Source organism: Coloeus monedula (assembly GCF_965178545.1).
Source record: "Coloeus monedula genome assembly, chromosome: 2".
Lineage (NCBI taxonomy): Eukaryota > Metazoa > Chordata > Aves > Passeriformes > Corvidae > Coloeus > Coloeus monedula.
In genome coordinates, this window is record NC_138782.1 from 44,588,286 (window position 1) to 44,660,374 (window position 72,089).

The 72,089-nt window shown below is 38.7% G+C and overlaps 1 protein-coding gene across 1 annotated transcript; it reads right to left on the minus strand.

Moving 5' to 3' along the window:
* Positions 1–13,699: 13,699 nt before the first annotated feature.
* On the minus strand, positions 13,700–41,695 carry THBS2 (thrombospondin 2; the record flags this gene model as incomplete). Its single annotated transcript, XM_082276836.1, has 20 exons — positions 13,700–13,844; positions 15,992–16,089; positions 17,082–17,353; positions 17,819–18,046; positions 20,874–21,108; positions 21,537–21,655; positions 23,112–23,271; positions 25,053–25,160; positions 28,235–28,453; positions 29,504–29,656; positions 29,762–29,889; positions 30,332–30,505; positions 31,246–31,422; positions 32,252–32,422; positions 33,143–33,239; positions 33,487–33,627; positions 34,417–34,610; positions 38,574–38,658; positions 40,156–40,712; positions 41,626–41,695. The coding sequence occupies 20 exons, from the start codon at positions 41,693–41,695 to the stop codon at positions 13,700–13,702; spliced, it is 3,531 nt and encodes a 1,176-aa protein (XP_082132962.1).
* Positions 41,696–72,089: the final 30,394 nt, after the last annotated feature.

The window sequence follows — 72,089 nt, forward strand, 5'->3', positions numbered from 1 at the left end:
CTTCCACACAGTCTTGAACATGTATACCTTTAGTCTATCTTGGGCACTTAACAGATTTTCCAGCACAGCAAAATGCACCTAAACTGTGCTTGTGCAGTACCTAGCAAGTTATCCATGAGGCTTGATTAGTATTAATAAAGAACAAAGAAATTAAAACTTGGTTATGTTTGTTTGGTTTAGTTTCACGTGAATAGATGACTCATGAGCATTCTGAGGTATTTCCAGGGACACGAGCACAGGCATTGGAACTAATGACTGGCTTCCAATCCATTTGTGTATTTTAGCTGAATTTTCATTCCTCATGAGCTTTATAAGATATCAAGGAGAAAGAGATTAGAGATCTGCTAATTATGAGGAAAGATTTCAGTCTTTTTGTAACTTACTAATAAAAAGAGAATCCACATGGAAGAGAAAATTTAATCAATCCTATTGGCATGAAAAGCCCTATATACTTTATAATCTTCAAAATGTCTGTCAACTTTAGCTCTGTCAAGTCAATTTAAAAACAGTCCAATGAGCTTAAAACTTCTGTAAGTCATTTGTAGCAGATGATAGACAGATGGAGAGCATAGTTGTGCCAGCTTCATTTCTTTGAGAAACTAAGATTTTTAAAAACCCGACTTCAGGTACTAGTTAATTTTTCACTGTAAAATTGATACAAAACATTTTCTGTATCCTTAATCATTTACTTATTTTGACTGTTTGATTTTTTTTTTTGTTTGGTTGGGTTTTTTTGTTGTTTTAAACTTTTCTTGTTTAGACTACTGTTAAGGTAAATGATTTTCAGTCAGAGTAATAAAGAGGTGGAAGTCCTTGCTAAGATGCATCATCATGATGCTCTCCAAGTGTCTAATTTTCTGATGGAAAGCAGGTATCTTGGACCCACTCAGGTAGTTCTGTTAGTGGTTAAAGCCAGTTCCAGCTCTAGACATCTACTGGTCTAAGTAGGACTACACTCCCTTCCTGCATCTGTCTAATAGAGTAGTCAGGACCCTGTCTTCCTTCAAGATCTGTGTAATTTGATAGTCTCTGTGTGGTACTAAATACAAGTTAAATGTAAGATAACTGTACAGCCTCACACATATCACTGTTCTAAAATCGGATTTAAGTTCACCACTGATTGCAGATTTTCTAGCTCAGTCTAATTTGTTGCTGAAGCTTTACCATTAACAATGAAGCACCTAAATCCAGTGCTTCTAGCCGCCTGTGTAAGAGCTCCTTTATTTTTCCATCATTTTCTATAGGGTCATGGAGTGGCTGAAATGGGAAGGGACTGCTGGAAAATGTCTAGCCCAACCCCCCTGCTCCAAGCAGAGCCAGCTGGAGCAGTTACTCAAAACTGATTTTGGTTTAGTGATGAGATTTCTTACATCCAAGCAATGGCCTATATATCACAGCATCATTACTACATTTTTAGGAGATGACATATCTGCTGCAATATTGTTAATATCTCTAAAATTAGAAATGTCAGGTGAATGCAGCTGCTAGGATCCAGAATCACAAGCATTTGGGTCCTTCTGTCTGTTCAGAGTTTTTTGCTTAAGCTCAGAAATAAGTCATTAATGAGTCATATTCAAATGCCTTAGTGCAGGGATGTTGAGTCAAACACAAGGTCAACTTGGATGAAGTCAGTCCAGTGAACACAGGCAGTGAATCCTCCTGAATCTACATAGTCAAACAAACACTTGTTCCCATTTGCCTGGATAAAATTAAGTGCACCTTGAAAAGCCTTTATGGAATGATTTTATTTATATCCCACTAGGAGTTTGTAAGAGAAATGTTCTCACTTAAAGGCCGTACCAGAAAAATATGGAATAACTATAACGTTATATTCACTTTTGAGTAGATCATAACAGGAGTATGTTTTCCCTCTGCATCCAAAAGAATAGTTTTGTAAGTGCATACTGCTTTTGGCTTGGACTTGAGCTTTTCAGCTTTGCTTGTCCTATTTTATATATCTAAATTAAAAAAAAATGCTCCAAGAAAGAATGTTTCTCTTCACTAACGGAAAAGGGTGTATAAAAAGTTAAGCCAGGTGTAGATATCTACTCAGATGGTTAAATACCATTTCTTGTTGGGTTTGGTGGTTGGTTTTCTTGCCTCCCTCCCTCTTCTCCTCCTCCCACCCCAACATTTATTTACTATAACATCTTCTGTCTCACATATCTTTAGATCATAGATCTTTACTTACAGCTATAAGGGCATACTTACAGCAAAAAGGACATCGTGGTACACAGACCAAATGGAATGGCTAATCCTTTGTTACCAGTATTCCTTTGGGAAATATGATTTAACAGTTGCCCTCAGCTCAACATCAACAGTCTCAAATCATTTCTGTTTTCATCTTTAAGAATACTCAGTATTTCCTAGCTATGAACATGGATCAGTGGCCTTCATACTGTTCTGAAAGTTTTAAGAAAACAGAAAAAGAGAAAAATCTCCCAAGCAAAAGGAATGTAAATGAAAATTGCCACCTCTGTAAACTCACTCTGAGGAAGATAACTTATGTGTTTTATGCATACATCAAACTCTTCATCCTGCATTTGCACAAGTGAAGCAAGAATTTCGCTTTCTGGTTTTATAGCTATTTAATAAAAATGCACAGCAATGAAGAAAGCCTAGCAGCTGGCTTCTGATGCACACAGCACAGCAGTTCCCCAGGGTATCCTGCCAGGCGTCTTAGGTGGTTCACATACTGGCTGATAGTCTCTGCAGACTAGACCATACATTTCTGCAAGTACTGAGTATGACCTGAGCAGTGTATTTTTCTCCCTCTGCCCACCTCTTTTGTGTGGTTTGTCAGTCAATATAAAATTTCGTGAGATTTTATTGCTGCTGCTTTTCCTGTACTCATTCCTCTAAGCCACATCTGGAATGTTACATGTCTCCATCTGACAGATTTCTGCTGGCATTTCAATAGCTTCAGTAAAGTGATATTGGCATAAATACTGTAAAAAAGTGGAGGCCCCTTTGCAACACAAATCATCACAATATGTCTCCATCTGCCACTGAACCTGAAAGTTTACTACTGATATTTTTTGTCTGTGATTATTTTGAGTCAGAAGCTATGCTGTTGTCAACAGGAATTTTGCAATAAGTGCATTTTTCATTGTGAATTGCATGCAAAGCCCAGTGCAAGTGAACATTTACTTTGCATATGTTTAAATACAGGTTTGTCTATTTGTATAGGCATAGTCACAAGTGCTTTGTGACTGACCCACAGGGTGAGTAAAGTGAGTAAATATCCTTGACTCAGTAATCAACAGAAAGCCTATATTAATAGACTTTATCAATTGAATTTCCCAAGGTTTTGTGCCTCAGAGCTGAACCACACAAATCCAGATGCACTCCCCCTGCTCCTCACCATGCACTATCTCAGTCTCATCACAAGGGTCAGATTTTTCCCTTCCTCCATGGCAGCATCTCTGGCACTCATGGAGCTCCATAATACTTTCTAAATAAGCAAAAAAGCTCTCTCTGATGGTAAAACAATTCTCTTTACAGTATATAAAATGTGTTTCATTTAGTATGAAAATAAGGATTGGTTTCTGCAATTTACTCCCTGAAGTGAAGTATCATCAATAGAAGAGAATGAAAACAAACTTTAGATAGATAAGGTAACAGCTATTTTGACATTCACAGTTATTTATTAGACAAGTTTTAAAAAAAAATCTCCTTGACTTAATATACTTCAGGAAATTAAACTGAAGAAAATTTAGAAATCCCTAAAAGCCCCGATAAGGGACTGCTATTTGATGCTGTTGGACCTGGCAAATAGCAATACCGATCCCTTCCATCGGCCTTTTTGTCTTCATTTTTCTTTTGTTTCCTTCTCAGAATGTGATGGTTTGTCATGCTGACTGCCTCCCACCACCATGGCATTGCTATGCACTTCCGAGATTTGTGGCAGGCAAAAAGGGGAGGATTTTCTATCTTTCCTATAGGTTACCCCTGGGAGAAATGGAACAACTTCTCATGAAATAGGGATACCACAGACATAAATATGTGTCACAGTCCCCAATGATGAGATAGAAAATTATGGTTATAGCAGAAAACTAAAATGCTCTGAGATTCTTTCCTTTTGAATTAATAACTCATTCACAGTTTCAGTTATATTTTACATTTTAAATGCAAAACATTTGCAACATAAGTGTCAAGGTTTTTGCTAAAAAATGTATGTATCTCAAAATTTTGAACATGTCAATGGAAAACTGGCAGTCATAATAAGGCAAATTGCCAACATTGGCTTATCCCACAAGGACACATCTATGTAGACTATTGAATGAGTAGAAGAGGTAAAGATGTCTCAGATGCTTCCATTTATTACCCTACTTATTAATCACAGTGAAATGTTTACAGTTTCTTGCAAAAATTAATCTTCCCTCTTGAGAAATTCCAGTCCTGTGTCTTGAATACTTAGACGTCACAGCCCAAAGGTTTTCCAACCCATTCCTCAGTGTTAAAACTTTATTAGAATATTGCAGGAAGGGGCACAGAAATGTACATTGATAATGACTTTTCCATATCCATATGGAAATGCAGCATCACAATTGGACAGAAAAGTGAACTTTCTCTTTATAAGAAGGCCATATGTGCAAATACACACATTAATTTATTTTGAAACTATAGAAATTAATGCAATAGTTTTACAAATAATCTTTTATTTCTGAAAGTATTAGAAAAACTACAGTAGCTCCACTCTGTTTTGGTAATTGTCCATGACCTAAGAAAGTGATAGGAAGTAATAGATGATATGAAATAGGTTGTAATTTACCAACTGCATTATTAAATCGCAGTATTTAATGCTCTGTCAGGAGAAACAACAGAGGGAAGAAAGTTATATAAAGGATAAAATTATGGAGCTAAACCATGCAGACTTTTTGAGAAATAGGACCCATCACATTACAAACTTTTCCTGGACAGGAATGAAAATGCTCAAGCAATGATCCTTCAGTATTATAACACTACAGTGTTTTACACTGGAGTTTCTTTAAGACCTCTTCCAAATCATTTCATGCTCTGGGACATACAGGAGCACTATGAAACTCCAGTTCCTAGAAGAAAAAAAGCAGTGCTGGCACAAATGTTCCAGAAATAAGCAAGTAAGACTGTTTAATTTTAGTCTGTATGCATCATTAAGAAAAGAAATAAATCTTAAGTGCAGTATTCAGGTGTTAAATCTGGAACTAGATTGTACACAGATGCATTGGCATAAGCACAGGGGAAAGTATTTGTAGCAAAGGCAACACAGAAGCCATGGAGCTGATCTGCAAACCTCAGTGCTTGATTAACAATCCGTGGCCTTGGCACGTATTCTCCCCTTCTCTGTAGAAGACTGAACCCAGGATGCAGGATATCTTACCTTGGCTGTTTCTTTGACTGTCATGATAGGTCAAGTGGATTCGTGCCACAGATGCCAGGCTCTGATTTCAGTAACTCAGTTGTGCTATCCCTCTCATCAGAAGGCTGTTAATGCCTTCTGGAAGAGAACTGGAAGAGAACAGTTCTTCCCCTCCACAAAAGAGTCAAATGGTTCTGAATAGAACATTCCTGCCCAGGGCATGTGATTTCAGTAAAAACCAGACTTCATGTCTTCCATGCAGTTAAGAATGGTTGCTCCAAAAACCAAAAAAAGGCTTCTCATTTTTGTGTTACTGCAGATGGAAACAGAAAAAAACTACAGGTTTGTCTAATTGTATAGGCATAGTCACAAGTGCTTTGTGACTGACCCACAGGGTGAGTAAAGTGAGTAAATATCCTTGACTCAGTAATCAACAGAAAGCCTATATTAATAGACTTTATCATTGAATTTCCCAAGGTTTTGTGCCTCAGAGCTGAACCACACAAATCCAGATGCACTCTCCCTGCTCCTCACCATGCACTATTACATGAAATACCTTTCAATCACTGCAGAAAAGTGGATATTATCCACAAGTCTTCAAATATAATATGGTAAATATTTCACCTCCGCTTTGAAAATATTCCATAAATATTATTTTTCGTACTAATAAACTCAGTATATTAAATACCAGAGTCATTTGTTAAATTAGGCATTAGCTCTGAAACATATTTCTGTACTCAAAACTGCAGATATGTTTGAAAGTCTGGGCCTTCCAGTGTACTGGTATCAACCTGCCAAATCTAACAAGTTAGCAGGAAAGAGTTCTTTTGATCTACATCTCCAGCATAGTGCCCCATGGTTGAATGAATAATTAGAATTTTCAGAGGTAAACAAAGGAATATGGAAGCCTTCAGTTAACATTGCCTATCTTAATTTCTCTTAAAGGGAGGTTAATTCATTGTTAGAGGAAATTCTAAATAGGAAATAACAGGAGCTGATTTTTTCATGTCATAATGACTTGTTCCTTCTTGTTTTAAAATGGATGGTCTTCTGATAAAGTCATTGCCCTAGTGCTCAGAATCTCTCTGCTTCATTTCTGTTGAGCTACAGCTTCCCTTTCCCTTATGTTTAGGAGCAGGAGGATATTATCTTCTCACACCACAGGGATGGCTGATGCTAGGCATGAAGAACGATAGGTTTCTTGATTGTCCAGTGATGGACAATACAGATTCTATGCACACTTGGGACATCTTCCTGTCTATAACCATGAATGGCTTAATTTCTTTCTGTTTAATGAATAATACTGATTTAAGGTGTATTTCGAGTGCAGACACCAGTCTTTGGTGGAGACATCAAGTAAGCTGTTCCATAAAAATAATTTATCATTGTTGACTATTTTAATATTGTTAAATAAACAAAGAAAACTGTAAAGTCTTCAACTAAAAACAATGAATTAAATCCTATGGAGGGATTTGGAACCATAGAAAAAATAATCTCAGTGTCCTCTGTGTAAAATTGAGTTTGCTTCCTTCTCAAATAAGTGGGAGCTCTACATTGATATATTAATAAATCTGAAAGCAAAGTGACCCTTTATTTCTGTCTTTAAAAAGAAATACTTAAAAAGCAGAATTTCCAAGAAGAAAAAAAAAAAAAAAAAAAAAAAAAAAAAAAAAAAAAAAAAGTGGTCTCTTGCCATTTTACTGCCTGTGTATGCTCCATTTCTCTGAAAATTGTGCAAATCTTAGCCTGAGCATTTAACAATGTTCTGGTCTTCTTCCCTCTCCTTCACAAACATTGGAACTTTCAAAATGAAGAACAGCTGATATCTAAAACAGTGATTGACAACATCTTTGGAGCTTAGTCTCACTTGAGAAGGCAATTGATCTTCCAGTTGTCTCTAGTTTCAATTGGAGACACTGTCTCTTCAGCATCCAGGGTGAGCTGCTGCATATAGTTAAACCCACTGGATTACATCCACATCTAGATGGGTGGTCCTTTGCTTCTGGCTGCAAGAACCTAGACACTGTAGCTGAACCTTTAAAAACCAGGACAGATTAATTTGCTTGGGCTCCAGCTCTAAAATACTCTAAAGTACTCCAGTCTCACCAGCAAGGAGTGCCTTAACAATGTCGTTCCATTGGAGGTTGTTGCTACTTGTAAGAAGGCAGTAACAGCAACTCCAGGAAGAAAACTGGATTGAATGATCAAAGACTGCCTTGAATGAAATTGAAACCATTTTTCTCCACATATACAAAAAAAAGGATTGATCAAAAATTATCCATTGCAGTTGCTGACAGTACCTGCAGCTCGCTATCCTCTGCTTTGTGTTTCTTTTCCATCAACATTATTTAAAGAGAGAAAATCAGCTTCTAAAAGGGGTGTCAAGACTGTATCTGCAAGAAGTTACTGAATGACTGTGTAATCTCAATGACTAAAATAATTTTCTGAGTTACAAGTTACCTTATTACAGCTGTTGCTAAGATTTGAAGTGTGATTTGCAATGCAGCCCTCCAGCTTCCAGAGTGCATTTAGCAGTTCTGAAAAGAATTCAGAAATGACAGCAGGTGTCTGAAAAGAAATTTGCTTGCTTCTGGAGGAGAATAGCAAACACCTCTAGCTCTAAATACATCAGAAGAACAGATAATGATCAATGATAATTGACAGGAGAAAAGGTTGTAAAAGGTCTGTCCGACTCATTTGCCTGATTCCAACTGTGGCCAGTAGCAGCTGGCTAGGGAAGGCATCAAGGACAAGCCAAGCACAGAATGATACTTAACCTTTGCAAAATACAAAGATTTTTCTCCCCATGTGTGCACGTTAATATATGATATATTTGTACAATGGCTAGAATGATAGATTTGAAGAAGGCCATAAACATGGGGAGCATCCTGTACCTAAAACAAAATTGCAACAACACAACAGCTGATCTTTTCAGCAAGCAGAGGAAATTCTTGTACCTTTGATGTACCACATGAACCCATTACAGACCCGTGCACACAAGCAGTAAAAGCAAAGTAGGATATTATTTTTCTAACACAGAGATTTATGATGAAATATATACTATCCATTCCTTTCCAAAGTCTGTGAGAAATCAAGCCTGTCAATGAAATTAAACAGCAACAGACCTGAAATCAGTAAAAGGAAATTTATACTGCATAGAATGCATAATCAATCTCCAGAGCTCTCAATAGGAGAAGTGGGATTAAAAAGCTGGGATATTTATATGAATAACAATAATATTTGCAGTTATATTAGTGCAAAATAAACCACACAGGCACAAAGGCAGACCCACCCATTAACTGCCTGGGGCTAAAAATTATGTTTCCCTTCTAGGACTGCTAATGTATGGTTTTTAATGATAAATATTTGACACCTTCCTCTGGTGAATTTGATACCAGTAGCTTTCAAGGAGCAGGATAATGGATTAGAAGATCCTTTGTTTTAATCAGCACCAGGTTTCTTTTCCTTCAAAGCCCCCCTTCCTGATCTACAAGGGTGGTCTTCTCCACAATGGAAACAATGCTGTGCCAAGTTATTACATAGTTACATTTTTTTTTCAAGTGGCTTTAGAGAGCAGATGTTCCCATGCAAGCACTAGAGCTCTTCCTCTATGGATGTCTGGAGCACAAACTGAACACTGAATTCATCCAGCTATCACTCAAGTCCGTAGCAAAACTCCCACTGAGCTGATCAAGATGAGGGTTTGGCCCACTGACTGTGACAGTCTGTTCAGCTCCTGCCCCACTGTGTAGCTAGCAAGGAGTACACACATATGCTAGCAGTCATGATGCTGTTATTTGGGCTGCCTGATGTGCAAAATCACAGGTATAATCCTTGGGTGGATTTATTTCCTTTCTTTCTGGAAGAAACCATAGCAAATGTGTTTCTCTTATAATGGACAAATCCTTAAATACTGTGAGTTCAGCTTAGCTTTTCAGAATTCAGTGGCTTATCCAAAGTTTACCCAAAATCCCCATGTTTTAAAAGTGGTCAAGAATTCACATCAGAACTTAATTTTAGGAGGGTTTTGGGATTTCAGGATTTCCTGGTTTTCTGGCTGGCCCAAAACCAGTAAGATACATACAAGATATAACAAGTATTTTAAAGGTGAGGAAATTTATCACTGAATTTTAGTAGGTGGGAGCCTGATGCCCATGGAAGTGAAAAGAATTCTGCCTAATATTACTCATGTGTTAGTGGCAGAATCCTCACCTGCTCTACTCAGCTTCCTCTTGTGAGAAAATACAGGTTCTCCACAGGCATTTCAGACCTTCTTCCCCCATACCCATCTCTTTTTGGGAACAAGAATTGTAGACTCTGTAAAATTTTTAAGTATGTATTTTTACCAGATTATGCAAATACATCTGATTATCTTCAAAAGCCTTAAAAAATGTAGTTGGAACAATGGACACAGGTCAGAGCATGACACTGCTTTGGTGAACGTGCTCATTCACAGCAATTTTGCTTTTTTTGGTTCTTCCCTCCTGTTTTTCTGTGAGACGCTGTACTAGCACTAAAGTGCTGCTGTTATGTTTTCACACATTTCCAGTCATTTTATTTCCCTGTGTTTAGTTTTGTGTGGGTTTGTTTGGTGCCATGGAGAGATTTTTCCCCATAGAATCATAAATAAGTGCTCATGTTCAAAACACTCATGAAGATGCATACCAGTTTTACAAAACTCTTGAGAAAGCAGATAAAAAATTCTTAATCACTCTATTAGCTGAATAATGTCAATCATTGATGTCCTTGCAGCTGTCTACAAGACTGAACATTTGTATTGTTTTAAAGGACTCATCAAAAAATGTACTGAAGGCTACATGGCTTTCTTGTGTAATGTTTCAAGTACTCTCATGGGAATCAAAAGCCAAGGAAACCAAATAGCTGGAATATTTTTAAGGCAAAGAAAAGTTAGAACTTGTGTTAACACCTCAAAACTGGCATTTTGACATGCTGGTCGTTCTTATTTTTCCTAATACAATTCAAATTCCCCTCCCTGTCAGTAGTTTATACTCACAGGAAAGATGTCTCATGCTAAGAATTTTCTTGTATTTTATTCTGTTTGGTTTGTGATGATTCACTGGTTCCCGAAATTCTGCAGCAGGAAGGCAATCCCCACTGACACCAACGAATCCCAATGACTCAGATGGGACTCAGAGAAGCAGCAGTTGCAAAATAAGATATATTTGTTGAAACACATGGCCAAGAGACGATACAGAGAAGCAGGACCAAATTTCTCATTCACAACACTATAAATAAAATTTGTGATTGTTTGCCAGATAAAGACTTCATGGGGAATGATGTCTTGTCAGAGATACTAGGAAACCTGCTGTTTACAACCTTAGAAGACAGTCAGTGATTTTTTAGCAAAGCAACAGATGTCCCGGTTTGCTTGAAATGAAGTGGTTTACAGCAAGACAAGAGGCTTAACTAAGGGCTTAGGGGAATGGAGTGTTTTCTTTAAAGAAAAACTTTAACTACAGAAAAGGTAAAGAGATTTTGGATTATAAAACCTTTTTACAGTTTATTTCCTATTATTAATTTCTTAAAATATATATATAAAAATGAGGATCTGACTAAATGAATCAGGACGTCAATTGATAAAGGTCCGTCCTTGTAAACAAATAAATAATTATTTACAATCTTTGGCAAAACAAAATGAAATTTCATCAATCTCACTCTCTCACACACACTTGCAAGGAAAAAAAAGAAAAAGAAATTAAAAAAAACCCATCATAAATAACTTACATAGAATAGGAAAATTATGATACAGTCCAAATATTAACATCTTCATCCCTAAACTGATGTCTCTCTCTGACAAAACAAAAAACCCTACACAGCCATTACTTATTACATTTAATGAAGTCATCCTCCTTTCTGCTTGGAACTTGGGGATGCCATTTGAAACACCAAAAGAAACTGAAATATTTAGAAACCTCATGAAGAGGATTTGTGAAAAAAAAAAATCCAAAGCAAAACAAAACCAGCAACAAAACAAAACAAACTGAAAATAATTTTTAAAAAAAGATTTGATAATATGAATACTATAAAATGTGCAATAAAGCCATCAACTGTTGATTCCTTTCTAATGAATATAGCAACAAAATCTATTTCAAGGGAGAAAAAGTTGATTCGACATTTAGCTCCCTGTGCCCCAGAAGAAGGCAGAGGTACTGTATTCTTCCATCAGGTATCCCATCTATGAATAAAATTACACCAGCGTGTGTTCTTTTTGTGAACAAAGCTCATACAATTTAAACAAAGCAAAAATGTTAAACATGTCTATACTATTGTTTATCTGAGTAACTGTTGTATCTGTTTAGAATAAACACTGGTACCCCTTCAGCATTATTTAAGAAGTTCTATATACAGCAGACATAGGTAACAATACAAAAATATTCAAATTAGGGTAACTGGATATATATTAAGGTTCCATTTGTAAATTCCTTATTCATTTAACTTCAAAGTATATATGACTATAACCCATGGAACTATACTTAAGTGTAGGCCATGCTTTGACAATATCTACATATTTTGATATGCTTTCAAAAATAGCTTTAAAATATTATTTGTGAATGTATTACTGATGCATTATATGCTTTAAAATCAATTATCAGAGAAGGCAGCTTAGTGTGATAATCACCATAAATACTACCAAAATATTTATAAATGGAACCTTAAACTCATATGTTACCGAATTAACTAATGACGGCGTTGCCACCTTTTCAAAAACCCACATCAGGATTCAGGATGTCAAAGTGCTTTTTGCAGCAGACGTGGAAAAGTGGTTCATGTTCATTTTGCTCCACATGATCATGGTATACTCTTTATTACAAGGCAATGCAGAATATGAAGAAAACAGGGCAACTGGAAATAATTTTTTGTAATCAGACAATAGTGATAGCTTCAAATGTTTAAATGAATCACTCTTCCCTTTCACATGAGAGTTTCTAGTTCAATTCTGTTTGGCCTGAATAAAGGTCCTACTAGAGAATGCTTTAGGTTGCAAATTTGACAGTTCTACCAATTATAAGTTTAAAGAGTGTTACCTTATCAACTAAGCACCTTTTTGAATCAAGAAATGTTTATAATTGATCTTTACTTTAATATCCAAAGTAATTTTCACTGTTGGTGTGGTCCTCCATCACTTTGCTAAAATTAGACCCAGAAGCTTTGTTTACTGAAGTCCAGTCTTGATCAGAGCAAGGAAGTGTCAACCATACACCCAAAAAATTGAAACACATTTTTCCTCACTTAAACATAACGACTGATAATCATCATCCCCCCTCTTTTTCTCCATATATATAAATACATTAAGTAATTACATTTTTATATGTAAACGTCATTCTTTTAAAAAGACAAGTAAACAAACAAACACATTTTGCTAAGTTTTCACTCCACAAAAGTGTTCTAATGTATCAATCTGCTTTTGCTTCAGTGGTGGGTCTGACGTTCACGTTTAGGTTTCATTAGTCCTGGCTGTGAGAAGGCACTTGGGTGGAAGGATGGCTGAAGGACTCCTGGCAGCTGGGAGGATCCTGGAGAGTAGAGCACGAGGACAGAGGGCAGGAGGCACACAAAAATAGAAACTTGGAGTACCAGGGTGTACTGAGGTGTCTGGGTTGCATAGCATCTACAGTACTTTGCTGGTAATGCAGCAACCATTGCTCAAGCATCTGAAAGAAATGGGAGAAAATATCTTAATTGTGGTTGGAGTTTTTTGGTTAGGAAGTCAATCACACAAGAACTCCACCATGATACACTAAAGAGATACAGCACAATGCTTTCTGTTCTTCATTTTTCTACAAATGGGAGTACATTTATATAAAAACGCATATGCCTACATATACAAAGAGACAAGCACGTGTATGTGCAGCTATGTATCTAAATGTAAATACAAAATCATATACAAGAAAACCTGGAAAAGCATTTTCTGTATTTCAAAACATTTCAGACAAGGCATTACAGGCAGACATGCTCATTAATGATATCTGCTTTCTTTTCCATGCCTCTCGAAAGAGGGGTAATCCAGAAGTATCCCTCTGCCTGCAGGACATACTGAAGTAGCCTACAGAGGACAGTGGATATACAGAGAGAATTCTAAGCAAGTCTCTCTCAGAAATTTCTACCTCATTTTTTACATGTGGATAATATTAACCATCTGGAGTTTATTATTCAAATTGAGATTACTGTAGGAGCAAGGGGCGTTCATGGCATTTCAACAGATCAATGTGATGCAAACAAATAAATGCTATGATATTACATATTGCTTTTCATTTAGAGGATACTTTTCATTTAAACACTTTGTGCTTGCTCCACAAGTTATCAAAGGCTTCAGTGTTTTCTAGAAATTTTCTGTAACTAACCTCTGCATTCATATTTGAGGTCAGAGAAATAGACCATCTCTTGAGAGAAGACAAAAAGACCTAATCGTCCACCAGCAAAAGTTGTATCATAGATTGGTCCAGAATCCACCATTACTTGTTTCCCTTCATAAACCAGAACTCTGTAAAGAAGAACACAAATTAAACAAGGAGGATAATACAGTGTACAGTGTAAGAGCTGGTAACAGTCTCTAAAAACTGGAACAGAATTAATTTTAACAAGGCACCAGAAAACCCAACCTCATTGTAGGGATCACTTCTCATCCCTATCTCACACCCACCTGGCTGGCAGCCATAACACATTAATCAGAAGCAGTGGGGCTGCTCCTTAAGTGATTTTATGCACACCATCTGCAAAAGATTTCCCAGTTCTTTATTTAGAACAGTCATGTCTCCTGGAATGAACTATGTCATGTACTAGCATTCACTGATAAGCCCCTGTCCCAGTGAACTCAGGGGTTAGCACACGACCTTGTCACATCACTGAGAAAATCTGTCTTTGCAGCTGTGTGAACAGCTGATTTATTTATCTTTAGGTGCAATGGCCAACATCAGAAATTGGAAGAACCATCCCTTCAGAGTCAAACAAAACATTAATCGGAGACATGCTGAATCTCAATTTCAGACATTTTAAGAGCTTAATGAAAGCTGGACTAATAATAAATTGGAAAGGGAGAACTTGGATTTTTTGGTTTTTGGAGGTTTGTTTAGTATTTCAGACATCCACCCTGGAGACAAGACCTCGAAAGACAGCACTTCATATTCTTTCTTTATCAGAAAGACTGCATTTCTTCAAACTTGGATCCTCCACTTCTCCTGGAAGACCTTGAGATAGTCAACATTTTTAGGCTCTCAGTCTCCTGGGCCAAATGAGAAATTACTCTATAGTTTGTTAATTAGGCTAGCCTCTGGAGGCAGGGATTAGTGTCCTGCTCAACTGACAATACATTGGCTATACAGATGGCTTCACATGAGAATGAAAACACTTGAGCAGCTTCCTAGAAGTGTTTTATTTCCTGAAAAGTGCACAAAGTATGAAACTGCTCCCTGAAATCAGTATTTAATGGATGGCGAAAAGAACAGCAAAAATAAAGACAGATTTTCATGTTCATATAACCCTATTTAATATAATTCTCAAAATATCAAGAACCCAAAACATATGGGAAGAGTTTAATAGTTCATTCATCCCACCAAAAAAAATTACATAGCTCTGATCATGTTCATATGGAATTGATATTTCTGTACAAATAGAATTGTTTCATGATTACATGAGCAAAATAATTCATTTATTTTCTCTCAGAACACCCTAAAGTATGAAGGAATTTAATGCCCCAAACCACAGAATTTGTCATGCTAGATTAATCTAATGTGATACCGGTGGTAACATCTTTTGTCTGGCCCTATGTAGAGTCTGTAAAGGAAGTTAAAGGTAACAGGAACATGAATGAAAAAAATAAAGTTTCCTGTTGGCCTATATCAGTCAATGCTTTGCACTGCAATATACCAATCCATAAAGAAACTCCTCTCTTTCCAAGAAACAGGTAACAGTCTATCCTAATTTGTCTACACTTTGTCTTTCACAGACAAATGAAAATCCCCTGCACATAAGCACAAACAAGACTTTTAGAGGTAACGTCTGACTCTACCCCATGAAAAATATCCTTTACAGTTCCAGTAGTTAGTAGAAGATAAAACCGACGTGGGCAGTTAATGCTCAGTCTTTGGAACATCAGCTAAACATCTGGGCTCTACAGAAAGTCATATGCCACAGCTCCTTGTGTGCATTACAGATGTGCTCATGGCCACTTCTGCAGTGTCTTGTATAAGCCACTATGGGAGACAGGATGCTGAAGTAGACAGGACCTTGGCCTACTTCCCTGAGGCAATGCTCATGTTTCTAATTAATTTCATTCACTGAAATTCCACAGGCTGGGGAGCAATCTCATGTTCTAATCTTGCTTTGAGTTTTGCTCAGGAATTTTTGGTCTTTTTACAGAAAAGCTATTGAGAAAGAATTCTATTTTTTTTTCTTTAATTTAAGGGTATTTAGCTGATGTAAATATTGAATCATCCAGACTAAATTAAATACATCTGAAAAGGAAAATAACTTATTCTGAAGATAACAAAATGTTCCCAAAATATTGGACAAACTGTCACACAAGTAACATAATTATCAGAAACAACAATGAAACTGATAACATAGCTTTTAAATCAACAGAGACAAAAGTATTGCTACTAGAAAATGTAGAGGTACAGAAATATCTCTTACTTTATTAATCCTGTTTTAGGCCTATGAATCAAATGCCACCTGTAAGCAGTATAATCTTTCCAGCCAATGTTCTTGGGATCATGCCACAAAGTACGCACCTACAGTAGGAATACAAATGCCTTATTAGAAACACACCATTCTCCAGTAAGTCTACCATAGTAACTGCACATACAGCCAAAGCTTATTTTCTGCAGAGCATGAAACTGAAAATAGTTTAACATTTGACTGTATGATCAAAAGGCTTCTTTTATGGGGTGAGAGTAATGGAAGTTTCTGTCTTAAACTGTTGATCAGTTATTCATCTGCAGTTTCATAGCTAGAGTCACTGAAAACCATTACAGCATCGAACCTTGACTTCCCTCATGAAGTCACAGAATCAGCCGAATTGGAAGACACCCACAAGGCTCATCAAGTCCAACTCCTGGCCACGCAAAGGACCATCCCCAAGAGTCACATCATGTGCCTGAGAATACTGTCCAAATGCTTCTGGAACTCTTCAGGTTTGCACATACACACACCCATGCTGACAGCATTGATGCTGCACGAGTGCCTCCAGTGAGGGAGAGGGACTGCAGCTTGCACAGATGTTACTGCCTGTGGTTGCTCCTTGAAAATTCTCACTCAGTAACAGTCCTATCAATTCCTATCCACATCTGAAGCCCTACTAGACCTAATTTCCAAAATGCACAAGTTCCTTCCATGGTTGGACCCTATTCGGAACAGCAGCAGTTTTTCTCTCTTTTCTTTCATTTATTCTCTCTTTTTCTGTCACTGGTTACTGTACTCTAAACCATGTATAATTCAAACAAGCTGGAACACCAAAGAAGTAAGTGCCAGTACAAAACAAAGGATTTGTGTATAACTGAGACCTCTCACTCCTTCTCCTTTTGATCACACCTCCTCTTCCCTTTTACACGTGATTTTCTTTGAAACACAATGCGAATGTTATTATTGACACTACTAACAAGGGAATTGAAGAAAAACTGATAAACCTCTGCAAAAATTGAGATGTGAAAGTCTTTTTGAGACATGTCCCTTATTTTTAAAATATTAGTCATACACTGTTGGCCTGAAGCTTTACATCTCTCACCTGTCCAGGGGTGTTTCCTGTGTGCCAGAGAGCATTTCGTAAGTGTTCACCAGTACCAGTTGTTGAATTCACTACTTTGAGTGACACACCAGAATAGCCATAAGCCCTGGTGGGTTTGTCCTCCCAATAGGTCTGTGTGACCTGCTTCCACATGAGAACGTAAAACCGACTGCTGGACTGGTAGCCAAACACAAAGCCGGCATAGTCATCGTCACGGTCTGTGTTAACATAGAATGTCCCGCTGAAGTCAACAGAGCTGAACTCATCATAGCCTGGGAGATGACAAAAGAGACAAAACATTGGCTTACAATGCTGAGTCCAGCTGCATACACCCAAGAGTCCCAGCTACATACTAAATTTTAGCAGGAGTCATAAGTGGTCTTTCTCAGTTTTCTTACCTGTAGAAGAGGAGGTAATTACAGGAGGTAATTACACTTGCCTGCATGGACACTTCTGGAGAGAAATAAGTTGCTTACAAGGTGCATTGAATACAGCAGGCACTAATATAAATTTTTTCAGTTGTGTATTCTATGTATGCTACAGTCAGTGATGAGATGAATGGACAAAAAATGCAGGCAGCATTGAGCTGTTTTTACTTTGGGCATATACACTGTCTCCGTGGTTAGTCCAAAGTTTGCAGCACCAAAAAGGTGCATTTCTCTATCTTTATTTCCCTTTCCTTATCACAGAATCACTGGTTACTTTTCCAAAGATGATGACTTACATCTGATACTCACCTACAGCTATTCCAGGATCCGAGTTGGCAGTCTGAACCAGTTCCTTGCCTTGGTGGCGAATAACCCAGTTGGGATCAATCTGAGCTGTTCCCTTGGGGTCCAGAGGGACCATCTGGAACTTTCTGAAATCAGTTTCACTGATGGCATTGTTTTCAGGGCACACATCATAAATATCTGGAACATTGTCATTGTCAAAGTCATCTTTGCAAATATCACCTCTTCCATCACCTGTAAGCAATGTGAATAAGCAAAGGCAATTGTTAGCAATTTATCCAGCCCCAGTCTATACACCACTTTGGAATCAGGGTGGGAAAAGTTGGAAGTTTGCTATGTCGATGTAATTCACTAATGCTTGCATTACTTTTTCCGTTTGATTTGTTCCAGATGTGGATACAACACCACATTTTAATATGTGCTGTGCAAATCAATTCAAACAATAGCATTAAAATCTTAATCCTCCACACATTACTAAATCTTTATACATTGTTGATCATATTAGACTTTATTACAGACTCTTATTACTTAAGATTCTTTCTGCAACAATCCATCTGAGATGCTTCAGATTGCAGATGTGTCACCTCTATGTCAAAAGAAAAGGAGGAGAGTGTTGCAGTAAAATATGCATACATGCTTAGCCACTCTTTCACTTGTAAGTAGAACAATTTGACTCAATAAAAACGTAGTTCTTCAGAAAAGTGCATGAGAAAAGAAGGCAGTGCTGTATTCAACAGGACTAGCCTCAGAGGAATGAAAAAGTAAAGTTTTGCTGTATGAACAACAGTAAATTTTTTAGATAACAAAAAAATACAGCTTATCTACAGTTGTGCTTCTGCTCAACTACTTTTACACTCAATATTTAAAAAAAACTAAAATTATTTCCTTTCCTAGTTTCCCCTTAATATTAATGGAAAACAGGAGATGTGATGTGCCTCCAAGAGCAAGAAGTGAAAGAAGGTATCTATAAAAAATCTCATTGCCAATGGCTCTATTATTCCATTGCATACAATAGCACAAACACCTGAAAATAATGTAGAAAAGCTAAGCTTGACAAGTATAGAAACGAATTCCCAGATGGCTCCAACTTTTACAACAGAAACCACTGGGTATTACATTGGGTACCAACGCAAAACCAGTGCTGCCTACTAATTTGTTCCTATCCTCACATAGCAGAGCATCTGCTATTTTTTTTTTTTCCCAGTGTTTATGACTGCCCTAAGAACATGGGAATTAACATCTTGGGAAATAGCAACGACCCAGCTCATTCAATACTGATCTACTACTAGATGTTTCTAGTATAGAAAGCTACCTTACCGTGACTGACCAACACAGCATTACCCAAGTATGGAGCTTCCAGAGAGAAGGCAGAATGAGTTTTAGGCCACAGCCAAAAAGAAAAGAGTAATTAGAGAAAACTGAAACATCTAGTATCTCAGGGCTCTCTGTAGCTCAGATACGTGGTAAAATGGTCCCATTTTCCACCCTGGATATCTGCCATAGAGAGCTCCAAATTCTGACCAGCTGTGTGCTCCTCCACCTGTTTGTCTTAGCACTTATTGGAGAAAAGGGAGTGAATTTCCTATTTTGTTTCCTTTGCCAAATCAAAGAGATAATTCACAAAAGAATCTAATTATTCACTGAAAGTCCAGCTGATGTTCATTTGGTAGTGAGTTGCTGCTGACAACATTCATTCCTTGTCAAGGAAAGTTAGAAAGTGTTTGTTTATCCAGTCACATCCAACAGCTCTCTCCAGGGCCTCATCTTTATATGCTAAAACTCACATCTTCAAGAGCATGGGAACAATTTTTGGCTTTATTTACCCCTTTTCCAAGATTTCTGTTGGACCTGCTGCTAATGACAGTGATGAGCTGGCTAAACTGATGAAATATATGTTTTTTGTGAATCATTAATCCATACATAAATGTAGTTTCCCTTACAAGATCCAGGTAATGGATGACTCAGCTTGGGGTCACCCTTATTCTGGATTTATGAAATTAAGGGGCTATTCCAGAGACTGGCAAGTACAAAAATATTCTGGACACATATTATAGGACTGAAAGGTTATACAAATTAAGAGCTACTACTGACTACCAACCAGAAACTTCCTACTGACAGCAGTTGTCTTAACAGGAAACTAGACAAGGTGCAGCATTTCATCTTTCTAAATGCACATAAAAACATACTGCGTAGGTAATAAATTTCAATTTCTACAGCATAGCCATGGAACGACTCCATCAAGTTTCATAACTTGGAACAGAAATTGCTTACCTGTATTTATTGCAAGGGTCATTATTGTAAACATATTTAGTGGTTGTCAAAGGATCATAAACATTTTCAATATTAGAATAATTGTGAAACTATCACTGTTTCATTATTTAAATAATGCCAAGCATGGAGAAGGACTTTTTGAGGTGACCAGCAACATTTTACCAAAAAACTGGAAAAAAGAGCAATTACATATCCGTTTTTTAAACTGTGACATGTATATCACCAAGACATATTTAAAGCAGCCTATAAAGAAAATTTGAGAAAAGCTGCTCAGAAGTCAATTTTTAAAAAATAATTAAAAATTAACAATACTTTTAGACTTCAAAAATCCTGGAAAATAGTCTGTTTTTCAAAATAGAGCAGTAAACCATATTTTCTCCATTTTAATTTTCAGATGGTAACTTGTTTTGAAACAGCTCCCTTTCCATTTTTTAAGACATTTGAAATTCAAGCTATTTGAAATATTTTGCAAGATTTTTAGTATTCAATTAAATGTGAAAATAAGAATATTTTTTTTAAAATGGATTTTTTTTGTTTTTTGTTTTTTTTAATTTGTTAAAGGTTTTCTTCTATAATTAAGTACATGGATGTTTGAGCTCCTGTCAAAGATGCTTCCTAATGCTCTAACCCTGGACGAAACTGGCCAGTTCAGCTCCATCGAATTCCATGGTGTCTCAAATATCAAAAGCAGCTCAGTTTGATGTGAAGTCTCCCTTCACCAGATGTTAATACTCCAAGATCAAAATCAGATACTAAGAACTAAATGAAATTCATATGACCTTGTTCTTACCATCTGAGTCTTCCTGCTCAGGGTTGTATCTGAGGCGACAGTTGTCCCTGTCATCTGGGACACCATCATTGTCATCATCAGAATCACAGGCATCTCCTTTACCATCCTGATCGTGGTCAGCCTGGTTAGCGTTGGGGATGTAAGGGCAATTATCCTGGTTGTTCTGGTGGCCATCTTCATCTATGTCCTCATTATTGTCACACTGGTCACCAACAAGGTCATTATCTGCATCAGTCTACCCCAAAAAAAAGTTTACAGAATAATTTTATTATTTCCCTCAATGCAAAAGAACAGCCTGGAACTTAACTGCTCAATGCTTCTCTTCAAGGGTTTCTGTAGTGACAAATGATACCACAATGACAACTGTGCTTAAAGCACACACATAACTTCAAGCTCATATGGCTACTTGTTCTTCTATCAGTGGGTAAGATCTGGTCCCCAAGATATTGCAGGGCAGGGCTTTATTTGCAGATGCATTAAAGGAGTCACCACTGTACTTCCCTTTCATCTGAGACAAAGAGATCGCACAATGTGAGATGTGAAAGTGAGCAATATAGATCCATCTCTTCAGCTGTCCAGTACAGGGACTGATAGCAATTCCTGTGTTCTTTTCTCTGCCCTTGTTCTGATGTTGCCATTAAGGAAACTGTTTTCATCACTTACCTGGTCTGGATTATGCATCAATGGACAATTATCACACTGATCACCAACTCCATCACCATCTGTATCACTCTGGTCTGTGTTGTAGACGTAAGGACAATTATCTCGTTCATTAAAAATGTCTGGGGGAAAAAACAACAAAATATTGAAAAAATCAAAATGATACAACATCCAACACAGACGGCCATAGACTGTAGGAGTCACCAGTAATGAAGCAAGGCTCTTAAGGGGTTCATAAGCTTTTTGGCTGCTACAACATCATTGCTACAAAATGAAATAGTTAAGACTAATTGAAAGAAAAATTATGGCATCAATTCCATTTTTCTTGCTATGATAAAGTTTTCTGTGTCCATCTTTCTATAGAATTTTGCTACAATAAGGGCTGATCATGTCCAAAGAATTTAGTCATTTTTCACAGAATAACAGATAAAGGGGTAGGGTATTTTTCTTTTTAAATAATTTGGTTTGGATTTTCTTCCCCCACTCTAAGAAATGCCACAGAACACACAGCTATATCAGGTTCAAAATTCTGAAGTTTGGTAGAGAAACAACTGTATTAATATTCAGCTGCCTCAGCATTTAATAACTTAATTTTACCAGAACATGTGCATCATTAACTGTATAGCATGACAAATTTTCAAAAGAAACTGTACCTCCTCAGGAAACTGTACTATAAACCCAACAATTTACTTCAAAATTATAATAAGATGAAAAGAAACAAACACATGTTGGCATATCCGTCTGGGAAAGATACAAGGATACAACCCTTTCCTATATTACACGGTCCCTGGATATTTGCATAATCTTTCAGCCAATAACCTATGATTGGATTTTTCTTCAAATGCAGAACTAACATAAGTACTAATATGAACCTGATGATCAGAAGAAGGATGTGAGGACTTCAAAATGTTCAGAAGCTAAAGTCGGATAAGCATCCAAAAGTTTTAAACATTATTGAGGAAAATGCAAAGCTAGATTTATTCATCTTTTAGTATTTCTGGATTCTCACACATTTGAAATGCTGCAGGGATATGATTTTTGAACTATATTTAAGTGGTTTTCCCCCTTCTTAATTCTGACCAAATTAGGGTTATATAGGAATGTACTGGTAGATGAAATAAACATTTTTAACAATATTTTAAAACATACAAAAAAATGTGTATTTGGATTACTGTGAGATTTGCATACATTTATGGAAAAGCAGATTACTTTACTATGGATATTGTCTTAGCTGCGTGAATGTTCTGATGTTCTTTTCCCTCCCTAAAAGGAAAGGTCAACACAAGTGTCATATTAGACCCTGATTACTTTGGAATACAGATGAAGGAAACATTTTTCTTTTTTAAGTTTACACTGATAAAGACTCGCTGTGATTTATTCTTTAATAATATTAACTGTAGCCATTTAGGGACTGTATGGGCAACTGTACTACACAGGACAGATAACTTCAGCCTTCTCTGTCTTTGAGCTGCTAGACCCAATTTTATTCCACATACAAAAGCAGGTAGCCCATCTTACTGGACATAAAGCAAAGTGCACTTGTGGAACAGCACCTAATTCTCAAAAGTGAAATCATACCATCTCCATCAATGTCCACAGCACATGAGTCACCCTCCCCATTGTTGTCTGTGTCAATCTGAGCAGGGTTGTGCACATAGGGGCAATTATCACAGCGGTCACCAACTTCATCCTTGTCATAATCAAACTGACGAGGGTTGAACAGAAGAGGGCAATTGTCCTAGGAAAGAAAAAAATAGATTTCACAATATAAATCACAACTCATGAGAGCACACTATGAAGTGGTAACTCCTGTTCATCTTGGATAGAGTTCAAAAATCAAATATTAATCCATTATTTTTTCAATGGACAAGCTGTACCTATACTGAAGATCTTGGTGGTAACAGGATGGCATCTGGACAGCCTGGCTCAATGTCTGTTTTGTACAAAACATGTGAATTGTGTTCCATATCTCACAAGGAGAGCAACAGGCATTTTAAACTGGATCTGTACTCAGATATATAAATAAAGGTGCATCACTGGTACATGTACTTTAGAAAAAAAAAACCAGAACATGTTGCAAAATCAGGCCAACTTCAGCTGCATTTTATAATTTTTGAAAAACAAAAAAAAAAACAACTAGAATTGTTACTCTGACTTTTTTGGAACAGAATAATATCAGTATTTTCAAGTTTATATCACATATTTTGATTTTTCAATTTAAACAAGTATTGACTTTTTGTTGGTTGTGTTCTATTGAGCACAATAATAAAATGTAAAAAGTTTTTAAAAATGTTAAAATGAAATACTGTCATTTATCAAAAATATTTTTCCCTGAGACCATTCCTTTTAATGGACTTTTGAAACCTTCCTATCACTTGAATTTCAAAATCTGCCAGAAGAAGAATTCTCATGTTTCACACATTCCCAAATTACACATGGACTTTTGCACAGGCATGAGAAAGTACTTTGTGAAATGCAAAGAAGAAAGAAAGAAAACCAAAACAGTGGGTGCGAGGGCTACATCAGTGTCATGCAATCTAAAGGGAGACATAATGAAAAAATCTTTAAACTACTTTTTCTCTGCTAAAGAGAAAAAAAAAAACAACATTTACCAGGAAATAATTTTTTAGCACAATATTTTAAATTCCCCAGAAATACGTTTTGTATAATCAAGGGCAACATATAGAGGCCAGTCAAAATCTTATGCTGTTCATCAAATAACTTCTAGCTACAATTTTAAAAAATATACATACTAAATCATATTACTTTATCAAATGATTCTTTGAGGTTTTTTTTTAATTTTCCAAACAGAGACCAAATGAACAGAGCTCTTACCCAGCTTTAACCATCTGAAGCTCTAGAGCATCTAGATTCCTTCTGAAGGCAACAAAGAGGAAGAGTAAAATTCTAATACCAACTCATCCTAAACATGCTCAGAAAAGCCAGGGTGAAGCACACTCTGAAAGTGCCTCTGTCTTTCTGTTGAATGTACAAGGTAAGAGTTTTAGACTGTCTATCTTTTAGGTTCTGCAGGTAAATGAATTTGTCTTCTGGGCAGATCTGAAAGAAAGTATGAACCAGGCTAGGTATTTTCCTCCCATCATTTCCCCTTGATATTGGCTGTATTTATAGCTGTTTTATAAACAGGTTACAATTAATGAAAATAACATCATATATGTAACATTTACCAGCTTTTCAAATACCATAGACTTGTCATTCTCCCATTACAATATAAAAAATCCAACACCACTTTCCATTAAACTGTTTTCATGTACATAATTGAACACAAAACTGATACAGAGAACATAGTTCCTGGGGTTCCCCAGGCTGCTTTGCTCTGCACAGTACTACTTTCCTTTGACTGAACACAGCTTTACTCTGCACTACCCATCATTCAGGGAAGGAAGTGCAGAATAACTCAGCTGAAGCTCTGAACAATAAAGTTTACATCTATTGTAATGTTTTTCCTTAAAACCAGATGTTTAGGTCAAGTGTACTGCAGACAGATACACCTCTTACTTTGTCATCTTCAACACCATCATTGTCATCGTCTTCATCACAGGCATCTCCTTTGCCATCTTTATCAAAGTCTTCTTGGCCAGAGTTAGGCAGAAGGGGACAGTTATCCTGGTCAAAAGAAATAATCAATGCATTATGTTTACATTATGTCAGAGTAACTTACCCGGGCAGAGGAGTAGATATGGTACACCAGAGAATATAAAATAAGAGCAATCAGCAAAGTACTTTTTAAAGTGCCTGTTTGATTGCTGCCAAAGATGGTACTCATTTGCTGCTTTCACATTGTAAAGTAAAACACATCTGCAAATAATTCTATTTCCCGGCTGCTATTCAAGTGACTTTTCTAGTAAATTTTAGAGGAAACTATCAGAGAACAAACACACCACACACACAGACATGCATGCTTACATGAACTTTTAATAGACAATTCATGAGATATGTTTGAAGCTTATGTAAAAAATGGCCAGGTTTGGTTGCCAGAAAAATAAAGATACAAGCCAAGAGAAGGTCTTCAGAAACCGTTGTTCACATGGAAAGCCACTACACAGCAATGGAAAGTACTGCACATTAATGAAGGGGAACACTATAAGAAAATTTTGAAAAAAGTGTCTTTATACTGTTCTGCAAAACAGTACCTCTGCACTCCCATGTCTTTAAAAATAAAAGACAAATGGATCTCTTTATTTTGCATAACAGCTTTGTAAAGAATGATTATTTTAAATAGCAATTCTTAAGTTACACTGAAAAATAAGAAGTAAATTCCTTGCCAAACTTTTAACATGAGTTTTTAAAAATACTAAAACCAGCTAAAATGTATTGCAATTCTACCACTTGCTGTGAATAAATACATCTCTGAAAACACACTCTATTATTCTCATTTTTACTCACATTCCAGATCTACCTCACCCAAAACTGAATCTGTCAATAGAGTCCAGAAATATCTTTTTTGTAACACATACTCTAAAAAAGTAATATTATAGTTACATGTTTTCAATCTCAGTGGTTCTAAAAGTACAGACAACTTAAGAAAATTGAAAATTTTTTGGTAAGAATCAAACACCCAAAACTTTTACCAAATACCTGTGAAGAGTCTTGACTGTTGACCTCAACATTGGTTACCAGTGATACAAAAAAAATTTTGAAACAATGAAAGAAATTACTCACAAGAGTAAGTTAATTTTCAATCATTATTAGCTCAAGAAAAGAAGCTTTTAAAAATTAAATTACTCAACTAGGATATTTTGTAAAGAATATAAGGGCCTGAAAATTTGTGGTATTTTTAATGGTTTTTTTTTGGCGGGTGGAGGGATCCCCTTAAATGAAGTACTTGTGCCTATTAGATCAACACATTACACAAAACATGAAACAATCTTTAGAAACAAGTTTTTCCTGAATGAGTTCAGCATGCTGTGTTTAATCAAGACTAGTGCTTTGTGTTACATCATGAGTGAACACATTGCAAATTCTGATGACAGGAAGTGAAAGAAGGCTATAAGAACTGCAACAGCTGAGTTGGCTGAATCCACAATGAGCAGACATCAATTGCCGTGAGGAAGACCTACATTTGAGGTCCAAATTTCCATCCATATCTGAAACTCTTCAGATAATAGAGCCCAGATTCACACAAGTAACTTATTCCCTCAAACAACCTGATTTCAAACTTTCCTAGCCTCTTGGTCTGTATTTGTTTTAACCACTACAGTAGTCTAGAACTCAGTCATTTTTGCATTTCTTTCCTCATTTTTTTAAGCAGAAGGTTTTGTGCTAGAACTTCAAGAATGCTTATAAGTAGATCACTTTAGCACAGAGAAGAAACAAAAATGTTTCAGGTCTGGGAAAAGAAGCCCTCAAAAACCTCAGAAGAGAAAGCTTGCCCTGAGAGCCATCACTGATCAGCAAAATACTTGAGCATCTGCCTAGTGAACATATACGGGTAATCCAGTGTTGTCAGTGGTCCCATAGGTAGGTGTTTAAAACTGAACACCTGCATATGTCTTCTTCTCAGACAAAACTCCTCCATCCAAGTTGCTTAATTTGCTGTTGCAGTGTATGCCCGTCTGTACTGTGGCTGTCATTCAACCACCAGCAAGGCCAGCACTCAGAACAAAGATCCAGGGAATTGCCTGTCAGGAAGTGCCTTTGTCCCTCAGCTGTTTGGGCCATTGTTAAACTGGTGGACCTGGAACAACTTTCAGCCTGGTTTCATACAGCAGTATAACTGCATCGGGATGAGACCTACAAGGAGGCTCACCATTTTTGAGCAATTCCCACTGGAAAGAGCCTCAGGCCATGAAACCAAGAAGGACTTACTGTGTGCTTCAGATGAGCACCAAACCAGGTCCCAGGGAACATACCATGGTGGACACACCCTACTGAAGCTACATGCCACCATTTTCAGGCTCCCTGATGCTGATTTTCTCATTGGTCTAGTAATCTTTCATTGTTCACTACAACATCCCAGCTGCACAGCAAGACTGGACAAGTCCCAGTTGCCAGGTGTAGAGCCAATGGTGGCAGGCAGGTCACGCTTGGAAGAGTGAGAGCTAGGACTTCACATCTCTGAAGTGTGAGAGAGGCTGAATCTCTCATCATGTTCCTGTGAGCTTTTGCAATAAGGAGAACCCCTCTAATTATTCACATTCATTCCTCTCTTAGGCTCCTATTGCCAAAAATTATCTCAGGCTCTGAATCCAGTTTTCACAGCATGTGGTCTGTTTAACTCTTTGAAAGGAAGGGGTAGTTCAAGAGAGCTTTTAGAAGTGTAGCCCTTACATGGCTGTCAGTGTCTTTTTACAAGTCCTGCAGGTAGGATTTCACACTCACCTGGGCCCCCAAATCCCTGTTTGGTTCTCTCTAGCTGTGTGCTTCACACCCATGCTTTAGGTAATTCCTGCTCAGTGTGCTAACTCCATTCACAGGCATCCCAATCATCCAATTCTGCCTAGGAAGAAATCCAAAGCAGAGGACTCTGGATTTAATTTTGAGAATCCCTTACAGTATTTTACCAGATTAAGTGAATACACATTCCACAGCATCTCCTAGAAAATGAGCATGCTGTAACAGTCAAAAGCTTACTGAAAGCAACTACCAGCATCACGAATTAAAAGTGTTACTCACTACTACTTAGGAAAAAGAGAACATTTTGTTAATGCATGGTATTTTTATCAACCTTTTTCACCCACCTTCACACAGTGGTATGTTGCGTTAGCAGCACAGACCAAGTTGTTGTTAGGCCAGCCATCCAAATCTGAATCCTCACCACAGATGCGTCCATCACCAGCATACCCTGTCCTACATTCACATTTGTACATTGGATCACTGAAATGGCCCAGATAGATGCAGTCTGCAGACTTATGGCAGCTGTGTGTCTTGTCCTTGCATGGATTCTCAGGTTCACAGACCTATAAATGATGGAGCATATTCACTGAAACTTGATAATCACAGCCAGCTGTGTGTGCCTCAACTTTATCAAAATCAGACCCGTTATTTAGAGGTCTGAAGACAGGAACTTTGTTTTAATTGTGGTTAGTAAATCATACTGCTCTGTCAGTTCACAATTCCAACAAATATGTACAATGAAAGTAATTAAAAGAAACCACAGGAAAAATTGGACATTATTTAAAAAGTAATTAAAGTGGTTAACAATTTCAGCACTGTATCTGCCTTCTTCCAGATGTCATTAAACCCCAGAAACTAACTGCAACAGAAAGTAGATTTTATTGACCTCTTTTCTTTAGTGTTCTGCCTGACAGTATAAAAGGACTACCTTATTTTCTTAAATCAAAGAGACCCTAAGGAATTCTTGTGTTGACCTCATGTAGGTTTTTGTTACCTCTTGCTTATCACTATATTTTTCATTGCCAGTATTTGAGAATCTTACACAGATGGTTTACATGTAGAATTCAAAAGCTGAGCTAACCGCAGATTGATTCAACAGCAACAAAGAGAAGGCATCCCATGACTTCCGCTTTAACATTTTTGTCTTGTCTAGAAAACTGTAGTCTTCAATCTCACTTCCACTTCCTGCTGTCCTTCACTGCTGATAAATTTTGGCCCAGTGGAATTTAGGGACTGAGAACTTCAGATGTGTCTGATAACACTGACATTAACAGCGTTATATTTATGAAAAAAACAATCCTAATTCTTCAGTTTCCACTCTCCAGAACAGGTATGTAAACCTTGGAGAAAGGAGTGAAAAGCAGGGAAATGTTTGCTCCTGGAATTTTAGGCTCATTTGGTACGACTGTGCAGATGCCTAAAGAAAATCAAACCCTTAAAAAAGCCAATTCCAAATTCAGTGTTTTGTTACTCAAAACAAAAATACCCTGGAACACCAGTTATTTATTTCAGGCCATTTTTGTTTGCTATCCAAGTTTATCACACGCCATCATTAAAAGATATTTCAAATGAGAATTACTCAAAGCCATCAAATTCCCTTCAACTTCACTTACTTGCTTCTCTGTCTTGGCAACTTCCAGCCCTACTCCATAGGGCTGACTTCCCTTATAGCGTGGAGGACACGGCAAGCAGTGGAAACCCGGGTTTGTGTTCACACAGCGATGGACCTGATTTACTTTAAAGCAAACATCTGACACAGCTATACACTGCAGGTAAAGAAAGAAAGAAGGAAAAAATTAGATGGCTGTGTAATTCCCAAATATTAATTTTTCATGGTGATTGCCTGGTGTTAATGGAAACAAAGTCAATACCTCATCAAGATCCTCACAGACGGTACCATTGCCAAGGTATCCTGCTGGGCATGCCCCACATGACCAAGACCCATCTGGGTAACTGTTGCATTCTGCTCCAGGAAAGCAAGGATTTGACAAACACCCATCTGGCAAAGACAAACAAAACTGTAAATTAATTAAGGAGGATAAAAGGCATGTAAAACTTCATTTAAGAAACAGGTATTCTCTGATCATTAGCTTAAACCACACTTGATGCAACAGATTCTTATAAAAACCCTAAAATTAGAGTTATTAAGTGCATTTAAGACTAAGTACTATTGATTTAATATGAAAAGATTATGGATTGCTACATCTGCTTGAATACATTACATCATATTGAATCCCTATTTAAGAAAGGTATACTTGTTCAAGAAGTCATTATTGAGAATATATATAAAATCCCACAAAACAGTACTCAAAATAGTTAAATGTCCTCTCCAGAAACAAAGGTATAGTTAGCAGACTCCTGTAGTGTTACTTCATAAATTACCCATTAAAGAGATAACAGCAACAATAATTGCTCAGACTGAATAAAGAATGAATACCAACCAATTGGGCAGTCCTTCTTATTGCACATATCATGCTGCTTGGTATCTCCCATGCATGGCTTTCCTCCATACTGTGGCTCTGGACTGTTACAGAGGCGAGACCGCTCACGAATTCCTCCTCCACAGGTAACAGTGCAGGCAGACCACGGAGACCAAGGACCCCACTGGCCGTTCACTAAGATATGCAGGAAAGAAGAGCATCACAGGCAATAAAGTGGGGACATCTGGTGCCAATGACAACAACCCTTCATCAGATCCCTGGCTAGAGACAGTTTCTCACTACGTACATAGAAAGAGGTTGGCAGATGTTTGCACTGAGATAGCAATATTTCAGAAACAAACAAATGAAAAATACCCAACTGCTTCATAGGCATTTTTTGGCCAATAATTCAAAACAGCATGCCATGCCAACTGGATATGCAAAGAGAAAAAAGGGAGGAAAAATTATATGAAAGGGAAGTGAAACTGTGTGGAATGAAAGGTCTCTAAAAAAGGCTTAAAAATGTAGATGAATAAGAAAGAATTATAATAAAAATTGTGTTGAATGTGTAAAAAACGCATGCACAATTTCAAAGAAATCTGACTATTGGGGGATTCTATGTCTATTCTGAACAAGTACAGAGACAGCTTCCTTTTAGAAAGGAAGTGTTTATTTTTGATATGCAGAGATATATCACTAAAATGGAAATTTCTCAAACTCTTAATATTTAAAGCCAAATTATAACTTGGAAGGTTTACAGAACCTCTGACTGCATTGTTGTCCTCATTTTCAAAGCATCCTTGTGTGTTATTTCACTCTCAAGATAGAATTATATTTTCCATCATAGAAATTCACTGTCATTTAGATCTGAATAAAGAGAAGGAATTCAGCTGGAATATTATTGTGTTACTTTTGATTCAAGACCACAGACATACCTGGACATGGAGCCTTCTCACACTTCTCCGTTTCACGCCCATTTCCCACACAGTTTTTCCCACCCATCTGGGGAATAGGAGAATTGCAGAGGCGGATGCGGGTGATATTTCCTATACCACAGGTTACTGAACAGGAAGACCAGGGAGACCAATGACTCCAGCCACCATCTTGACGTACTGCCAAAGAAAAGAGCAAAACTCAAGCAAACAGCCCACCTTGAGCACTAATACAAACTCACTTGAGAAGTTAGCCTTCTAATGAGCCTCTCACCACATCTGATGAATGTCCCATATCTTTCCCACCATTTCACTTACAAAGCCCAGCATGCCAGCTCAGGTACTCAAGAACAGCTTTCTTAGGAATTTCAGTAACCAGTGTATTACTAACAATTATTTTATACATTTTACTTAAAAATAAACTTTTCCAGTGAAACAAACACTTGTTTAAAGTGCACATTTGGACATCTAGCAGTCTCAGCTGCTAGATACTGCCTTACGTACTATATTAGCCCGGATATCGCAGGTACCTGCAATAGTATTAACTACACTTCTGGAATAGCATCCTTTTAAGTGCCTTAAATATAAAAGCAGTTTGATATTTTGCAAAAATCTTCCATGATTATTGTATTCCTAAACACAACTAAGTTAATGGAATGGTCCAACAATCAATGAATGGCAGATGTAAACACAGCCCCGTATATCATCGTTACGAACTAAGGGTTGTCTCCAAACTGAGTTCAAACAAAAGACTCCAGTTCATAATGTTAAAAAAAAGGATCACTCATCATCCTTTTTTTTTAACATTGCTGAGCCCAAAATGTACATACCTATTAAATTGTCAGGAAAGGGAGGAATATTCAAAAGGGGAAAAATGACAACGAATCTAATGACAGCTACTTTAATTGTGCATATAGGATTTCTCAAGTACATACTATCCTGACTTAGCTTGGTTTTGCTTTGAGACGTCCAAAGAAGCTTTTAAAAAAGAAGAAATTTTATTACTTACTGCGATGGTCACATTTCTTAAAGCTGCACATCCTTGTTTGGATGTGTGGGCCTGTGCAAGCACTCCTGGTGACATCACACGACCTTCCTCGCATCTGAGTCCCAGAGCCACAGGTAACTGAGCACTTTGTCCAGTCTGACCATGGTGACCAGCCCTCCTCACTGTCATCAGCTGTGGAGCAAAAGGCAAGAAAAAGTGCTTAGTTTTCAAAGTTGCTCTATTATCCTATTTAGAAGATACTCACTTCTTTTTCTCTGTAGAATATGTACTTTAACATTTAGATCTCTCCTAATTTTGCTTTCCCAAGCTGCTGCTGAAGTAAGGGAATTATGGTGTAATATATTGAGAGGTTAGTTCAGGTAAGAATCCTGGATCTTCATGAACTTGTGTGCAGTGTGTTTGCATGAAGCACTGATCTTTGGAGGAAGAACATCTTATCTCTAGAATGGACCAAGCCCAAAACTGAGTCCAAATGGTCCTTGCCTTCAGAATATAGGTCAGTATGATGAGATGTGGCCCCACCTTTAAAAGCTACATAATGGTGAACATGATCAACAGCACATCGTAAGAATATGCCCTATGCTTTGAATGGGAAAAAAAACGTGAAACATGACTGGCGCGAAGCATGCTTTCAACAGTTTATGCCCAAGGTAGCTAGGCAGGTTATCATGTTAATTCTAAGCAACCAATATAATCAATGAGGACAGACCAAGTCCTTCAGGGGGTAACTTCAGGCACCCAAGTTACTTCATATGATCTTTGTACACATAAATTTTTATATTTGATCTTACCCGCCTTGACATCTTGCTTGTTTTGAGCTTTCAAAAACACTAGTAGTGATTTTAAATAATGCCAAAGACTATCTGTCTTTCTCCTCAGCTAAATACTCACAGTGAGAGCAGACTGGACAGCATTCACCTTCAACAAAAGCTGGATCAGCACAGGAGACTGCTGGGCAGGTGATCTGATTGCACACAATTTTGGAATCCTAAAGGCAAAGAAATCAACTTACTGATTTATGCTCACAGACAGAGGTAAATGAAGGTGGGCATCTGGGGAAGTTTCATGTGTGGAAATGTTTTGATTTGATCTAACTACCATGGACATGGGGACTACTTTTTATAAATGTCATGAAGTTCGGCCAAACTCTGAGTAAATATGATCTGACCTGGACAGATGAGCTGGATTAAACCCACTATCCATTTCTGCAGAGAAGAAGGTTTCCAAAACCTTACCTGGCAAACGCACTTGGTGCAGCTATCTACAATCCAGCTTTCATTATCTGCGAATACACGGCCATCCTGCCAGCAAACTGGTTGGCTCTTCAGTGTTTTGTTAGGCCCAATCAGTTCCCACATAATTTGGTTCTCTTCAGACTAGAAGACAAAGTTAATGAAAACAAGTTGTGTATTTCATAAGCAAACTGTTTTAAATAGACAAAACTGAGACACCACTGGACTTAATTCTTCCATTAAAAAAAGTATTTTTACATATTTATGTAGATAAGGAAGATGATCTCAAGTATTGTAGTCCTGCATGGCAATTCTTCTAGCAACGGTAAAAAACAGTCACACGATACTAAGGGAAATCTCTTCTTAGGCGTTTTGCTTTCCTCTAGTACAGCTCATCTTTAGATGAGAAGATTTTAATCCTGAGACATATGGCATAGCAATAAAATTCCTTCCGAAATAATTAGCTGATTCAGAATAAGAAGAGGGGCAGACTTCAGCAAAACATCACCATCATACTTCAACTATGAAAATCCCATACATTTACTTACAGTTTAGGTACCCCATGTAGCCACTTATTGATGCATTCATAAATGGTGCAAACATGGTAACAAGGCTTTAACAATATGCAGGCAAGGTTGGGATTGATAGCTTTCAATTTCCAAACCTTTAGGAGGATTTCCCCTGTGTATGAGTGCATGTGTGTGTGCTCTTTCAAACCCAGTCTGTGAAAACCAAATCTTGATGAAAGTGTTATACTCAAGAAATACCAAACTAGTCACAATGAAAAGAGGACATCTTTACATTATGTAGATATACTAACAAGTGTTCATATGTAATACAGAAATCTCTATTAACTGCCCGGGCACAAAATAAGTAAGGAAAGAGCGCTGCACAGCAGACCTCTGTCAGTTCTCCAGATTTACAGGTACCTACCACTTTTTGGAGGTTATCAGCCAAGTTGTTCACCACGATGCGCAGGCCGGTGAGCTCTGTGAACATTGATCCCAGCTCTTCACAGGAGCGGTCACAGAATTCGGCCTTCTCCGGTTTCTCACCCACATACTCGGTTGTGACAGCAGGGCTCAAATGAAGGATCTCAGTGCTCTCGTTGATGGTGTTCACTTCAGCTGGTAGCAAGAGAATGAAAGAGAAGAGCAGCATATACAAAGCTCTTCCACAGATTACAGATTCCTGCTGAAATCACAGATTGGCACCCACGGGTAGGGTTTAAACACATCTATTTTGGCACAGCTTCATGCTTATTATACCCATGAATAAAAGAGGAGTTAGATGTCAGCTGGTTCCAATTATAGGCTTTCCCTTTTCAAAATTAAGAGCCAAGCTGTGTCTCACATGGCCCTCACTTTAAAATTGTTGGCACTGCAACACATTCATTTATGAAGAAGGCTAACAAAAGAACACAGTATCAAAAAAGCAAACCCATTTACCCACTCAGACATAAAAGGATTCAGATTTGTTCATGACCTATCAAACTTTCTCAAGGCAGGGAAAAAGGCAGGAGAAAGAGTTTCCTTGCAGAAAGTTGTTGTCCTTGTTCCGTCCATAAATTCCATGGTTGGATCAAATTTGGACCATTATGCAATGCATACCAGACTTTGGGCTGCTCTATATTGCACTGCCCAGTGTTAAGCTAAGAGGAGCTGCTATAACAGTAGTTTCATTCTGAAGTGAAATGGAGATCAAGCTAAGATCAGACTGATTATTTGATTTGTCATTTCAAACCCTCCTCCAAAAGGCAGATTGTAACTAAAACAGAACTTTGCTTGCATTCGATAGGGAGAACTGGACATGTTCTAATATAATTTTAAAACACATCCCTATCTACAGCAAATTCCTGAAAAATAACATAAAGAAAGCTTGATTTGTAATTAATAAGAAAAAAGCACATAGAAAACTACATAAAACAGTCTATGTTCTGTTAAGCATTTAAATGTCTATCAGGTAAATGTCTTATGGATTCCATGGAAGCTTTCTCTAAGGACTCCATGATACACTCAAATTTGGTATCAGCTGTACAGAAGTCCACACTACCCTATCTCTCAACAAAGACTTATTTACCAGATGTAGTGACACTGGAATAGCTCAAGGTTACCAAAGAGAAAAGACAAGCAAAGGATACAGCAATTTAAAAAGAAGAAATCAGCACAGGAACATGTGCCATAAAACATATGCTTCAAAACCCCAACACCATTCAGTGTTGACAAATCACCAAAGGTGGCCAAGCTTCAGAGATGTTAAGGGCTTGATTTGGTGCTTTACCATACAATGTAAAGTGTTATATTTAAACATAGAAGTACATGAAAACAGGACCAAAGTATTCTTCATTCATTTGGAAGTCTAAAAATAAAAGAACAAATAACCAACCCACAATATGACATTAAGTGATTACTTCTCAACCAAACTTAAAATTATTGGCTTGATGTGCTTTTAAATTAGCTATGAAACATCTGCACCTAGCCAAGGTCTACAAAAATTATTCACAGTTTTCCAAAGTTGAAGCAATTGTCCAGCCTCTTTTACAGGATGGAAGAAAACCACATAGCAGATCAGAACTCTCTGTGTCATAACAGTTTATTTCAGCTGGTTTTTGATTCCCTGGAAAGAATGCAATTTTCCTACCACATTGAAACATTAGATTTCTCAGATCCCCCCATAGCACTTCTCAGATCATTAATTTCATATTTTTCAAGCCAACATGGAGTGTGCCTTGACCAGAACATTCTGAGGACATTAATAAAATTGCAATCTCAGCAGGAAACATAAACCAAAACTATGTTAGAAGAACTAAATCCTCACTTCCTACTGGTACTTGGCAGTGACTGAAAGAAGATGCCTGGGGATCACTGGGAAATCAGTTCTCTGTTGCTGGCTTCCTGCTAATTTCCTAAGGACCACATGATTATCTTTAAAATGAGAAACCAGAAGAGTAAAATGTGCATCCTCTCACATATGCAAATGTCATTCTGTTGATATAACTCAAGAAGGGATTTTATTGATGTGCCTATTTAGGTGTGGTTTTGTTATCTTTCCTATCCAGTGCAGTGTATAAATCCTGCCTAAAGGATTTGCAGCCACTACGCCACAGGCATACTTTTCTACCCTTAACCAAACAGCATTCCCAAGCCACCATTTCACCATATGTCACATTCCCATATTAGGCTTAAAGATACATTGGGAAAACACAGTCCTGTCTCTTTTTGTGTCCTCGGGGCTGAGGGACCTTCATTTGTAACATCTGCCTTGCTGTTATGGAACATTAACACAAAAATATGTCATCTTAATGCCTGTACTTCAGCTCAACAAGTGAGCCATCAAAAAGGGAAAATATGTATCTTGTGGTCAGTAACTTCACTCATGGCTTTTCAACTGTGGTAATTGTCATTAGCAGCATCCCCCCAAATTTCAGTACTGGGCCCAGTATTGTTTAAACCATGCATCAATGACTTGGATGAAGGGACAGATGCCTCCTCAGCAAGCTCACTGATGACACAAAGCTGGGAGGAGTGACCACTAGCCCAGAGGGCTGTACAGACCTCCATAAAGATCTTGACAGGCTGGAGAGATGGGCAGAAAAGAACCATTCTGCCCCTCTCCTCATCCTCAGCCACATTTGAAGTGCTGTGTCCAATTCTGGGCTCCTCAGTACAAGAAAGATATGGAGCTCCTGGATTGAGTCCAGCCAAGGACTACAAAGGTAATTAAAGGATTGGAGCCTCCCTCTTTTGAGGAAAGGCTGAAGGAGCTGGGCATATTCAGCCTCCAGGAGAGACAACTGAGAGGGGACCTCATCAATGTGTATAAATATCTAAAGAGAGGGTGCCAAGAGGATGGAGCCAGGCTCTGTTCAGTGGTGCCAAGCAATAGCACAAGAAGCAATGGGCAGATACTGATACACAGGAAGTTCCACCTGAACACGAGGAACTTCTTTACTGTGTGGGTGACTAAGCACTGGAACAGTTGCCCAGAGAGGTTGTGGAGTCTCCCTCACTGGAGATATTCAAGAATCATCCAGATATAATCCTGTGAAATGTGATCTAGGATGACCCTGCCTGAGCAGAGAGGTTACACCAATGATGCCCTGTGGTCCTTTTCAACCTGACCCATTCTGTGAGTATGTAATTAAGCTGGATAGGCAATGTCAGAATCAGACATGCACATAACAAACCTCTTAAATAATTTTGATGGCCTTACTGTGATATTTGTTCCCTTCTGTTCCTGCACAAGAAATTTCCATCTTGTAGCGTTCTCTTCGTGTTGCAAAGTAAAAGTAAAAATACTGTGAATTGAATTATTTGCTAAATAATTCTTTACTGAGAATTATTGTCAGCTACAAGCACTGGGAAGTAAAACAGTCAGCACCTCCTATGAGCTTGAGTACAAAACCTTAGCACACATTTGACAAATAATCCTAATTCTTTTATGAGGAATCCACTACACGCCTACACACAGAGTGCTCCCCTCCTGGTGGGGTAAGCATGAACTGGACTAACAAGAACACATCAGCCCATAACGTACATGCCTTCCCTACCTCTTCCTTTGATTTATTATTTTCCTGAGGATGTTTTCATTAACAATATTTCAGGATTCAAACTCAAAGCCTCTTTCAGTCAAAGATATTGCCAGTGAATTCAGTGTCTTTAAGAATGGCAGACTAGTTTGTGGGCCCATTGACAGTCAGAAGCAGAATTCAGAACCATTACCCATCTCGTGCTCAAAGAATTACAGAAAACTCATGTAAGAAAATATATATTTTCATACATATGCATTTTTCCTTCCATTTCTACTAATTTCTTGCTCAACATTGTTTTTCCCAACTTAAAAACAGAGACTCAGAGTTATGGACCTAAGCAACCAAACTAAAATAATAGACTGGAGAGTAGAAATGACATCATATAAACATATAAGTTCCCATTACCACCAAAAATTAACTCATTCTACTTTTCATTTCAAAGGGATCTGTTGCATAGTTTTAGGACGATAAGTCACTGCTGACATTTCTAACTCTCACATTATTAAATATTTCACAGTATTAATATTGAACAGTATTAACAAGACAACAAAAGCCTTACTTGACTGGCTTCTCTGGCATCCTTTCTTACGCAGAACATCCTCTATTGAAGTACCAAAGATTAATTGAATATTTTGCAAAAGACCCTGTAATGATAATTTTAAATAGCAATTAAAAACAGTAACATCAATTTTTGAGTAACTAATAACTTTCCTGTTTCAATCCCATGCTACTGACTAGATTCAGACATAAGTAGCTATATAAAAAACAATCTACAAGGCATTAAACCTGAGACACAGAAACAGAAGTGGTTATAGATTTGTTATATACAATTTCAGTGCTTTAAGCCACAAAGCTAGGTATGTTCTGAAACATGTCACATTAAAAGATATTAATCCACTAAGAGCTCAAATCTCCATTTCCATAGTGAATTTTAGATTGTAGTTCTACAAGACATTTGTCATACGGTCAAAGCCAACTTTCCTGCACCATCACACTTCCATCCTTAGCCAGTTATTCCCATGCACCATAGTTCACTGCTTTCTCAGTTGTGCTGATGCTACCCTGAGACAACACTCTAAAACCAGACTTGTATCTATTTCACTTGGGGAAAAAAATCCTCAAAGAAGAAAAAAAGTAATTAAAAACCAGATTGTTTCAGTGAGCCACTTAACAGTACAGCTTCAGAAACAGTTATGTGAGCACTACTGATGGAGTGAGTTAGTCATGGAGGCAGGAATGGAGAGGCTGTGGGCAAGAACTTCTGACGTCCCTGCCAAAACTGGTCATCCCTCCAGCATGTCAGGCTCTGCCTGAAAACAAGATGGCACAACATGATGAGAAAGAAATGGCTTTTTGAAATTTTTGGAGCCATGAGTTCCAGTTTGATATCAGCTGTGAGAGAAAAGAAGCCATCCTTAAAGCTGTTGGGCCAGATCATATCACTGTATGATATGAGGCAGAAGGTTGTTTTCATTTGATAGGAAAATCTGAAAGCTTATAAGTACTTAATCTCAAATGTTTTTCACAAAAAGAAAAAGAATCTCATTTACAATGCTGATCAAAACTCTTTATTCTATTTATTTTTTCAAAATTTTCCTCTTTTTTTGATTTAAATTGAAAAGAAATGTTCAAAATGGCAAACCATGATGTTCTGTTACAGGATGGAACAATACCACATGCTTCAGCTCCATTAAAAATTCTTTTTTTCCTTCTTCTTTCAAATAAAAAGTAAAAATATTGACATGTTCTCATTATTTGAATAGATATATTTCAATGGAAAACCAGTTCTTCAAGAAATTTGCAAAGAATTCTAAAATCACCACAAAAATCCAACATCTCTAGACTTACATCTGGAAAAGAAAAGGGATGTATAGGAAAGCCCAAAAATTGGTTTTTCACACTTTTCCTGGATTTAGACTTTGGTTTGCCAGGCCTTTGCTTTCAGGAACCCCAAAATGACACAACACAGATCCAGCAATTAATAAAAACACACTCTGAAGAAAGTCTGCTTGGGAACACCTGTTACCCCATCAAATCCAAGAGGCATTGGGAGAACAAAACTGCACCTACTGCATCTTCCCAAACTACTTGCAGCTACCTTCTTACCACACCAGAGACCCCAGCTTCTCCACGTCACCTACCCTGAAATGATTCTCCCGAGTGGAACCCTTCGCCAAGTACAGCCTGCTGCTCTCTGCTTTCAGCTGCTCATAGAAAGGCTCCTCCAGGATGAAGCTGTCAATGAGGTCACAGCCAACGTAGAGGTTGTAGTTCTCCCCTGTTATCTGCACGGTGAGGTTCTTCCACTGTGAGTCAGCAAGGTCCACGTCTTCCAGGGAAATCACGTTCTGGAAGCCATCCACCCAATAGATAAGGTCCAGGGTGTTGGCCCGGCCATTGGAAATGATCTCAAACTGCCTCTCACTGATGCCGGGACCCTCTAAAGCAAGGATAGTGCCTCTAGATTGCCTGTCCTGCCTCAGAGTGGCTGAAAGGATAAAGCCCTCATTCTGCCGTATTAGTTTTATGATCTTTTTTAATTTCTCCGGTTTACATGGAGGTATATGGTCAAACCGAATGAAACGATATGCTGGCATAGTGGGGTCTGGGCCCCGGAACACCTTTGCTCCAATTGTCTTTCGGTTTATGCTACTGACTTGAAGTAAATCAAAGGTAGTCTCCTCTTCCTTGTCACCATCTGAAAAAGTTAACAGTGTGTGACAATGCATCTACAGAAAGTCTTACAAGAAACAGCTCTGTACACTATAATTAGTAACCGCAATTGTATGACAGACATTAAGGACCAGCAGAGTAAACCCAGTACTTTCCCACTTCCACAAATGGAACTGTTCCTACTAGCAGGCAAGTGAATCATATTTACTACCCAACATTTTCATTTCCATGACAATTCTCTTCTTCTATGTGTACAAATACTTTTGATTATATATTTATATGTATGGCTTCATATTTTCTAGCACTATATAGTAGGTACTTGTATATATATATGCTATATGCCACATATATGCCTACACGTGGATGCCTGTAGCAATTTATCCATTAAATATTTTAATTTATATGAATGGATAAGGAATTTGAGGCAATTCCTATCTTTTGATTACCAGATAATGGAAATCAAATTATGAGGATCTGTGTGCCTACATGATGACCGCAAAAAAGAGATTTGCTTTTTAAAGACTTCAACCAATAGGTGAGGTGTAAATGAGGATCTGGCATTGTGCCAATTTGTATTCTACTTATATCTGGTCTGTAGATGTCTATTTCTCCACCTCTATTTTTTAAAATATTCATCCCACACAGTGATTCTGTCTATGCTACTTTCACCATACATTTCCACCACACAGAAAAGTATATCAATTATTTCTGGGATTATACACATATTAATCAATAATTTCTAAAGAAAGTAATTTTGAGATATATTGAGAAATCTTCATTCAGCATTGGCAAGGTATATCTACCACAAATATCCCAGGTACTTCTAAAAAATCCCTTTATTATTACTTTTCCCACTGTAGTTCAGGTAAGCCAACATTTACAACGACTTTTAACTTTGGGAGTTACTCTGTATCCAGTTAAGAAGCGTCTGAACTTACCCTGAGCATTTGAGGAAACCCACAGGGTTATCAAGACAGCAAGCCACAACAACCCTCTCCTCTTCAGCATAACTCCTATGAATAAATCAAAAAGTAGTAGGTATTGGGGAAATAATATTTATCAACTATAAATAGTGCAATTTTCCTCATGAAATGCCATAAACAGCAACTATACATATAAAATCAGAATTTTTATTTTGACTGATTCTTGTAATATTTATTCTGGGTCTATTCTTGATGGCAGAAGTAAAATGTTACATCAGATGAAGGGAAGAGAAATTATAAAAGTTAAAGTTCCTTTTAATGGAAATGTCCTTAATTTAAAAAAAAAAAAAAAAAAAAAAAAGGTATACAGAAAACATATAAGTTCTTATTTTCTCCATTACATTTCAGTAGCTGGCATAGAAAGCATATGACACTACAGGAGATACAGCTTATTGCTAGCACATCTTTACTTTGGAGCACAATATTCAGCCACAAATCCTTGTAGGATAATGAGATCTAAACTAGATGATGGCTCTGAGTAACAGGGGTACTTGTCAGTACCTTTTTCAGTACCATGATACAAACTCCTCTCTCTTGCATATATATATACAATCCTCTGTACCCAACCATAGCTAGATAAAGTGACTCTTAACGTGATGCTGGGTTTGCCCTGTAGCACTGTGCAGTTATAAACCACATAATTGCATCTCCATATGCGTCTCAACTCACAATGAATGGAGCAGAAGCATTCCCCGGAATGTGTAGAAATCCAGTTCTCTGGGTTCAGCCAAATAGCTTCAGCACTGCCAACTCCACACATTTTTGCAAATACGCAGGGATGCCGCCAGCGCTTTCTGTCTACATTTTCTTTGTCCTACGGGGAACTCCTATTACCTGGCATCCCCAGGGTACCACCGCTACAGCCAACTACCGGCAGCGGCCAGGATGCCTCTCTCGCCTCTCGAACTCAGCGGTTCCCGGCGGAACAGACCGTGCCCGGACGGCGGGCGCGGCGGCGGCAGGGCTGCTGCGGGCAGGTGCCGCACACCCGCCTGTCCCGCGGCTGCTCCCCTCACCTCGCACCCCGAGTCCCCGCGGGGTCGGCAGCGGGGCGGCTGCCCACAGCGAGTTCCGAGAGGCCGGCGGGGGAGCGGGCTGACAGCCTCCTCCGCCCCCCCAGGGGGCTTCGCGGCGGGCACGGCACCTCCCCGCCTTGCTCCTCACCTGGCATCGGGGAGCCGACGGTGCTCTGGGGCTCTGCGGGGAGAGGTCGGTCGGGAGTGGAGCGCGATGCGATGCGATGCGATGCGATGCGAGGCGATGCGATGCGATGCGATGCGATGCGAGGCGAGGCGATGCGATGCGATGCGATGCGAGGCGATGCGATGCGATGCGATGCGAGGCGATGCGAGGCGAGGCGATGCGATGGCGATGCGATGCGATGCGATGCGATGCGATGCGAGGCGATGCGATGCGATGCGATGCGATGCTGCCGCCGCTGTCGACAGCGTCACAAGTCCCTCCTCGGCCCCGCGCCCCGCGCCGACGCCTTTATGGGCTGCGGGCCGGGCCCCGCTGTCAATCAGCGGCGCGGGGGCGCGCCCCCGGCTCGCCCCTCCGCGGCGGTGACATAACCCCCGCCGCCCCCTCCCCACCTCGCCTACCTGCGGGGCCATCGCGGGCCCGGGTCCGCCCCTGGCGGGCGGTGCAGGGGCGGTGCGGGAGGCGGGCAGGGCGGCAGCGGCCTCCCCCCGGGGAGCGGAGCGGCGCGGAGGGGCGGGAGGGGAGCCTGCCGTCGGTGTGGCGGGGGCCGAGCGCAGCAGAGCCCCCGGGAGGCGGCGCCAGGCCCCGCAGCGGGGACAGGGGCGCGGCCGGGCCCCGCCGTCGGGGCGTCCCGAGCCCGGTTCCCGTGAGCGAGAAGCGTATCCTCGGCCCCTCCGGCCGGCCCGGATCCCTCGGGAGCACTTGTAGCCTGAAAGCTCGGTGCTCCTGCCGCCACCGCGGCAAAAACCGGCCTTCTCAAGGGCTCAGTTCTATCATTTTTATCCTTTTTTATTTTTAAATTGTACAACAGACCAAACCCGAGACTTGCCCCGGTCACGTTCCCGGGTCAGCTGGCAAAGTGCTCATTGCAGGGCAGTCGGCAGCTTCTCAAGTGAGCCCAACACCTCGGTCCCGCTTTTCTGCGCAAGAAGCACCATCCCCTTTCACTCCATGGAAGGCGTTGAGGGCTTACTGAGGTGTGCACCTCATGGAGGGAGCCTTGTCTCGGGGCGCGTGAAAGCGGCACACAAGAAACTTCACTCTTAGGCTGATCCTTGTCACGTTAGGAGGACTGGGAAGTATCTCTACAAGCAAGGACTCCAGTCACAACCATTGAATTTTAAAAGTCAACATGCTGACGAGCAGCCAGCACAGCTTCCAGCATTATGTTCCACAGGGAGCAGTAGGATGGATCCCTGTAGTAGGTCTACACACAGAACCTGCTGTGACATGCAGATGCATTTCAGAAGTCAAAGGAGAAGACCATGATCCAAGCTGCTGAGTCCTAAATTGGGGTTGCAGAATATCTGTGAAAGAATCCTGCAGCTAATGCAAAGAAGCACGGATTTGTCTCAGTTGACCGCAGAATCCAAGAAATGTAGCCTTGTCAAATATATAGGTAGACAAACTTCACAAATCTTAACACAAAATAAAAGTGAAAATCTCCCTCCCCCCCAAAAAAAATAAAAAAAGGTGCTGAAAGTCATTAGCTTTGCCCATCACAATTTGAAATTCCAGTAGAAAAAGGTGTTGATGTTTCAGAACTTAGAAGACTTCAAAAAGCTCAATCTATCACTATAGCAGAAAATGCCAATGCAAGCACTGCTCCCCTTCCTTTTGCCATGGAAGCTCCTTCCAACTTGGCTGGCCTTGGCCTTGCAGGGTAGCAGGAGCCAAGGAGCCTTCCCCTTTCTCACAGGGTCCAGGGGACCGAGCCAAGCTAGGAGGGAGAGGGCTTTTTTGTCTTCCTAAGACATTTGGTTTTCAGTTTTGCAAAACCTCAAGAATTTTTAAAAAATGGCTAATGATGTTCATAAAACCTCAAATTCTACTGGGTTTACTCATTCCCCCTGCTATATTAAGACTTAGTCTTTATATCTATATATGTAGCTGTATGGTGTGTTTTCCACAAGACTGAACTGTACTGGGATAAGTCTCATCAGGAATCTGCTCTAGGATTACTGTTGGAGAAGAGAATGCAGCAAAGTGTTTAAGAGACCAAGAAAGTATCTTTGAGATAGTCTTGTGAACTATTTGTACATTTATATTGAAAGCCTTTTTACAAGAGAAATTTTTAAGTCAATAAAAGGACAATAAAGAGGCAAATTTTATTGTGACAGCTTTTAGCCATCTGCCTCCTAACAAATCCTTCCTTTCCATCTCTGTGAGTTATAGGAATGAAGGATTGATAGCATATTTTTTTGAGCTGAGTGGTTTATATATAGGATGATGACCTTTGAGAAGACGGTTTTGACTGTATTCTTTCCACAACCGTGAAAATGCTCACTGGTCACTTTCCCCTGGCCACCTTGGAAGAAGTAAACATCTTCTTCCAAGATTCCTGGTGGAAAGGGTCAAAGAAACAAATACGCACTCTGCTTTCTGCAGCGAGCCAATGTACACATGCAAACACTGAAATAATGTTCGGGTGTCTCAATTTACCTGCTTTTTCAGTGCAAAGGGAAAGTGAACAACGGTAATTAGAGAGATTATAAAGCCAGATTTGCTAACATATAGAAACACAACTGAGGTAACAGTAGATCTTATACTGATGGTTTTTTGTAGCGTTTTACCTTTCATTGCATTTTGCTTCAGACCAGCACATCTGACATGAGCACAGGTCCTTAACTTCTCATTTCTGTATCCACCTCCCTTTGCCTTTTTCAGTCTACTGTTTTCCTTCTGTACCAGCCCTAGGGACCTTCCATTTTGGATCATGTAAACATCATGCAAGGTAACATACATTACTGAAAATCACTGGGGAATGTCAGGATTCTGGTACGGCACTATCTCAGAAAGAGCTGTGATTTGATGGATCTTCACCAAATATTCCATGGTTTTGCCTAGGAGTTTCTCTCTAACATTCTGACTTAACTTGACTTGAAGGAAGTCAAGGACTTGACTTGGGGAAGACTTGAACTCTCCTAAATTAGAAGAAATCACAATAAAGTGGAATATGCTATACATGCTATATTTTTTTTTCTTCTACTGCTTTTCTGATAAAATTGAAACTTCATGCTTTTGGCGTGATCCAAAAGACAAATTCTGTGACTTTTGCTGGGTGAAATTCTGATCATTTTTTTCCCTTTTCTGACAAAAGCATCCCCACTAGTTGAAATAGATCTAGTTGCATGAGCATGATAGTGTCCTTCAGGTTTTATCCTGCAATCCTGGATTTTACCTGATGCTGATAAACATACTTACTGAAATGCTGTCAAAAAGCCATGAAGAATTTTTCTTTTTTTTCTTCCTGTGGTGGAGTTTGATTTTCATAATTCACTACACTGAGGTTCTGAAACTGAAACGCATGACTTCAGATTAGCGTGTGACAGTCACTGAGTTTTTAAATGAGCTTGTAGGGACAGTGAGAGGGAGTTGGGTGGTTCCTCTGACAACATGCTGTAAGTACTCCAGCTAAATGCAGATTTTGAGTCCTGGAAGAGAATACACAAGGGAGAGTGCATTCATCTATGATGAAGGAGAAAGTTAGTTTTGATAAAGCTTTATGTATGCTTTAGTTTGAGTGCTGGTGCCAGATAAAAATGGGCATCATAATCAGGTACTTAGTCTTCTGCTCTTTGTTGCAGAGGGAAAAGTGGTTTGAGCTTGTTTTAAACCTTCCTTAAGTAATTTCCAGGTGTAAAATATATCCAGGTACAAATGCTAATGCATTCTGTCAGAACAAATGGCCATAGACTGCACAAGCACAAGTCGGTATGCTTTTACAATAAACTTGTCTAAGAGGAAAGGCTGCCACCCATTTGCAAACTTCAGCTTTACTCAGAAAAGGGCTGTACACAAAAACTTGTGCAGTGGTTTCAGCAGGACAACTTTGAGTTTAAAGCTAAGTCTATGTTAAAGTGTTTTGCTACATTGGTTCCTACATGATTTAGCTGGTGTCACATGGTAAGTTATGGAAAGAGCAATACATAAGTGGAACCCAAGGCTCCTAACTCATGGTTGGAAACTTGAATCTGGAAACTCTTTTTTTTCCCCTGTTCTTGCAGTACATATGACAAAACAAATATCCATCTACAGTTGACTGTGTCCTTAACAATTTTACAGATTTTTTTGTATTCTCTCCCCACATGTGAGCTGCTGAACATATTAAGACTGCAAAGTATTTTCAGCCTCCAAAAAGGAACATTCCCCTACCAAGTGCAGTGCAAATGAGCACTGAAAATGCTCTGCAAATCCCATGTTGCTGCTCTGGGTTAAAAAAAACCAAAACCTTTTACCAGATTCAGACCAGATTTATTACCCAAAGACCAGCTTTTATTCAACTTTGTTACATAGTTACACAGTCTAACACAGAAGTGTTGATGTTTTCACTTATAACAGGAAAAGAATAGGTCACTACAGCACTGACTAAGACTATCCTTATTATCCTGACTGTAATACTGTAATATTATAATTTTTATTTGCAATACTGTGCTTTCTGTATGTCAAATGGGATTTGGTATGTTGTATTTACATATGTTCAAAACCAACCCAATCTCAAAGCTTTTAGATGATTTGGATTAAATCCTTATTTAGAAGTAAAACATGCTGAAGTTGACAGTAGCCTTAGCTGAGAGGTAATTGAATACAACTAAAATTATAACTTCAGTGGTCCAGCTGGATTCTTAAAGTTGTTTGGGGGAACAGATGCCATTCATTTCAGAAGGAGGTAAAGCCAAACTACTTTTGAAGGCTTGGGCCTAGTTTCTTTTCATTTAGTTAGGTGAAACAAAATACCAAATTCTTACTGAGAGCTTAATAAGTTATAGCAAATGTTTGAATGATCTTAGTCTAAAAAGAATTTTTTTCTTGCAATGAGACCCACACTTTTGTTTCATCAGAACTATGATGGGTCCTTGCCCTACCTGCATGACTGCCCTGTGAAATGTGGGTTATTCCCACTGCTGCATGTGTTGACTGCTGAGGGGGCCCATCCTGAGGGGACTTTAGGTGAAAGCACAGGACAGGACCCCTTTTCTTGGCAGACATGCAGTCTGATATCCAAGGGTGCTACCTCTGCTATGCTTTCTCCCTCCTTCCAGCAAGGGCCTGGGCATCTGAACCCTTCTCCTTGGCCCCCATTTTTCTGTAGGTCCAGGTTGGCTGCCTGAGATCAAAATATGGCCTCACCAGGTTCAGTGTGTCCATGAAACGTGGGATTTACGGAGTCTGGAGAGATTGGCATGCACAACTGGGTAGAGAAACTGAATGGAAGAGAGCTCCAACAGGGCAAGAAAAAAATGTACTCAAAAAAATTGAAATTAATTGCAAAAAATTTGAAAGGCCACAGAGAACAGTCTGGGAGTTTGATATCTCTCCATATGTTCAAAACTCCCACAGATGGAGTCATGAGTCCCACAGGATGAAGTGAAGAGATGAAAGAAGGCAATTCACAAAACTACTACTGCTGGCTGTGTCTCTAACTAGGAGAAAGAGCGTCATTAAGCTGTGGCCTGATAATGGTTATGAAGATTAAAGCTGAACAAATAATTCCCATATATTTTGTTTTTACTCTAATATGTGTTTTGCCTCTTTTTCCCCTCATAAGAACATCCACACTCAGACCACATTTTCCCCTAGCACATTAATTATTTATTTGGGTGTGCTCATATAGCCATTACTTGCATTGTTGGTAAATCCAAATCATCTTGCTTAGGTGTAAATGGTTAGAGGAGTCAGTTGGCAGCATATGCGCTCCCCAGTTAGCACACCATCACTTCCCAAACAAATATTTGGCCATACATATTAAAAGTGGGACCTTTTACGGTGTTCATGCTTACAAACATCCGTTTTGCTCTGAAATAGCTCTGAAAGACAGTAAGGAAAAGAGAAGAAATACGGTCGATGATTGTGGCACTTCTGCAACTGGATGAATGCTTTTGCAGGTGTTGGGATGATCCTGTGTGCGTGTCGGTGGTAGTGGAATCCTGCATGTTGGTGAGGTTTGCATGGTGTTCTGTTAATGCGTTTGTGTGAGCACGAGTGTGTGACTGTTCAAAGATGTGTCCTTCATTGTATTATCCCGTGTTACACTGTGTTGAAGACACTGAAGTTCAGACTCAGCTTGGGTACAAATACATAGCTTTACTTCTTTTTGTTTTGGTTAAATATATACTATAAGCTAATCCTGTCATCAAACATCCCTTGTTCAAATGCAGCAGAATGCCTTTCATTTGCTTTTAATTTGAATTTAATACATTTTTCTCAAAAAAAGGAAAAAGAAAAAAATAAACAAGCAATTATTCTCTTAATTTTAATTGTTCTTACTGTTATTTTGAATACAAGGGGGAAAAAGAAAGGAAAAAAAAAAAGGGGAAAATATAAACTAATAAAGAGTATTGAAAAAGAATATAACATCTGAGGTGGAAGAAAAGGCCAGACTCCTTGAGTCAGACATGTCCAAAATTTACATCACCAAATAATTTCTGCACCAGGACTTTGAAGGAACTGGCACCAGAGGTTCCAAACTCAGAAGTTTACTTACACAGTTCTTACTGTTAGACATGTGCCCCCTTACAGGTCTAATCTTTTGCATATTTGTAGAAGTCTATCCAAAAACCGTCTAGAAACCAGCTCAATGACAGCCTTCTGAAAAAGCTGTGCCTGAGGCAGTTTCCTGGCTACTTATCTGCCAACCTGGATGACTCTTTATTCAAAAGTCCAGCTCTTGTAGCAGTTTTCATTTCCTGCAATTTAACTAATAATTCTCCATTTGCCACTGGGCCTTAATGTTTTGCTATCAGCTGCAGAATTGGGTATTTTGCATTTTCCTTCTCTACAAGGTCTATCTTAGCATAAAAGCTACTAAGAGCATCCTTTGGTAAATACACCTTGCTTTTATCCAGTTTTTCTCCCTATCTTCATTTACTCCTTATTTCAGTAGTTTTAAATTCATTGTGCTTTACTGAGATCTGATTTGCTCTCTCTTCTCCTTTATGAAATGTATATTAATTTTACCTATTTTCTGTGAGACTGTCCCAGATGAGACAGATTCAAATTATTTACTTCTGGGTTTGGAATCTCCAGTGCTGGTTCCTTCAAAGTCCTGGTGCAGAAATTATTTGGTGATGTAAATTTTGGGCATGTCTGACTCTAGGAGTCTGGCCTTTTCTTCCACCTCAGATGTTATATTCTTTTTTAATGCCCTTTATTCCTATTTTCTTTTCTTTTTTCTTTTCTTTTCTTTTCTTTTCTTCCTTTTTTCTTCTTTTTTTCCCCCTTTGCATTCAAAATCAATGTACATTTTTGAAATATGAACACCAGAAATGGATGTAGCTTTCCAGTTGAATAAGTGGCAAAAATATTTTCCCTGTTCTACTTGGTCTTTGCCTGTGTATGTGTGGCCAAAGTATAAGTGCTTTTTGATAATCCTGTTGTAGCACTTGATGAATTGTTCAATTAATTATTGCGTTATGACCCTTTGCAAATCTTGATTAGAGTCACTGCTTCCTGTGTTCTCATATTTTGTGGAATTAAATGGTGTGTTCTTAGGGGACACCACCTGAAATATTTATGTAATCTGAAGACCTCAGCAGTTTTGGTATTTTGTTTCACGTACATACAGCTACTCAACATGGCTGCAATGGCAAGAGCCCCTTATAGGACCTCTCTGCCCTACTCTCTTTAGCCACCCACAGTGAAGATCTTTCACCTATAGCTAATACTGCAATCAAAACAGTTACTATGCTCTATTTACAACTGCTTTTTATCTATGATGGATCTATGGTGAAAAGATTCTTGAGACAAGAATGGACAGACTCAATATACAGGTCAGCAGAATAATTTAAATTTTGCTCAGAAAAGCCTTTAATTATTTTCTTGATCCTGCTCTCAAGGAAAACTAAATTTCTGTCTTTGAGAATATATTTTTGTACTAGCTTTCCTACTTAATTTCTTAATAAGTGCTCACTTAGAATTGAGATATAAAAAGTCTACAATATTTTTCTTCCGAAGTAAATAATGTAACTTTGATCAATTACTTTGTTAAATTCTGCAAATATTCTCTCCTTCCTTTGGGCCTCAGAATTACTGTGGCACTTTGATGTACTTGAGGGTGGCAGAGGGAGGTACCCAACTACTACCCTGTGCATCTCAGAAGTATTGAAGTGCTTTTTACATAAAGCTGGTTATATATCTTTATTTATTGTTTTGGACATCCAAAATTATACTAAAATGCCTTTGGCTCCCACATTCAAAAGCAACTAGCAACAGAGCCTCTGTGTTTTAAGCAACTCTGCACACCTTCAGAGGACTAGTTCCTGTAGTGTAATTCTATGGAGATGTAATTCTATAATTCATTAGAAACAGGCTTTTATGTGGTGCTGTTTTTCAATTTATTTATAAAACTTTGGAGGGAAAGGAATATTCCTGCTACTGAATTTTGGATCCTAAGTGAAAAACAACATGGCTGTTTGGAGTAGCTCCTCTTAAAGACTTTTAGACCCTGCTTAAAACTTCAGTTTTCTGTATGGCTTGCAACTTATTGCTGTGTTAAGATGTTACTAGATAGTCTATAATCCTGTTCAGGTTTGATCTTGAAGAAACATTCCTGGACAACAGTTATGCATTTCTCTTCAGACATAAAGTGTGCACTAAGGCAAATTCCCTGCATCAACCTCTCACTAAGAACTGTGGCTACAACCTTTAATAACTTATACCTGTGTGAGTCCCCTTGGGACCACATTCTTACATGTAATGAGGAGCCATTTTCAATATAATAAAGTTTGTGTTTTCAAATTCAGTGAAAGTTTATAAGATATTTAAAAGTTGGTTATTTTTCACACCATCAAAGATGGTTAACTAAGTCCTATTTTGTGTCCTTTATTAATCTCTCAGTGCTGTCTTGCTGTGATCTCCTCAGATTCATTTCCAGTATAAGTAAGTTAGTGGAATATTAGTTGTGTCTACCTTTTTTGTGCCAAAATTAGATTAAAGTTCTTTGTTTGTTAGAAATCAAGTTGCTAGTAATTAATAAAAATCTAGCTGCCTGACCTTTGTTTAGAATTAGTATTCTAGGCTCTTGGGTTGAAAAGTAAAACTAGACACCACCTCTAAAAGAATGCATTTCACTCTGTAAACGGAAGTGGTGCAATCTCTTTAGACAGCCTGGGGTTCCTTGTATGGAGTAGAATGTGTTCAGCCAAATACTGCTTCCAGTCTCTTAAACCACCTTCTGAAGGGAGCTGATGGATGACACATAACCAGAGGATGAGGTTATTTGCACCACATGTCCTAAGTGGCTTTCACAGGGTTGCTTTATTTTATGCTGAAGTGTAAACTTGTCTTTCCACCCTGCTTTCTCCTGGGAGGTGTGCATCACTCCAGTGTAAATAGGATGTAAATTTGAGTTATGTCTCTGTGTCCATTGTTATGTGTTGCTTAAAAGACTGCTGTGAGATGATCAGTACATTGACAGCTTCAACACATCACAGAGAAACAGTAACAATTAAACTTAGAGGGTTGTAGTTCAAACAAGCCTGAAGGACATCTGGCTAATGATGTGAGTAGTGTAGCCACAGGTGTACAAGTTGCTCATTGACCATTGCTACTATCTCAGTGAAGAGGGTGTCTATTAGCTGTTAAATATATAATAGTGATTTCTGCTCCTGGTAGGACACAGTCTGACTTTATCTTATAAGTCTCTAATGATTAGTTTTAACAGCAAAATCAGTAGCTTCCAACAGCCTTATATATATGGTCTCAAAAAAACAAATCTATGGAAGAATGCAAAAGAAAATTATCTCAAATGATTGCTGGAAAAAAGACAATGAAAGCTGTTTTCTGAGGCTTGGCTGGTTAGAATGCTGATTTTCTTAGAAATTCAGTCCCAGATATAATTAAAATGTCATTAGACTTCGGCATCACTGAGGTCTGTGTTAGGTTGAACACACAGCCAAAAGGAAATGTGTTTTAGAACTTTTGTAACAGAAGGCCAGCCCAAGAACTTCTTTGATCTTTACTGGATTGCTTTATAGGCAACCTATTTCACAACTGCATTTAGTCATCTGTCTTCATGATAAAAAGCACATTTGGTGTACGTCTGTGCATTGCTAAAGTGGTAAGCAGGTCATGGCACAGCACCATGGAAGGAGAATTTTAAAACTAATGGGACTGTGCTTGCTGAGAAGAAAAGTCTAATAGGAAACTGAGACTTTGGAAAATTCCGATTGTGATGGTTTGAGAGCTGCCCTAAGTATAAAAATACATATTTTTCTCACTTAACTCAGAAGCTGGTTATACAACTCAGCTATACCACTTTTAGTCTTTCTGTGGTCAACAGAGAGACACAGGCATTTCCAGAGAATGACTTCCCCCGTCTTAAAAGCAAGTCTGAAATGAGCAAGACCCAAAATGCTTACCAAAGACCAAAATTAACAAAACATGACTTTAAAGGTTGCAGTGACAGTAAATGACTGAGTTGTCAGAGTTCACACATTGTTCTGATAAGTCTGAACACAATTTTTTCCTTAGTGTTGCCATGTATCCAACCTTTTGAAGGCCTTTTGAGTCTTTCCTGCTTAATCTCTAGGAGTTAATAATTTGTTCTTTCACTAGCAAGTTGTTACCTGCCCTCATAATTCAACGTGGCCAAAAAAAACAAATGTGAAAAATGCAGATACTGAACACTAGTAGTGAAGAACAAAGAATGAATGCCTAAAATCCCAGAGCGAATGAATGAGGACACTGAGCCCATCACACAGAAGCAGAGAATGTGCTAAATTCAGGTATAGATTTGGATGTTTAAGTCAATGCTGGAGTCAGATTCTGAAGGGAAGTTAATTTCCCATTGACCTCCTAAGCTCTGTAAGAGCAAGATAAACCCAGACAGTCAGGCTGGTAGGGTAAAAAGTGCAAATTAGCCCACCTCTTGTACCACACCTCATTTTTTAGAGATTCTAAGAGTGATACAAGACCCAATGAAAACACCCAGGAATTCCTTCATGTCAAACATTTGCCTACAGGTTGGATCATCAGTACAGACTTCCGCCAAAAATTGCAGATACTAAAGAGTAGGAAAAGCAGTGGCCAAGTAACAATGCAGGCTTTGGACAAGGATGGTCTTACCCTTTCCTGCAGGTTTCACACATATCTCTTGGGAGCCATGAACTCAGACTCTTGAAAGTTCAATTCTGCAGTGAGGTTGCTAAAATGATCTATAAAAATTCTCTATCAAGTCAGTGTCTCTCTTGGATGTCATTTCTTATTCTCTTGCTGCTATACTCCAATGTCTTTCTCTTAAAGAAATGCCGTTATCTGTCCCCCATGTGTGACACCAATGATGCCCTTCCTGCCTTCATCTCTCATCTAGTACCCAAATGTCCTTCTATCTCCTGACCAGCACTAGTTTCCCCCACTCCTGACTCCTCGATCTGATCTTCAAATAACTCCCAAACTACTTTGTCAGCATTTCCAAGTAAGCCTACTTGCTCTTTTAATTGAATTTTGATATTTTATTCCAAAGATGGGGATGCAAAGCTGCTTCTAAATGATAGTTTTTGGATGAGTTGAGGATATCAGATGTAAGATGTGCTCATTCCAACTTTAGAAACAACCTTCCCAAGTATTTCTTTCCTGAACATTTCTAAAAAAATATCTCTGAGACAGACTCAAAACCAGAAAATTTTAATTGAGAGTATTAGCATAGGAAAAACTTAAAAGCTAATAAAAAGAGAATCAAATAACCTTAATGCTGAAATGTTGATATCTATGCTGCCTGTGACATTTCTATGCTATTTCTATGTAGCAGTTGTTATTGAATCACTTGGGATAATCCAGAAGTATCAGATTATCTACACTACCAAATATTAAGCAAACAGAAGAGATTTATGTTAGTAGGAAATAGAAGTTGACCCTCACTGTGTAAGAATGTTCCTAGGAAGGGAGGATCAAGGAATTTTTCCTAGTCAAACCATGATCTGTTGAGTGATTATTCTAATAAGGAATTTATCTCTAAATCTCTGCCTAGTCCAAAAAGCTGAAGTACAGTTGGGGGAAAAAAACCCTAACAAAACCAACCCAAAACCTGACAAAAACATCCTTGAATCCTGTACTGATTAAAAAATTAATTTAGACTTATTTTATGGATAGACACAAATTGAACTGGCATCAATACAGTTTCCTAAAGCTTAAAACATGAAAGAAAATACACACAGTTCATGTTTCAAGCAGGCAACATGAAGATAAAAAGTGATTCTTATTGTATAAACCTCCGGAAGCAGAAGGAGTCTTGCAGGAAAATATAGATATCCCAAAAAATGGCATGCACTTCTCACAAAGTCATAAAAAACTGCTCACAAAGTGTAGCTGATCCTTTATATTTTTCAGGAAAATTTTGCATGCCTGACATTTTTTCTGGTTAGTTCTGTGTATTCAGCTTACATAAAAATGTTCAGCTGAAAGTAAAATCTACTGGTGAAATGTTTGATGCTTCTTGCACCACAAACATATAAGATTTTTTTTTATTGATTCTTTCACCCGTGAGACTTGGGAAGTCTCAAATGGTTGCTACTAAATTGTATCCTAGAGACCGACATGAAAAGACTTTCTCAACTTAAATGGAAGGCCATAAGTAACTCCTCATTATAGCTGCATTTGGCAAGGATGGGAAGAGGTCACTAAACTGTACATCAAACTGGGAAGTCGTGCCAGGAAAACATGCATTTCTGTAGTTGACACAGCAGTGTGCAGTGTCTCAGCATTCTAGTGTATGGAACAAATTCTGATGTCCCTACTCAGTTTTTAATCATTCTTTAGTTAAAAATGCCACAGAATGAAAGAGGAACAGTGCCAGAATAAAGACTGAGTTATTGTTGGGATTGACAGTGGTTTACTGTTTCAAAAATGACTATTCCAAGTACTCAAAAATTCACATATAACCATAGCTGTTTGGAAAATTGTTGGACTCCTGAGGCTGAAGGTAGGGTTAGTGTCCCAGGTCCAAACTTATTTAAGCAATTGATTCCAAAGTGCCCCCCTCTCATACCCATGGAACAGCACACAAAGCCACTTGATCCTTCATTTTCTATGTACAACTAAGCCTCAAACCTTGGCTCAACCTTTCTCAAAAATGAACCAAGACCTTTTGGATATGTCTCAAGCACATAATTGCCATGGCCTTTTAGGCAAAGAGGTAGTGGGAAGGGGTTCACATAAAACCTTTCTCAAGGTTTAAGTTAGAAACTCAAAGGCAGCCAGGAAAATGAGCCGAAAGAAGCAACACGTTAATGTTGAGGCTTTGTGTGTGTTGAGTAGTAAAGGAGCTCCACACATGGACTGACTCAGTATCTGTGAGGCTTAAAGAAACAGGTAACCTAAACTTCATGTTTGGTGCCTCCGGAGAACCTGCAGTATTCCTGCCACCTGCCAATGGATGTGTTCTGGGAACTTTCCCATGGTCATTTACAGCTGTACGGAATGTGTGTATATCTCTGTCTTAAGCCATGGGTTGTCCAGTCTGGGAAATGACAGAAATGTGTTATACCTACTTTCTGGCCTGCAGGCAGGATTTCTTTTCCAAGAAAATGAAAAAATGAGAATACATGAGGTCATAAGGAAGGGCCTAGAATTTGCATAGACCTCATCCTGATGCTGTTTGAAACATGAATTATATAGAATCATACAATATTTTGAGTTGGAAGAGACCCACTCAGACCATCCAGGCCCTGCACAGGACAGCCCCAAGAATCACTCCATGTGCTTGAGAGCACTGTCCAAATGCTTCTTGAATTCTGTCAGGCTGGTGCTGTGACCACTTCCCTGGGGAGCCTGTTCCAGTGCCCAGCCACCCTCCGTGTGAAGAAACTTTTCCTAATATCCAACCTAAACCTCCCCTGACACAACTTCAGGCCATTCCCTCGGATCCTGTCCCTGGTCACCCCAGAGAAGAGATCAGTGCCTGCCCCTCCTCTTCCCCTCACGAGGAAGCTGTAACTGCGATGAGGCCTCCCCTCAGTCTCCTCCAGGCTGAACAGACCAAGTGACCTCAGCTGCTCCTCATACAGCTTCCCCTCAAGGGCCTTCACCATCTTCATTGCCCTCTTTGAGACACTCTCTAACAGTTTCATGTCTTTATTACATTGTTTTGCCCAAAACTGCGCAAAATAATCAAGCTGAGGCTGTCCCAGTGCAGAGCAGAGTGGGACAAACCCCTCCCTTGCCCAGCAGGCGATGCTGAGCCTGATGCCCCCCAGGACAGGGTTGGCCCTCCTAGCTACCAGGGCCCTGCTGGCTCATGTTGAACTTGTCATTGAACAGGACACCAAGGGTCCTGCAGGTAGCCTGCAGGATTCTGCAGGGCTGGTCTCCAACCTCATTTCCCAGTCTGCACGGACAGCCAGGATTGTCCCATTCCAGGTGCAGAATCTGTCACTTCCCCTGTTAAAATGCATATGTCTGGTATGTGCATGCAGAGCTGAAAGCTTGGACCATACCAAGATGTCATAATATAGCTATAACTCAATGAATATAAAATCAGTTTTGCACAATAGACTTTTTCAAAGTGTTTGAAGATCTATATATAGATTCCAGTTTTAGAAATGCTTTTCAGGGAAATTAACACTGATGTACTAGCTAGGATTATCCCTGCATAGTTCCTGACAAACAGAGCTGAATGTAAACAAGGCACAAGTCACTAGGTTGTGTAGTCAAGGGATCCATTATGCAGATCCTGTAGAAAAAGCTCTTCATAACGCTTCCAGATGCTTCTCAGATGTTTTCTTGGGTTATGCAGTGCAGGAGGGTGGTCCAGAGATGGAAGTGAAGAGAGTGGGTACATTCATTGCATTTCTCTGTTTTCAGAAGTTGAAGTTTATATTACATTGAGTAGCAGCTTTTGTGTCCTAAGCTCTGTAATAACAAAGTTCAGAGAATTTTCATTTAGATATAGTTAAGATCATAAAATTTTAACACTGTATCTGTTCCGAGTTTTTTTAGAAGTGTCGTGAAGGAAATTTGATATTCTAAGAAATTTCAGGAAAATTGAAATCATTTGTCTCTGAGTATCATTTTTCTCTGAGTTCTAACCAGTCAGACAGCCACTGAGGAACTCCCATGGCTCTTTCAAGTCCATGTAATTTAAAAATTACAAACCATGGAAAATCAAAAGTCTGCAAATAGTGTGAGTACATCAGTCCCCTGGTTGTTATGTAATACATATTTTAATTGAGAAAAAATGTTATTGATATTTATCATAACTGTATGTTTATACATTGTGGTTAGCCAACTGTGAAAAATATCTCCATCAGCTATTTCCTTTCTCTGTCATGGTTTGCAAAAAGTCTTCTGGAATATTTTAGACAAGAAATATGAAACTACTTTTTTACATATTCCATTAGGACTATTTCCTCAGTCCAATAAAGTGGTGGAGAATAAGTTGAGCAGGGATTAGACTCATCTAGTCAAATAGTCATTGGCTTGTGTCAGAAATCTTGGACAAAATCTTGACAACTCTGCAGAAAGAAAAAAGAGATGAATATCTGAAAGAAGTTGACTGGGGAAGGAATTAAAGATGTGAAGTATTCTCCTTTGTGTATAGGAGTACTTTGACTTATGTAACAGAAAGTGCATAGTACAAGCAAGTTTTTTTCATTGACTAGCTTTTTAGATTTGGCACAAAGAAGTCTTTACTGACATGCAGTGATTGATGGTGTACATAACAACAGTAAAATTCCCTTCACTTTCTCTTCTCTGTCTGCATGAGTGATGACTGTAATGACTCTCTCTCTTCTTTTGTTCCCTCCTTGAATTGCTCCTTGAAGTTGCCAAGTTGCTTTGCACCTGATTTGTCAAAAGAAAATCTTCTCTTTAGCACTCAAATCTAGAAAAAGAAATCATCTGAGGTTGGTTCAGTGGTTTCCAGAACAAACCAGAGTCCTCATAGGCTGGGTGTTATTTCCTTGCCTTCTTCTCTTACTTGTTATATGTTTTTGATTATTTCTGATTCCTTTTCTTCTCTCAGTTCTACATGTCATGGTGGTAGATTTAATAAAATCTTTGAAATAAAATAAAATAATGCTTTTGGACCTGCATAGCATTTACTTCTCATTAAACACTTCTGAGAAGAGTCTGAGAAGTGGATCGTTTGATGCTAAGAGGAATTCCCTGCCCAGAAAATGACAATATGCAGAAATGACACTTGCAGCTTCTTTGTTCTCCCCAGATGAGATCCTTCTCACAATAACATGAGAGGCAGGGTTTCCAGATGTCACTGTCTCCAAGGGAAATGAGAACTTCCGTTTACATGACCCATAAAATATGTTTCACTTCAGTGCACACTACTATGCCAGCAGTGCAGTATGGCATCAGTTCTGCATCCCATGAGCCCTAGGGGATGACAAAATATAGGACTACAAAGAAAATCTGTGGTGGGTGAAGTACAGTTCAGTGGTTCAATTCATGTTACATTAAATCCCTACATTTGAAATCAATTGAGGAAGGACTGATTATATTTAAACCCTGGATGCCCTTTCCAAGAAGAAAACAAAATAGTTCATTAGAAAAAAAACCCTACAAACTAATACCTGTGCTCTCTGAATCTAGCAAATGAGCAAATGCCCCTTTATATACTTGATTCAGCCAATGCAAGATATATGACTGCCATTTACCAGATGACCTGAAGGCTGTAAAGAAAAAGCACAACTTGTGTTCTGGATAAGCTCAGCTAAAACTGTCTACACTAACTTACATGTCAAGTGGGGCAAATGCACATTCAAGTTCTCTACTTTGCTGAAAAAAATTACAGTAAATACAAGCCAGCATTTTATGTTCTGGTCACTGAATTTGCAAACAGGAGAAGGAGAATTTTCCCATTTAAAACCTTCAGTACAATTTAATTTGGCTTTTCTCTAGTGACTGTGTCAAGGCTGGGTCGGTTTACTGCAGTTGAGGAATGAACCTGATGTGCATTACAGAAAAAGTACAGATTTCTTTCTTACAAAGTGGTATACAGTTGCAAGTGACACCATTGGATCTCCATATTCCACTTAGAATGATCTATTTATTCAGCACATCCCTCTGAGCCCATTTTGAGACTAGCCCACAAACAGGGTGTTTAGAGGGTAGATCTCTGCTTCCTGCCCAGATTCAGGAGTAGTTTGGTCACTTAACATAAGGCTTCCTGGCTTTTGAAAAGACTAGGAGTTTAGATGTGTCCAAAACCCATTTTGCTTTCTTTTTGGGTCAGACACTGAAATGAGATCGAAGCCATGATGCTGGCATGCACTTGCATAGTGAATTTTGAGACCCCTCGGGGACATGAACAGGAACCAACAGTTATTGATACATGAACCAGCATACTGTAGGTGCAGGGCCCAGGGTAACTGTAGTGCTTTCTGGGATACTGGATACTGTTACCTCTGTATTTCCAACTGTTTGTCCAAGTTTTGTGCATAGAATAATTTTAAAGGCTATATGGAGCTGTGGAAAGTACATTAAGAAAGTAGCAACTCCTTAAGTACCTTCCCTGCCTATGCACAAATGAAAAGACCATTGCAATACTTTCCTCCATTTTCCTTCCTTTTTTTGCTCTTAGTTCTTCTGTCAGTAGTTAACATATTTCCCTGCACATGGCTAACACCCAAATTCTATCTTTTCTAAACATAACAAAGGAAAATGTCATCGGTTGGGGCTGTTATTTGAGGAGGAATTAAAGAAGCATGCTGAGAATTGTATCACTTTTCAGAAGCTTGCAAAGGGGGAGGAAAATGTAGAAGAGAAGGAAGGATCAAAGTTATGAGTAGACTATACATGTGAGAAAGGTACAGGTTCTAGCTCATTCTTCACTAGCAACAGAAATTTCCCTCCTTTTTTCCTGAAGAAGCTGTTCTGTTTACTGCAGTCCTAAGGTTCAGCTGCTTGTGACCTAGGATCCTTTACAGCCAGTTGCAAAGGCTGACATTGGGGTTCCTCAATAGTGATGATGGTGTCTGAAAGGAAAGGTGAGCTGCAAACTTCTCTTTATATAATTGTAAGATTTGCAGTACAAAAGCTGTGAGGTTATCTGTTCAGACTGAATTCAGCACAAAGAGCATGTGATGTTTCCTTAAAGTGATGATCTACAGAAGAAATAAAATTTAAAAATAGGCAGAAAAGGAAGGGTTGAGGAGTTGGAGAGAGAAAAATGCAGAGAGGAGAAAAAAAGTAAACCACTAGAAGTGGAAAAAAACCGATTAACAAAATAAGTGCTATAAAGATATTTCTTTTGCTATGCATTACTCAAGAAATACTTCTCTGGCCTACTGGAAAAGCAGTGTCATTTTTGGAAGGCAGTGATGTTCTACCTGAGTCAACCTGGTATGTACCATGACCCCATAGTTTGAGAAATGCCATGTCAGGAAGTAAAGACTTCATTTATGCAGACATGGAAAGGAAATCATAAACCCCATTCTTTCCAGTCATATTTTTGCTGAGTGGAATAAGGCTCCCTGTGTCTTACCATCTCAGCCAGATAAACATTCAGCTGAAATCTTGTTATTTCACAGGCCTCGACAGAAAACCAGTCTCCTCATGGGCCATTTGCCATATTGTCTGACCATACAAACCAAATAAGCCAGAAATACCAAACAGTAATAAAATAGAGAAAAGGGTTCAGTGGAAGACAGTGAAATAACTAACTGTATTCTATCAGGAGAGTTTCTCAGCATGGTGCTAGTGACATGATTATGCTACAGAAGATACATTCTACCAGCTGAAGAACCTGCCTGGTGTTTTAATAATTACACGGTAGGAGCATTTTCTATAAATTTCAGTGGAAAGACAGTGGAAAAACATAAATCAATCTTTCCACTTAGATCTAGAAAGGTGGACTTAACAGGGGTTTTACAGTTCTAGGTATGACAACAGACAGGCATAGTCTTTTACTGTCATAAAATGTGACTAAGACTAAAAAAGTTTTTCAAGTAAATTTAGTAGTCATTATGCGCCAACTTAAATTTCCCCACAGATGAAAGTAACTTACTAGTTTGGTTTTTCCAGCTGAAAGAGATTCAGTTTCTGAGGCTCTGGAGAAGAGGGGGGAGAGAGTCTTGTTTTTTTCTTTCCTACTGTTCTTCAATGGTTTGTGAGGGAATAGAAAATAGCAGCATCCATGGGAGGAAGGGTGGTAGCTCTTTCTGAGAACATTTCTGTGCTTTACATGATCAAAAAATGAAGCAACTCAGTAGAATAAATCAAAATGCTTAAAGAAATGCAGAACTCTCCCCCACAGCTACTCTAGAATATACTAAGTGGCAGTTATGCAGAGGGTAAGTGCACATGTTTATAAAGTGTTCATTCTTTTATAAAATATTTTTCTTAAAAATGTTAGCCCAGCCTGAAAATGAGATACAGTGTGAGTGATAGAGTTTTTGTGTATGTATGCATGTATATAGAATGAAAAATAAAATAAATAAAAATTAATCGAGGCCTATTTGTGGAATTTCTTACCGGTTAAAAAAAAAAAGTAGTAAAAAAAATACTCCTTATGCTTGAGTGAAAAAAATAATTTAATGCAGCTTTTCACAGCAATAGCCAGCCAGATCAAATATCCACATAGATCAGGGGCACTACATACTGTTAAAATGGTCAAGTCGGAAGTACAGTGCCTGTGGCTTCACTCATGTGTCTACCAAGAAATAGGCAGGAACATGAATGGTGTCATAAGGTGTGAAAAGTGAAGAAATAAAAAGCAAGTATTTCCAGTTTTGAAAACTAAGTTTTAGAGAGAAAAAAAATAAGGATTTCTTGCACAACTTTAATATGTCTTGGGGAAAAAAGTCCTCTTGAAACCACAGATTTTTTCCTCTCAGAAACCTTTTACAAAAAGTAATTATAATAAAAAAAAAGAACATTCCTAAGTCTGGAAAAAAACATTTAACCTTTCTAAACATAAATCATCATCTCCCCCCACTTCGTTTCTCTAGCACAGAGCACCTGCTTTTGCTTTGTCCGGCTCTGGCTGCATATTAAATCTCCTGACTTTTCCTAGGGAAGGAATGTGTCTTCTGTGCAAACTGCCCTGCAGTCAGCACTTGGTGTGCAAGAGAAACCTAATCTCTGAGAATCTTCAGAGGGAAAACCAATTCCATGCATCACATCGGTCTAAGCAGTGGAATTGCTTTAAAATCCAAGTTGGTTTTTGTGTTTGATTGGTTGGGTTTTTACTCTAAGTTCCATTGAGGAACCTCCTCACCCCCTCACTATGAGTTTGCTTTTAAATAAATTGCAAAATGGGAACATGCTGCCATCATCAATAACATATTTGTGCTGCCTATAAGTTTGATGGATCTTGTTATTCCTATGGCTCTGTGCTGTCTATAAAATCTGTCTGCATGCAGGTTAAAGGTGCTTTTTTCGTGTTACTCCTCCAGAAAAGCTGTTGTGCTTGAATGTCACAAATGTTCTCACCTTCCATACCCTGTAGATAAGCCTTAGACTCCACACCTTTCCAGTCCATACGTTTTCCAGAGAGGAAGATTTGGCAACAAACACAGAGCCTGGGAATTTGCTCTTTTCTTTCTTGCTGTTCTTGAAGATCTGCTCATACATTTCTCCAGTACTTTTTATTTTTTAGTATTTAATTACAGAAGTGAGGCACACACCAGCTGTTTATGTGTGCCCTTGTGTACACACAATTTCATTATTCAAAGCAAGAGCAGACAGCACAACTGTCTCCATCCTCCTTCAGTTTTGTAATGGACATTTTTCTTTTGTTCTCTCCAATTCCTGAGCCATTCTTCAATATGACTGCAGTGCTCCACTCCAGAGCTGCATGCTAGCAATGCATGGAGTGCAGATGCCCCAATATGAACAGTATTTCGTGATCTTGGGTATGAAGTTTGTATTATTGACACAATAGATTACAGTAACTTTGAGTGATGAGTTTCTGTTAGTTTTTTAATTATAATACATCTCCATCCTTTACCCCTTTTGCTCCCACCTTATATTCCATTTCAGGAAAGCACATAAGCCAATAAATAAAAAACTTAATAGATTTATTGTTGTCAACAGGGTTACCCTTGTGCATGAAATTTAACATGTGCCCAAGCACTTAAGTAAAGCTGCCTTAATGGCAAAATCATAATTACTGTCAAAACCCCTGTGTTTCATTTAGAAGTGCGTAGTTTTAACTGTGGTTCTTTTACTTGAGGATTAGCATTTCTACAAATATCTGTGTAGCTTCTAAACACATTTCATGTCTGTCCATCAACAAAAAATAGAGTTGGATTGGAGAAAATCCTGTTAAGTTGGTGTTTCCTTGCCTCCAACCCCTTAAATTGCTGCTATATGAGGTAAGCAAGCCCTGACAGCTCAGCACATTCATCCATCAACTTTGTCTACTGTAGTATCAAGATACATTGTCCCATCAGATGTGCATCTGCTGAGTCAGATACAGCATCCAGTGCCAACAGATACTGTGGCCAAGGGAAGGTCTATAAAAATGTAGATTGATGAAAAAATACCAAGAACATATAGTGACTGATACCTCTGAACAGGTACAGGAGCACACGCTCCTGTGGGTCACTACTGTTTACTTGAAATTAAAGTTCCAAGAAAGTCCCTTATTCTATGTGTCATTCAGTGTTCAGTGCTCAAGTTTCCTTATGTGTATCAAGAGGGGAGAAACTGGTCCAGCTAAAGTTAGTAAGAGAACTGCCAAACTGCCGTGCATTTTAGTACAGCTAGGAATGCAAGCAATGTTCATAATGTGAATGCAAAATAACTTCCAAAGTGGAAAATGCTCTTCTAATGTTACAAGTTAAAAGGCATAAGCCAAATCACGTGTTCTTTGCTGCTTTAATCAGTAGTGTGAAAAAAGAAATGGCTAAAATGAAAAAGAAGATTAAAGGTATCTGACTGAACTCTTTTGCCATTTGCTTTCAGTAATGTGTATGCTTTATCAAGCCTCAAGCTCAAGTGAGTTCATTTAGATCATACTGCATATTGTGTTTTATAATGCTTGAACTTTAGTTCTCATATTCTGCAAGCTAATAGCAATGATATTATTACACATTTTCTTGTGCTTTCATGTACAGATTGCATAAAAATTTCTGATATATTCCTCTATTTCAGCTGGTGACATAATAATCTCATCCCATAGTCACTCTATATACCTAGTAATTGAAATAGCAGATTAAGATTTCTCATATTGTAAGGTCTTCTCAGTCTTATTTACAATGGGCATTTTCAAGAAAAGAATGAAAGGAAAAACAAGCTCCTGTTTGATCTTTTCCCCAGACACATTTTTTTCCCAAATGGACTTGAAATGTTTTATGGCTATTGTGTCAGCCCATCACTTTGCTTTGTGGGTAATTAAGTCATTACAATAACACGCTATATTACTGTACACCAGTATGTGTGTAATGCCTGCCTTCTGTCAGGAAACTGTAAAAGGCCAGATGTTTCTAAGAGTTCAAGCAGAATCACAGAGTTATCACTAATCACAGGGCTTCTTTGTGTAGGAGAAAGTGAACCCATGAAGTCAATGTTAAACTTCCTATACAGTTAATCCAAATCAATAAACTAAACTACATCTTATCTTTTGAACCTAAAGTAACAGAACTTAAAGCCAGACAGAGATCAGAAGTATCTGTGGCTTTCAAGTCACTCACATCAGATCTGTGTACTGCTATTTCACTGAGACATATATATCCAATGAAAAATCAATCCTGGGTACACAATTTCAGCCCAAATATTTAGGACACAGGATATAGATTTCATGCCAACTTTATGCTTTTAAGTCAACAGTGTGCCAGCTGTGGGAGACAGATGATATTTGTTTTGGCATAAAGCTTGAATGATTAAGACAGGCAACAGTTAAATGTTGAAATGTTAACAGTTAAATGTTAAATTTGGAAGGACAAAGTTAACAGACTGAAAGTTTTTTGATTCATTTGAATCAGAAAAATGAACACATACCAGGTTATTGCTTTGTATCCTGTGGTCTCAGCACTTACTAATTAGAAACCCCAGAGGCCAGAAAGCTTGTGAATTCTGAAGGGAACAAGGAGTGAAATAGCTGAGCTTTGGAACAGTGGTTACATACCACCTAGGATTCCAACACTGATCTACTCTTTGAGCTCCTGTCTAATTAATTTATCCTTTAAATGGTACATTTTGATGTTAGGTAAAGAGCATCAAGGATATAGTAGCATGAATTTTAAGTGTCATAGTGAAATATCATAAACAGAATTGGTTTCTATCATGTTGTTAACAGATATGTGTATTTACAGTAGGAAAACAATTTACTCTAGATCCTCAAGTAGTTTGGTTCAAATTCTGCAGAACTTACAAAACAAACCAACAAACTACATGGTGATAAGCAAATATCTTCAATACACATATTTACCAGGAGAAGATGAAGGAAGGGATGCTTTAAAAACAGCTGCTTTTCGAAAAGGTTCCAGCTCCCAAGCCAGAGCTCCAAAATAGTTGCTCAGAAGCCATTTCTCTTCATACATGTTTATATAGTTACTAATGTACAGTATTTCCATATGACTAAAAAATATTTATTACTTTGGTTTATGCAGTAAATATTTCCATGTGGACCAAAATACTAAATTTCCAAACATACAGTTGAGTCAATCAGCTGTAATTAATTAAACAGTACAGGATGTTAAAGTTATCTCAGTTGTGCTTTCTGTTGATTAGCAGAAGGAAGAGATATTTTCCTTTCATTTGGATAATTTGAAAATTACAGTGACATCTGGATTGCAGCACCTTCTCCAGTTTCAGGTAGAAGAGTGTTTTTCAGTAAATCAATGGCTGGTCTTAGTTGAAAAGTAAGTTTTGATGGTAGGTAAGAGCTCTTGAATGACAGCTGCCTTTTTGTATGAATGTAGCAGGAACTGGTAGTCAGTGCTACCCCTAGGGAGAAAGTCTTTTCCCTAGAAGCTGGATTGCTGTTTCTGATTTCTGACCAAATCTTAGGCTCCTGTAATCTAGTAGCAGGTACCCTTGGGGGAGGTCAGATCTTGTCTTCTTATGTGGTAGGATGTGCCACTTTCACAGACACTAGATAGGAGCAGGAGCTGTGAATTCTGAGTGCTCCTAGGGAGCTCAGACCTTCACTTCTCTCCTTTTGCATACTATACACTGGACACAACAGCAAGGTAGTTAGTTTTGCTTCCTACACAGATGATTTCCCTGGTGTCTCTTTTGTTTCTTCATCTATTGTTTCTTTCATCTTCCCCTTGGTATCAGAAGCCTTGTCCCAATGTGTCACTGATTCTGCAAGGCTTTTAGCAATGGCTGGAGCAGGAAGCTGAGGACCAAGCAGGCCCTGCACTGCACGGGGGCCAGAAGCTTGGGGCAGCACTTAGGAAGAAAATTGAAAGGTGCATAGGTTTGTTACCTCCAGCCTCCTCTATCCATCAGAATGAGATGCCAGGTTTTCCTGCATGCCCACATAGCCCGGCTGAAGATGGTGTCTTAACAGTAGGAAGACAAAGTCAGTGTGCTGGTTTGGACAAATTTGGAGGCAAATATCCTCTGATAGAAGGCAGGTTACAACCACCCCACTCCCCCCCCCAGGTTCGGGAAAAAAAGAAATTTTCCTTGGAGGAAAGTGAAAGAGATAAAAAATATTTATTCAACAAACACACAGGAAAAGGATAACAAGGCTAAATAATAAAACCTCTCACTGTGGAGAGAAACCTGGGAAAATTTCAGAGTCCTTCTGTAGGAGTGGTCTCTCTCCTCCTCCTTGGAGCTGGGTGGGTGTGTGGCCACCTCCAGGGCCTCAGTGGAAAATTCTTCCGATGTGTTCTGATGTTGAAACAGTCCAGAAGAGAAGATGGGAAAAAACAAAGTCCCACAAAAACAAAGTTCAACTCTCCGTCTCCCTCCAGAGAAGAGGAGCCAAAAGCTGGCTGAAGAGCAAGGGTGCTTCCTCCGCTCCTGCTGCTGCAGAGGCAGAGTGTGTATGTGTGTCCTTGAACAACTGCTTTGAAAAGTTTGCTCAGTTTTTTTCTCTCCCCCCTCTCAGGCTCAGTTTAAAGGCACAGAAAGGCACAAAGTTAATTTCTGGGCATAGAGCAGCGATAGGGGATACCCATCATAAAGTCACTCCAAGAGAGTCAGCAAATCAGTATCAGATTCAGATGAGCCAGTAGCACAGGAACCTTACGTGGCTGGTGACCTTTTCCTTTCCATGCCCATTTGGCGGCTACTGTGGCAGGGTGCTACTTGGCTGGGCCTTGCAGGTGGAGCTTGGCCACAGACCACTACTTGAGGAACCCTGACCGCAGCACTCGGCTACGAGAAACAGCCTGCCTTGCACATTGCACTGAAATTTGTCTCAATCTTTGCCAAGAAAATGCCTCACATACCTAAGGCATTGTAGAAGCAGTAACACTATACGTGTTCCTGTTGACAGAGACACTGCTAGTAGCTGTTCAAGGGGTCCTTATCAGGACTTGTCCTGAGCACACCCCTACCCAGGGAGCTGTTCTGCTGCAAAGGAAGAGCTGGAAAACAACCCAGCCAGGGCTTGTCCCCTTTTCCGTGGGGCTGCCTCAGATGTAGCTCCCATCCTCATGCTGAGTTTTTCTGCAGCCATGTCTGTTTCTCATTTCCTTCACTGAACCCAGATCTCAGTCCTCACCTGCAGGCCCGTGTCCTGGCCCATCCTCAGACCACCACCATCCCCAGAGAGGCACCAATGTCCCTGGCTGTCCTGTTCCTGGCTGGGGTGTAGGATGGGCTCTGCCTGCTGAGCCCTGCCCCAGAGGGTCCCCATGGGGACACCCCACCTTCCCCAGGAAGCCCCTGGCCCCAATTGTCCTCTCACTCAGCTGCGCTTCTGTTTCAGCTCCAGCTCTTGCCTAGTCCCTTACTGGCAATTTCAGACCATTTTTCCCTGGCAACCATCAGAGACTACTTTTGAGATGTGATTTGCAAAACAGAGACAGCCAGAAGAAATCAGGAAGGGGAATGCCATTTTTCTCAGCAGATAAATGACAAGTGGATCTTTACTGGGCTCAGGAAATGAAAAGTGTTTACTGCTTACAAAGCACACTTTGTTCACTGTGACCGATTGCACTGGATCATTTGAATTAGGTGAGCAGGAATGCAAGACTGGCCTAAAAGCTTTTTAGTCGTGTTGGAAAAAATGCACATAATGATGAATATTAACCACACATATCTGGAAAGTTTTTTCAGCATCCTCTGATTACTTGAATTGCAGGCTTTTGAGCAACTTGTGGTCCTCACATGATTCTTCCAAAACGTTCCAGGCAGTGTTTGTGTTTATAATTTATTGTTAGATATAAAGGCAGCTACAGATTCAGGTCAGCTATCTTGGAATCCTGTAACAGTACAGAAGAAGGACTTAGGAAAGCATAATTGATGTCCCAGGACTCTGCAAACACCATCAGTATCATGAGTTTCAATGTTGTTCAAGGACTATGCAGACCTACCGTGGGATAAAAATCCAAGATTGTATCCCTGAAAGTCTTTGGTCCTGCTGCTACACAAACTTGTGGGCAGTCAAACTACAGGAGCTGACTCTCTAAAACTCCTTAGGTATGTCACATTCTTCCGAGGAAGTGTGGAAGAGTGTCAAGATACATCAGTGCCTAAATCACTGTGACCAGAACTAAAGCAATAGATGTTTCTTTGTCTAAATTCTTAAGAAACTTAAGAACCATAAGGGCTCAACTCCATTGCACACATCACAAATGCCTAGAAGCTACTTGAAATAGCTACAGCAGTGGCTGTTACTTTATTTTAAAATCAATCTCTTTTATATAATGCCACAGGTATTAAAAAAAGGCAAACAAATGCAAAACCCAGTCCCAAAAAGCCAAAGCACTGTGTGTGGAAGGCGTGGTTTTACTCTCTTCTGGTAGGTATAAAGATGGAATTCCTACAGCAAGGATCCTAACCACTGCTGTAGGACAGTAGGTGTGCAATAGGCAATAGGAATATGCTGGCTGTGGAGGGAAGAAGAATCCTCTACTACCAATAACCCTCTTTCATTCAGAACCTGTTCTCCCAAAAATCTCCGTATTCATTCCAAAGCCAAAGCTTACAACAGGGATATAGTTCTGTATGCCAGTGAGTGTTGAACTGATCTGTGATAAAGGACTTGTGGTCTGGTTCTTATTGCAGTAACTGTTTATTAGGCATTTGAGAAGACAATTCTCAGATGGCATGAACAAATAAATTACTCTCAGCAGAGAGGGACAAAGCATGTCAGGATATAAAAGGAGTCTGTGGACCTGTCATGTTGTGGAACAGTGTGTCATTTTGTCACTTACCTTCTGGGTGAGAGTCCTTCTTTAAGGCTGCTTAGACATCTACACTTTAAGTAAGAGCTACCAGAATACCAAAGTTTCTGTAAATGTAACAAATGCCCAGGACCTCAACCATCTTCCAGTACAGTAGTATTGGCACTGTAGCAGCTGAAAGGATACCATGCTAAATTGTTCTTGGGATGATATTGAATAATTAAATGCTGGGATAAAAGTGAGCCCATTTCATCCATTTTCATGGCTCAAACTATGAAAATTCTGCAGAGTGAGCAACTAACATTAATGGAGCAGTTATAAATGCTAAATGGAACAATAAAGCTGACGTCCATGCTCTTACCACAGGTTATGTATTCAATATCATCAGCAATGTTTGGCACTGTTATTTTCTGTGTGAGAAAAAAAGAACAAAAACAATATAATAATAACAATAATAATTTGAAAATAAAATTAAATAACAGAAAGCAGAGAGAAAAAAGCAAGGGAACTTTATGCCCTTTCTCACAGAGCATGTCACAAAGACAGGTGTAATGTGCCATGCAGCACCTAACAGGGAACTGTTTTAGAGTTCAAGAAAAAACAGGTAATGGTTTTCTTAGAATACAATTCTTGCATAGAATGTATGTGAATTAAAAAAATATAAAATTTAATTCTTATTCTACTTGCTCAACTGGCCTGAAGATACTGTGGAAGTTCTTTCTAATGAAGCTTGTGGCTTCATTAGAAAGCTGAGTAATTTCCCAGCATTGCTTTTTATTGCTGCTAATGAAGTATTCACAAAATAAAAGATAAAGTACGTTGTGTTTTCTCTGTGACTATATCAAATTCTGAACAGGCATTGACAACCACACAAATCTTTCACTTAGGAAAAGATGAGTGGTTTAATGTCAGTTAATGTAGACTGAGAAAGTGAAATTTATCTCCTGACTTAACTGTCTAAAAGTGAATGCTTACACTGCTGATAATCAGGAGATAAAGAGGGACACCTCCAAATAGTAGCTGATCTCACTTATCTTAGGCATCAAACTCAGGACAGGATGAATCATACTCTGGAATTATTTGTCTGCTGCACTGACAGTATGGACAGCCTATACAAGTAGCTTGGGGTAGATATTTATTTTCAAATGGCTAAAGTTATATTCAACTAATCCCTTCCAGAATGTCTATCAATTGTATTTGGCATCAAATTAAGATCATGCAAGCATATGTAAAAACAGGATTTATATAAAATTTCAATATATTTAGCACACACATTCTTTTTCTTGATCAAAACTGAAGTGAAATACTTCTCAAAGTAGTTAAAGCAATTCCAATCACACCTCTTTTCTTGCAATTTCTACCATGACAAAGAATACAAGTCAGGAGATCTTTGTTGATTTCAAAACAAAATTTCAGTCAAATGTTACCTCAAGTTTTTAATGCTGTTCTGATTTTTTTCCGCTTGTAACTTTTTTTGTCTTAACTTTTTCTACCCTCTCTGAGTACCTTCATTTCATATGTTTCATTCTGGGCTGTCCTTTCTTGTTGAGTCATATTTGAATGTTTACTCCCTCTTCAGCTTTTCCTTTCTTCAAAGATCTTAAATCATACTTAAAGTCAGTCCAGTAGCTTCTAACTCAACAGCTCTGATCCTTATGTGTGTCCCATATTATATTTGCTTACTTTACTGCAAAAATACATGCTCTACCACTCTGGGGAAGATTACTGAAAGATTTTATAGGTCTATAAGAGCAGTGAACCAATTTTCCAGTAGCAATCCATGAAGTTTCCATAAAAGAGAGCATGAAAGGAATTCTTTTAAGATTTTTTTTTTCTCTGGGACTATGAAATAGAAATTAAGAGAAGCCAAACACAAATAAAAAAGCCATAACATAGCAATTTGAAATGCATTTTTTCTCTTAGCACAGGAAAAGAAGCAAACGAGGGTTCTCCAATATTTTACATACATGTTCTCTTATTAAGACATCCATGTGAGTTTGAATGTCTTTAAGA